Below are 72089 nucleotides of genomic sequence, written 5' to 3'. Positions count from 1 at the left end.
CAAATCCAAAAATGTTAGAGAATTCCTGGAAGCCTGGCACTCAGATCAACCATCAGTACACATAAAGGGCTAAACCATATTTATACACTATTCAAAAGAGACAATAATACTTAAAACATTTTTTAAATGAAACAAAATGACTAGAGCCCATTATTTCTAGCAGCAGGAATTAACATTAGGTAAACAGCAAAAAACAATATTCTGATCAAGGAATTACTAAGGAGACCACACCAATAATGGCAGGCAAGCTACTGTATATAAACAGGGAGCAAATCCCACACTCACTAGCATTGATAATATTATCTAATGGGGCAATGAAATGTCTGCAAGCAAACCAAATTCGGAGAGCACCAAGACTCCTCAGTCTCCTGCTTATCGCAATATTTCCAATGTTTGTGAGAGGAGCTATAATAAAGTTTATAAAATTAAGGTGGTATTAAATTCTAGCTACACAGAATTTGTAATGTACTTTTGTTACTTATGTAGTGATAGAAATACAGAATAACAGAGTTGGAAGGAACCTTGGAGATCTTCTAGTCCAACCCCCTGCTTAGGCAGGAAACCCTATACCATTTCAGACAATCTCTTCCTTAAAACTTTCAGTGTTGGAACATTCACAACTTCTGGAGGCAAGTTGTTCCACTGATTAATTGTTCTAACTGTCAGGAAATTTCTACTTAATTCTAGGCTGCTTCTCTCCTTGATTAATTTCCATTTATTGCTTCTCTTTCCTTCTACCCTTTATAAGCAGCAAAAAGTTAGCATGATGCTAAAACAAAGAATTATATAAAATTTGACAAATAACAGCAAATTGAGAAATATTCCCTAATTTTTCCATACGTATTTTTTTTCCTTGGGTTAATTTTTTTCTTTTTTGGTAAAAGACAAGGGGGGAGGGGAAAACTGACCATTATCCAGCTGGTTTATTAATAATGTTCCTCAAAATATCATCTTCTACATATAATTATAAATTCATAAATGTGTTTCCTTTCTTTACTACAACATGGCAGCTAACTGATTTTCAACTATTACACTATTTTTTTAACTTTAGAAGGTAGCAAAATTACTACTTTAGAAAGAAGTGCTAATGACATTACTTAAAATGAAAAAAATAACTTTGGCTTCTGAACAAATGATGAAATTTGCCTATCTTCCTAAAAAAGAAATATACACTGCTTTTCATTTTTGGTAACATCTGCTGTAGATATATAACAATTAGATTATAATTTCAAGACAAAAAGAAATTGTATAGCTCTAGTAATTGGAATTCTCAAGTAAGAAAAATGTAAAAATATCATTGCAAACTTAAGTTTTGAATTGCTAATTGAATAGTTCTTCTAATTACAACATAAACCATTCAAATATTGACCTTTATGTTGTAAGTTGTAAACTTTATGATGGCAACAAAACACATTGAGAGAAATTAAGTCTCATAATTCATAACTGCCTCTTTTAGAAATAGCAACAGAAAATTTTTATAGAAAAGAAATTGAAAATAAGTAGTTCATTGTTGTTACCAATAAAAGGACATGAAAATAATGCAATAAAATCCTAACTAATCTCATTTGTTTGTTGATTCCTAAATGATTATGTTTTAGTGATACTGTGCAAATTCTGTGTTATAAAAGATATGGATAGACAGATAAGATTCCTAAACATAAAGTTTATTTCACATATAGTTGCAAAGAGATTTATTGGGGTTTTTTAAAAAAAAAATCAATGATTTCATTTATAATATGGATTATAGTTTTCTGATATACACAAATGATTTTGAAATTGTATTAAATCTGTTGGAATTAATACCAAATCTTGCTAAATTTATTTGATTGTGTTCATATAGATTGCTGTAATTGCATATTTGAAGTTAATTATACGAATTTGACTTTCTTCCATTCATTACTTTTAAAATTCAGTATTCCTTCAATTTATCTAGAACTGTATAATTTAGATAATTGCTATGAAAAACAATAACAAATTTTCCCTTGACCTAATTAAAAAGATGTAATTATTTCAGGTCCATGGGGAACTTGGTTTTAGTTGGTTTAGGGTGTTCAGCTGTTATAAATGAGAAAGTGTGAGGAAAAATGGATATGTTATGTAAGTATATTCCTAGGCTGAGATGTTGGCTGACTCAAGGCCCAATGGGCTATTCCAATTCTGTGATTCTAAATCAGCATCACCCAAATTATGCACTTCCGCATGAGGACTTAATTTGAAAGCAAATCTGGATCTTTATGATTCCAGGCTGTTGTCTGTATGAATTAATGTTTGATTGTATCTGTTTGGTTTTACTGTGGCCTTGGCCGATCACTTGTCTGTATTTGTGAGTTTCAAAAATGTATTTATTTTTATTAAGCTTTACTATCCTTATTAGTTTAGGAAGGGGCTCAAAGGATATTTATTTGCCCAAATCTTTAAAAGCTTTTGTTTACATAAATATATCTAACTTTTCCTTTTCAATGGATGTCATAATGCGTTACTATACTTTGTTGCTATTCAGTCAGTAGAACAAATAAATAAATGAACAAGTAAACAACATTTCTCCCTCAGCTCCAGTATACTTGAGCTAAATTACTCTTTTCTTAGCATGGTGATTCTTCAGAGTTTTTGGATGATCCATTTTCAGTTTGTAGGCCCTCTTCTCTTATTCTATAATTTAGATTTAAACTGCTGTAATGGTCCTTTCAAAGGTAAAGAAACTTTGATGTTTTTTAGATTCATCTCATAGGAACTATTCAGATTTTTCCCATATCACTGAATGTATATAATGAGAAAGAAGGTTGAAGATGGGATGAATATTTGTCTGTGTGTCTGTGCATGTAAAGCAATTTATTTTATTTTGGTTTTGTGTGTTTTTCCTGGAGTTGTTGCAGCTTAAGGCAGCATACTATCCTTTGCTGCTTGTTCTTAGTGTTATAAAATCATATAAACTTAATCCCATATCATTCTGAGACTGTCTTTGAAGGATTGGAAAGTTAGTTAGAGTCAGTTTTCTGCTCTACAGAACTTGTTAAAAATATCTTCCTATCATAAGAGTTGAATTAGTTATCTAGAGGGCTGAATGAACGTCTTTCATTGGAAGAGTTCAAGAAGAAAGCATCTATCCAAGGTGACTTAATATTCATGTGACCAGCAGGACATTGGACTGATTGCCTAAATGAGCATGGGAAAAATTACTTAAGTTTATTAGAATGGGATAAGTATTTATTTAATATAACTTATATGCCGCCCTATCTCCATAGGACTCAGGGCAGCTCTCAACAATTAAAACAAACCAATAAAAACATAAAATACATACATAAACAAATATTAAAACCCATTAAAATAATCAAAAAACCCCTCAGTCCAGGCTAGGTGCCGCGAACAGCCATGTTTTTAATTCGTGGTGGAAGGTGCGGAGGTCAGGAGCCAGCCGGAGCCCCAGGGGGAGTTGATTCCAAAGGGTGGGCACACCCACAGAGAAAGCTCTACCCCTGGAGGCCACCAGCTGACATTGTCTAGCTGGCGGTACCCAGAGCAGGCCCTTCCTGTGGGAACGCACCGGGCGATGGAAAGCTGTTGCTGGTTGCAGATGGTCCGCCAAGTATCCTGGGCCTAAGCCTTGTAGAGCTTTATAGGTCATTACCAGCACCTTGAATCTCACCCAGAGGGCAACTGGCAACCAATGCAAGCTGCGCAGGAGAGGTGTTACATGGGAGTATCGGGATTCTTCCATCACAACCCATGCGGCTGCATTCTGTACCAGCTGAAGCCTCCGAGTCCTCAATGGCAGCCCCATGTAGAGAGCATACAAAGTATACAAAGCTGTTCAAAAAAAAAAAATTAGTTGAACATTTATCTGACAATATTTGTAGCTCAGGGTTGAATTTTGTTCTGATCAAAACTAGACTGCAGAAAATACGAGTTCAGTAACAGAGTTGTCAACGCCTGGAATGCACTACCTGACTCTGTGGTTTCTTCCCCAAATCCCCAAAACTTTAACCTTAGACTGTCTACTGTAGAGCTCACCTCATTGCTAAGAGGTCTGTAAGGTGCGTGCATAAGTGCACCAGCATGCCTACCGTCCCTGTCCTAATGTTTTCTTTTATTCATATCCTTTTCATGTATTTATAATTATGTTTATACTTGTATCTGTCATAAAATACATGTTTGACGAAATAAATAAATAAAATAAATAAATAAATAGTTTGGTAATGAAATGTCTGCAAGAAAACCAAGCTCAGAGAGTACCAAGGATCCCACAGTTAAACATTTTGTTGCCAAACCTCAGTTTTTGTATTTGGTACATAATCTATTAATTATGCAGCATTTGCAGATTATTAGTAAATCAGATTCATGAAACATGTGACTAAAGATATTGTGGAATAGTTCCTAAGGACTGGTATGTAGTGTTTCTTGCTTATCACAACAGTATCAATTGGAAGCTCTTAACTGAGATGAAACATCTAAGCCATTTAAGCCATTTGTTACATAGAGGCTTAAGAACATCTTAATGAGGTTTGGTGTCCTTTTGTCGTTTATTTCTAATTGGTTTGCCATCATCCTATATACTGTATATTTATTACTTAATCTCCGGACAGAAACAATTAAGTAGTAAGTAGCAGATGATATCCAAATCTAAACAGTTTTAGAGAGGACTCAAGTGGATTTTTAAAGTATTTAACCAAATTGGAAATAAGATTTATAGTGCTTCTTTAACCAAGATTATTCCAACTTTCAAGAAGTAAATTTTAGAGATCTCACTAAGACCATAATCAAATCTGTTCACAAAACAATTAGGGAGGCAGGAATGGTAGGATACTTTCTGCTAACCTAGGTGAAACAGCATATTTATTTCTCTGAATTTAACTCAACAGAGTCAACAATATACCAGAAGAGTTTTTCTTATAACCATACTAAATTACAGCAATATATCAAGGTCATTCTTGAACTTATCCAGATATTGAAATTTGTACTGAGATTATTATTTTTGGTACATCAACATTGTCCTGGACTTTTCCAGAATATATATACATACTCATATTTCCTGAGGAAATCCAAGTGCTTCCATCATAAATCTTATTTTTACTTTTGTAGCAAGGCATTTTTTTTCTTTGTACAAGCAAAGCTGTGAATTTATTATTTTCTCCCAGGAATGTAAATCAGTAGAGTCAATAGTTCTTTTTCTATTTTATTTTAAAGATAAAAGCCAAGTTTCCTGAAATATGTAAAAGATCAGCTATTTTGCTTGTGTTCTTTTTATAATTTGATGTTTAGTCTAGGTGACTCCCTAATATTTGTTAAAAGTCTTCTTGTATTGTCTTGCTCATTCCTGCCTTCTCATCTGCTCCTCCAGCTATTCCTTAGCCTCCCAACACATCAGAATAATTATGAGTAGATAGCCAATAAGATTTTCAGTTCATTCTTTCTTCTACCTGTAACAACTGATTACCCATGTCAACCATTCATGTGTTAATCTTTCAAATTAACATATTTTTTAAAAAAAATTAAAAGGGTCATCAATATTCCCCTGTTTGGGTCTATTTGGAAAGCAAGTGGTTAACCTCTCTGACATCTTGGATTTTTTTTTTAAGAGGGGAGAATCTCCAGTTTCAGCTTTCAGCAAACCTTACAGATACATTTGGTTATTGGTAGTAAGTGGTTAAATGTTGACCCTGAATGAGAAATTGACATTAAATAGTTTTGGATGCAACATCCAAAGAGAAAAATTCTTGTCTTTTGGTCATACCTTCTACTGTTTGGTCTCTAAACAATAACAGAACAACAGTGTAACAGAGTTGGAAGGGACTTTGGAGGTCTTCTAATCTAATCTCCTGCTTAGTTAGGAGACCCTATACCATTTCAGGCAAATGGATGGCTACTTAAAAACCTCCAGTGATGGAGCTCCCACAACTTCTGAAGGTAAGCCATTTTACTGATTGACTATTCTACTAAAAAAACAAACTACTACAAGGTTGAGTCTAAGGTTTAAGGGAAGTATGGTTAACCTGAAATAATTCCTTTAACTCTATGAAACCAAATAAATAAATAAATAAATAAATAAATAAATAAATAAATAAATAAATAAATAAGCTGTCTTGCTTGGATTAGCAGTGATGTCTGAAAAGAAATAGGAAAATTGGAGAAAACTACAGTATTATTGTGCTAAAATGCATTCGTATCAACAAAGACTGTGATAAAACAATACTTTATAGAATGGTCCAGTTGAGTGGAATGGACAAGGTTGCTAGATATGCTGAAGAAAGACCAGTGACGCAATGATGCCTGCTTAGATGGTATCTAGGTAGTCTTTAAGATGAAGGCAATGGAGAACCGCTTCAAGAAAAAAAAAAGGAACAGATTCCTGTTGTAGGAGGGAAATCATTGTGTGATTTTGCTTTTGGATTGGTTAGTAGTTGCTTATATCCTTGTTCATCACTATTCAGCAGCTTCCGTCCAATCTTCCTTCTCAGGCCCCAGGTGCTTTTCCTGATGTAACCAATCATAGGGGTACTATGTAACATATCCTTGCAATTTTTCCCTTCCAAGCTAAGATTTTGGTTTTTTTTTTTTTTCAAAACAAAAACGACCTTTTTCTCCATGTCACAAAGAGGGTGGTATCAAAACTGCATTAGTTTTGACAGTCTCTTCCAGACTTAAAGTGATGTTTAGGAATCTTGACATTCAGCCTGATGGAAAGTGATGGATGAATAGTTTCTCTTGATTCTCTCACTTGGGTGGGAAAGGAAGTTACAGATAGATCCCTTTCTTGTTAGTTGATATATTCTGGTAGACAGTAGAACTAGATAGTATTTTTCTCTGTTTCCCTGACTTTAGTTTGAGAGTCTGAAGAAACCAAACAATCTTCTATGAAGTAATGATGCACTCAGGTAGCCTTTCTATCTGGGAAAAGAAATTTAAGCAATAGTCCTCCTGTTTCCAGTAAGATGTACTGAATTGTCATTTCCTTTTTCCTCACTGAACATTGGGTGCTCAGACTTTATAATATTTCCTTAGCTTCCAAATTTTCTATACAGAAAAACAAGAGGGGGAAAGCCATTTCTGTCACTTCAATACATTCTTATTTTGCAGGAAAGGGTATTTGGGACAAGAAGTCAAGATTTATAAATAAATAACAGTGCTTTATTAGCCAAAAATGCAAAATAGCAAACTATTAGCAAGCAACCTAATCTTGCGAAGCTTCTTCTCCAGTAATATTGTTTAGCAAACTAGGGTATAGAAAACCTTTGCTAGACCAATGCTCGAATATAGCTCATCAGTCTGGAACCCGCAGTGCATATCAGACATTAATACAATTGAGCGAGTCCAGAGTTATTTCACGAGAAGAGTCATCCACTACTCTGCTCACAACAGAATACCTTATACCACCAGGCTTGAAATTTGGGGCTTATATAACTTAGAACTATGCTGCCTTCAGCTGCCTTAAGTGTAGTACACAAAATTATCTGCTACAATGTCCTACCTGTCAATGACTACTTCAACCACAACAATACACAAGCACACAATAAATACAAATTTAAGGCTTCAAACTCAATTGCAGAAAATACGACTTCACCAACAGAGTGGTCAATGGCTGGAATGCACTACCTGACTCTGTGGTTTCATTCCCAAACCCCCAAAAATTTAACCTTAGACTGTCTACTGTTGACCTCACCCCATTCCTAAGAGGTCTGTAAGGGGCGTGCATAAGTGCACCAACGTGCCTACCATCCCTATCCTACTGTCCCAAATTTTTCATATCCATTTCCTGTATTCATAATCATGCTTGTACTTATATCTGTTATCTTATACATGCTTGACAAATAAAAATAAATAAATAAATAAAAATATTTAGAATGGATATTCCATGCCACAGTAGAAGCAAGCTCTGGTGTAAGTAATTTAAAACTTCAGACATGCCAGGAACTGCCGGAGTTTCAATAAACTCATGCATTGTGATTTTAAATGTATACTGTATTCTACACATATAATACTTCCAGTCTATATTATAATCTCTATATGTATACTTCTAGCATATTCCTTCTGAGATCATATTCTCTATGTTCAGTAAGTATCATTCTATTACTAAGTGTCTAAAAAGATGAGCAAAGGGAAGAACAAGGTAAGCATGCTGAAAAATACTGGCTAAACTATCAACTGAGATTATTTAGACCTGATAAATGGAAACAAGCTAAAGGACACAGCTATCTATCATGATTGTATGGTTGGGCCTAATCAACAAAGTTGTTTTTCCTTGAGAAGGGCACTGGAGCATTAAAACAAGAAGAAAAGGTGTACATCAGAACAAATGTGAAGGTTTAATATGAGAATCAGTCCAGATATTTTGACATATAATATAAATGATAGAAAGATGGTGTTGGAAAAGTTGAGCTTTTGCTACACAGAATCCTGGAATCTTCCAACACCCTTTCATCCAACAAAAGAAGAAAGTGACTCCTTGATGTTCTTCTTTATTGGTATACACATCGGGTATACAGCAATGCATATGTCTGTTTGTGCTTGTAGAATATGTCCTTGTAAAGTAGTTAGAAAATTATTGATTGCACTTGACTTTGCTGTCTATGTTATGACTCTGCATGCAAAATTCCAAAAATAAATGTAAAAATCTGATAACTTCTGTGCAAAGCATTACTTTATTTTTTTTAAGAAATGCCATTATATCACTTCTTTCTAGAATATAATAATATAATGCATCTATTTGTACCCCAATGTAGTATGGATACTACAAGAGGTAGTATCCTAGTAGGTAGTCTGAAACAAGCATTGCAAATAGAGAAGATAGGTGGGAATTGTCCTTTTCACACAAAAGAGATTGGCTTCAAATCTGTTATACCACATTAACAAGAGAAAAAAACCTAAATGTTTGAATTTGATTTTACTATAACTAGGACTTTCATCTGATATATAGCAATCAGTGGAGTTCTTTCATAATGGGTTTATTGATCTTCATTAAATGTATTTATCAGAGTGTATTTATTTATTCATGCCAGTTTCTAGTCTAGTCTATCAAGATACAATATTCCTTTGGACAATAGAGTTGCATTGTCAGTTCAGAATAAGCTTGAAAGCACGTAAAAAATGAAAGTAGAAAAATAGGGACCACTTTGGTGGGAAGGTAACAACGGTCCGTGCACCTTTGGCGATTAGTCATGCCGGCCACATGACCATAGAGACGTCTTTAGACAGTGCTGGCTCTTCAGCTTTAGAAACAAAGAGGAGCACCACCCCCTAAAACTGGAAATGACTAGCACCTTTACCTTTACATACCACAACAAATTTTCTTTCAAGCATCAAAAATATTTAATAGAATAAGAAATAAATACAAGCAACACTCATTTGAAACAAATTTAGTTTGGTCTCACCAGAGTTAAACATAAGTCAGTTGGACATTTCTTTCCTTTTTAATTGTTTTCCTTCTTTTAAGCTACCCAGAGTAATTGGGAAGGAAGGAAGGAAGGAAGGAAGGAAGGAAGGAAGGAAGGAAGGAAGGAAGGAAGGAAGGAAGGAAGGAAGGAAGGAAGGAAATTGTAAAGCATTTTGTTCAAAAGAGCTACATATGTTTTGGGTGTTTTTGTTTTAAAAACTTAAAATGTTGATAGACTATCTGCAGATAGATCCATCTGCATACAGAATTGTAAAAATAACACCATGAAACTACTTATGATTATATACTGTATAAGAATGGCATACAAACTTCAGTTTGTTCCTTGATGTGAAATATTTCTGAATTTCTTCTTGTGCATCAATTTCTAGGACCATTCCTTTCATCACCACCACATGCACATAAAGCCAAACACAGAGTGACTTTCAGCAATATCAGAGTATAGAACTGAAAAATAACTTTTGGGTAGAATAGACTTAATTTTAAATATGAGATAAATGAAGTGATTGCCACTATTTTGCAAGATATTCCTATCTTTACTTTCTGGCAAATTTGAAGATTTTTTTTTCCTGCTCTGGATTTCCTCAGTTTAATATTTGGACTGATATGATTTATTCAGCTGTAAAATCACTGGCAAATATTAATTGTATGCCTTCTCCTTCTATCAATGAAAGATGTCCAGTTTCTCTTTTATTTTCTTAATTTGTCATGACAATTCTTTCCTCACATAATTATATATTCTGAAAATATTGGTGGGATACAATAGGTGTTCAAAATATAAGATTTTATGGTCTATGGCTGATATTTTATATTTGCATAAGACAGAAATTATAGTCTTTTCCTTCTTCATCCTTCTTCTCATCCTTCTTGTTATGCATGAATTTGAGATTTTGTCTGATTAGTCTATAAATTTAATTAATTCAGACACAATACCATTGGATCAGAGTAGCGGTCTAGAATGTCACAAGTATTAGGGTTTTATGCTTCCTTTATTTATCTTGACAAAATAATTTCCAGGAACATCCTTCAACTTGTAAATTTGAATGTACCTTAGGTTGAGGCAATTGACAGTAGATTTAGACAGATAGCCTAGATAGCCTTTGAGTATTTGAAGTAAGATATATGAGATCAAGATGAATATAACCCCAAACTTATATTTTGTATATTTTGAAATATATTTATGCATTTATTTCATCATATTATTTTAAAAGGACGTAGGTGTTATTGAACATTTTTTTCTTTTCTAAGGATCTACTATGATGCTTCCATTATATAATTTGTAATTCTTGTTGGGAAAGGTGAATTTAATCTAACACACTTTTTAAGTTTATTGTCTTTAATCTAGGTAATTAATCTAGCTCAGGGGTGTCAAACTCAAGGCCTGGGGGCCAGATCTGGCCCATGGGGTACTTAGATCTGGCCTGCGGAGCTGCCCTAGAAACAGCGAAGGACCGATCTGCAGTGCTTCTGCCTGTAAAAATGGGCTCCTGAGCTCCGTTTTTGGTGCCACGGCAAGTATCCCTCCCACACTCCATTTTCACTGGCAGAGAGTTGCAGGAGGCTGTGTCAGCCAAAAATGAAGCTCGGGAGCCTGTTTTCACTGGAAGAGCCCCCGACATGAGTGATGTAAACCTGGCCACACCCACCCTGGCCATACCTACCCTGGCACCCTAAGGTCAAACACAACCCTGATTTGGCCCTCAATGAAATTGAGTTTGACACACCTGATCTAGCTTCAGTCAATGTTTGGAATAAGAGTTTCAGAATTCAGCTCCCCTTTGGGCTCAGATTGATCTCTTATCTGACCTCAATCCTTAAAATACTGTGCATGAAGAGGTCAGGTGGAACTGGAATCACCAATCATTAAGCAAATCCAGGTTCTCCCATTGACTTTGCTTGCCAGAAAATTCCAGATTTCTGAAGAAGCCTTTTTAAAAAATTTTGCAAAATAAACAAAAAATGAATTATTATTTTTTTAAGTCAAGTATGATGCCTGGTTACTAATTATTTGTTTTATTTATTTGGTCTAAATGTTATTATTGCTTCTGAAGTTCAACAATCTTTAGAGATTTTGGAAGAATTAACTTTGGCTTCTAAAGGAGTAACCTTTTTTATAAGAACTAGAGGGGACTTCAGATTATTTACACGACCTTTAAATAATAGAGTGAAAGTCGTCCCTGAGGAAAGCAATGGAGGATTACATTGAACAATATAAAATTAATTACCTAGCATCAAAAAATGATACTAATATAAAATAAATGCTTCATGAATATTGGATGCCTCAAAAATATATCCAGCAAAGGGTTGTCGACAATCACACCGTTCTTAGAGATGTAATTCAGAATTAAAGATCAAACCATATTATTTTGTCTTTTATTGTAGTTTGGGCAGACCTAATCAGGCTTGGTAATAAAATTTGGGTCAATCAGCCATATCAATCAACTCATAATCGTATGATTTTCATAAGCCCAGTATCTGAATCTTTCAAAATATAAGCATTATGGATTGCGGAATTGCAGAGGAAATCACTATTGGCTCAAATAATCATTACACAACACTGAAAAAAGAAATGTATACATTATTTTTGCCAATGGTCTGCTTTTGTCATAATTTGAATTACCATTTTTAAAGACTGTCAAGTAACATATGATTAACTTTTTCAGATTTGTTCATTACTGTACAGAATCACCAGGCATCATTTTTTCTGGATTTTTTTAAAAAACTCTTTTAAAATGCAGTGCTTATAAATTTTGAAGCTGTGTTAATAGTGTAATGTTGTAGTTTCTGTATTATATTTATTGACTAGGTTTAGAAACTACACACACACATACACACACACATAATATGCAGTGAGTTTGAAATCAATAGTTTGACAATTCTTTCCTTTAAGGTAGAAAACTATATGAGACACTGGAATATTACTTAACTATTAAAAGAACTTGGATTGCAATAGCCATTTTAAGAAGAGGAAACATATGCTTCTAATTATTTTAACTGACATACAATATTACGATCACTTCACATCAGAATAAATAATAATTTGTTATTTGGTAAGTCTATTACTACTATTTCTCAGTGGCATTTATGTGCAGTTTTACATTTTATTAAACACAAGGGCAGAATCCATGGTGAATGAGAAATTATCACTGTTTTCATAGTCTATTTATAGCTAAGGCCTGTTTGTAATCCTTCTGCTTCGCATAAAGACAGGTGAACAAAAGTGGTCGGTATTGTCTATGTGTTTTAATTAACTACTGAATCACTGATAGTAGACAATATGTGGGTAGAACATTTATGTGGGAAAACCATCTGGCAAATAAAGTCAGTTAAGAACAGATATGCATGAGGTGATCTACAGTTTTAATTTAAAAAATATTAAAATTGTATGTATTTGCATGTTGTTTAGTACAATAGCTTAGGTTATAATCATTGTGTGGTATAACCTAGCCTCTTTACACACACACACATACACACACTAATATAAACTAAGGAAGAAAAAAGAAAAATAAATCAAAGAAAAAGCAAAAAGTGCAAAAAAGAAAAAAGAGAAAAAGAGAAGAGCTATAAAAAGTGGCTTCCAATATTCTTATAGCAGTTATAATATATATTTAACCTCTCTCTAAAGATGCATCATATTACTCTTCTTTTTTCTAATAAAATCTATCCTGTCTAATCATCAAAATCATAAATCATAAGTTCTTTGATTTTTTTCCCCCTTTTTATCCAAGAAGTCAATAAAAGGCTTACAGTCACCAATAAAATGCAGGGATGGGATTATATGAATTCTATAAATTGAATTATTTCCAATGTAGAATCAGTATTTCTCCCACATCTGTTAGGATGAGATCTTCCTCATATTTTTTTTTACTGATTTTTACTGATTTTCTTTGAACTTGTGGATTAGAATACTTCAGTAATGATGAAAGAAACCAACCACTACAGCTATCAGTCAGAAGGATCTTAACTTGTTTGGGCTAATGGACTGCTTTTCATTTTTTTAAATGTATTTATTTTGTGTGTGAAGACAAATGTATTTTTTGTCTGAAGACACAGGATATGGTCAATTATTTAACTTTTGGGGAGATTCTTTATAAGTATTAAGTAGCAAGATGGATGTCTTTGAGAGAAACATTTTGGCCAATCAGTCGCTGTCCAACCATCTTGGAAGGCTATTGTGGTGATACAATGAACGGGTATTCATGTACTATATGAAGTACCTTGAATTCCTGGAGGAAATGCAACTTATAAATGTCACAAATTAATAGGTTATGATGTTTTCAAAGAAGATCAAAGATTCAACATTGGAACTTTTCTTGCTGAATTTGAAAGGTGCAGTTTGTCATGATAAAAAAGGTTGATGGATCCACTAGTTCTTTACTTCTGCTAATAAACTCATAGGTAAAGTATTGTGGGAATGATCAATATCAAGAATTTGCAAGTTAAATAAAAAAACTAAGATATTGAATGGAAAGATCATGGCAGCAAAGAAATTCAACAAGTATGAAGAACTTTTAAAAGTTCTTCATACTTGATGAAAAAGAATTCGCTTTAGAAATGTTTTCATAGTTTCATAGCCCAAAATTTTGATATTTTTATGGGTGTAATGTGGTGTTCCTATACATATTTAAAGATAAGTGATAAAAAATACATATGAATAGTTTATATTTATTATAGAAAAGTCTTTTCAGCAATCGGCAGCCTCCCTGCTTTTTCATGCTAATTTTCCTTGAGAAATTAATGAAGAATTCTCCTCCAGCCTAAAAATTTGGTGAAGAACTTCAAAAAGTTATTCATACCCAACTGCACAATGGGTTTCAATTGCTATATTTTTTCAGGCAAATATTTACATCACACAGAAATTAATTAATTGACATGACATGACATGACATGACATGATGTGTGGTGACATGACATGACATGACATGACATTTATTTAATTTAGATGTAGCAGCTGCATCAGTCACCCAGACTTTTACTACCCAGTTGACTTTGACTAGAAAAAAGGAACTTTTGTGATTTTTGGCTTTTAACTATGAAGTTCCACAATAATTTTATAGAAAAGCACCAAAAGAAATGATTGGATAAAAATATATGATTTATTTTCCTTCTGCTTTAAATAACAATTATATATAAAAAAACTCTGATAATGCTGTCTACTGATTCTTTTGTAAAGCTCTGTTCTTTTGTCTACTTTGTCTTCATTGCCATTACTGGTTGCTGACCTTTTGGTTCTTAACCAGAAAGTCATTGATCTGTCATTATCACTTTCTGCCTGCAACTCCTCTATACAATGGAGTTCAGACCTATGCCCCATGACTCTAATTTAGCAGTACCACTGCCTGCAAAAGTCAATCTAAACTTTCAACATAAACAAGGTGCCTAAAAGCAAAATAATGTTTCTTATCATATCAGGTATAGGTATTTTAAAAAACTTTTAAAGTATCCTGTGCCTGGGTAGAACCATCATAATCTCTGTTCATTGAAAACAGTGATACTTCAAAGGGTCTTTTAAAGGATGGAGGATAAGACCATCAGCAGCTTAAAATCAGAGCAATCAGGTAGTAGAAAAACTTTGATGAATATTTGGAAAGTAAATACTGAAGACAAATAAGAAAAAAAATCTAATAAAATCTTTCATGCCCTCCTCTACATTTCGTAAGTATTTGGCTACTTTATGTTGGAATAGCTGCCTGGACTAAATGAAGTAGCATTTGTTTGTTTAGATTTCTTTTATTCTAAGGAACTCAGAGAAATACACATAATTTTCTTCTCACTTTTTTTCATTCTCATAAAATCCTCAAGATAAATTAAACTAAAAGAGTGACTGCTGATCACAACTGCCCAATAAGCTAACTGGATACTTATATTCCCTGTCCTTAGTCATGGTTATGAACTAATTCTTTAGCCATGTATTTTTACTCAAACTATACAACAAGAGATTTATAGAATAATTAGAATAAGAATAATAGTATAATTAGGGGAAAACATTTTATAACAATTAAGAAGACAGAAAGAACTAACTTTCTGTCCAAGAAGGAAGAAAAATCAATCCAAACACATAAATGTGTATTTATTCCAATTTAAACCCATAATTCAAAACTGTTCACGAACACTGAAACAAAGTCTCAAAAGAACCTTTCCTGCTAATTAGCACCCTTAGCTCTTGTTAAATAAGTCAGTGTGACAAGTTTTAATTAAGTGTAATTATATATATATATAATTATAATTATAATTATATATATGTGTGTGTGTGTGTGTGTGTGTGTATGTAATTATATAATATATATATATATATAATATTCGACTTCTGGTTGGCACCGCAGGCGTCGTGGACGGTCTCCTTAGACTGCCAGCCCCGCGATTTCGTAAAAGCCGCTTTGACAGCGCTAATCGGCTGTCTGGCGGCTGAAAAACCTTTCCGTCGGGAGAAGAAGGAGAGGAGAGCCGGTGGGTGTGAGTAGAGCTCCCCGAAAGTCCTCTGGAATAACTCCAGAGGCTTGGAGGGTGAGAGCTCCCCAGTCAGCCCACCAAGAAGCTCCGAATCCGGGACAACTCTGTTTAAACAGAGCCAGACGCCGTGACCAATCCTGCTGTCAAAAGTGAGTTTGATTGATTACAAGCGCAGGCAGAGTGGAAACAGGAGAACAAGCTTTAAAGTAACAGTGCTTAACTCTGGACTTACATTGTTTCTATTTGAATTTCTTTGAGCTGGAGGCTGAAGATGATGCCTTTGTTATGGGTGTGAAAGTGAAAGTCAGAAATGAAAGTGCTTATTGAGAACTTTGCACTGTGAGAGTGGATTAAAGCTGCTGGGAATTGAGAGCTTGTGGAGAAAATACTATTTTGCTTGATAAATTAGAGACTATAAATTACAAGCTTTTGAAAATTGTTCAAGGGATTCTGTGGCTTTGAAAGGAAAAAAGATCTTCTTTTTTTTAAAAAAAAGATGGCTTCTAAACAAGTTAAGCCAGGAGTTGCTAAAGGAGGAGAAGGTTCTCCAGATGTGTCAGTGGTGACACAGAAAGCACAACTTCTGGCTGATTCACAGAGTCAGGAGGCTGCTCTTAATGATCTCAAAGAATTTATGAAAGAAGTCATGAATAATCAAGCTGCAGCAACGAATAACTTAACAGTAATTCTGGAAGGGAAATTAAAGAAAGTTGAGGAGGATATAAAGTCAATTAAAGAAGTTGTTGCAGTAAAGCATGATGAAATAAGAGATGATATTGTCTTTGCAGTATCAGGATTGTCAAAACCTGTTATTCAGGTGGAAGAGAGAGTGGAAGAAATTAATGAAGCCAATTTGAATTTGGAAAACAAAGTAGGAGATATTATGACTAAAACAGAGAGGGTGGATAATGAATTGGTAATGTTACAATATAGATCCATGGAATTTGCCTTGAGATTGAGAGGCTTGAAAGAAAATAGTAAGGAAAATCTAAAGGACATTTGTGCTGAAGCTATTGCAGAGATAATTAAAGAAAGACCTGAAGATGTGGCAAGTTGAATTGATAAAATCTACAGGGTTAACTCCTGGTTGGCAAGACAAAGACAGCTGCCAGAGATGTGGTGATTTATTTTATAACCAGGAGGATTAGAAATGACATCTTACAAGCTTCTTACAAGAATAAGGTTCAAGTGGCTGGGCAAGAAGTGGTGGTTTTGAAAGAGATGCCCCCAAAAATGTTAAGAAGCAGAAAGGATTTTGGCTTTTTGGTAAATGAACTGAGAAATCAACAAGTGCCGTACAGATGGGATGTTCCAACTGGCTTAATAGTGACTTATAGTGGAGAAAGATACCGGTTAAACACAGTTTGGAAGGCAAAAGATTTTGATGTTAATGTTCTAAAGGCTGGATACCCACCCTCACCAAGGTGGGGGGTAGAAAGCAAATGGAGATGCTACAACAAGAAAAAAATGGAAAGCAGATACAAACTTATGCTGAGGTTGCAGCTGGAGGAATTACCATGGAAGAAGACCTGGATCTTGGGGGTCTACCCCCAACTCTGGAACCATCTAAGAAGGGAGAGCCAAGAGAACAACGACTGACCCAAGCAACTTATAAACGTCAAGAACAACAATTAAAAGTGCAACAACCTCAAGATTTACCTCAAGAAGTTCAAAAAACAGAAGCAGTGAGGAGCGGGGGTTAGGCCGAAGAGTAAGGTGGAGGAGGATGTTCAGCTGATGCTCATGAGGCTTCAAAAGGCCAAAGATGGCAACTAAATTCCTATCTTGGAATGTTAATGGTCTAAATTCACCACAAAAAAGAAAGAAAGTATTTCATTATTTGAAACAATTTAACAATTATTTGCTTGCAAGAAACACATATTAGATTATTAGATCAAAAATATTTGATAAATTCAAGATTAGGTACACACTTTATGGCATCAGCGCCAGAGAAGAAAAATGGGTTAGTCATATATGTAAAGAAAGGACTATCAGCTAATTTAATTGAGGCAGATGTTCAAGGAAGATATATTGCAATTGAATTATTAACACAGACTGGAAAAATGCTTTTAATTGGAATATATGCCCCTAATCAGCAACAAGACAAGTTTTATAAATTTTACACACTAAAATAATACAATGGGATTATAAATCTTTCATATTAATGGGTGATTGGAATAGAGTAATAGATACACAGAAAGATAAAAAAAGTTTATCAAAGATCTCAACACGTACGAAATTACCTAAATCCTTTTTTGATATGATGGAAGATATAGAACTGAGAGATATTTGGAGAGAACGCAATGTGGAGGAGAGAGACTTTACTTTTTTTTCTGATAGACATCAATCCTTCTCCAGGATTGATTTTATACTAATCACAAATGATTTTATTTCTAGGGTGAAGAAGACGAAGATATGTCCAAGAACTCTAACTGATCATAGTCCGGTTTGGGTGGAATTGGAACAGGAGAGGGGAGAAAGGAGGTCCTGGAGGCTAAATGAAAATTTATTTAGATATGAAGAAAATGTGAATGAGCTTAAAAAGCAAATGAAAGAATTTTTTGCTATTAATATGCATAAGGGTACTTCTATGGAAATGGTTTGGGATGCTAGTAAGGCTTATATGAAGGGAACTTTAATACATATGAATAATAAACATAGATTAAAACAACAAAAGGAGGACCCAGTTTGAGGACCCAGTTTGTGGGGGCAATAAGCTGACTTTGTATAAATATACAAAAGTATAAAGGCTATTGCTTAACACATTGTAAGCCACCCTGAGTCTTCGGAGAAGGGCGGCATATAAATCAAATTAAAAAAAAAAAAAAAAAAAGAAGCGGAAAGAGATAAGGGAAAAAATAAAAAAGAAAGAACAATTACTTATACTCAATCCAGGAGAAAAGAAAGTAAAAGAAACAATAAATATACTACGAGAGCAATTTAATATGTTAATGGCTGATCAGGTGGCAACTAGTTTACAATATGCTAAACATAATACATTTTGTAATGCCAATAAACCAGGTAGGTGGTTGGCCTATGTGTTGAGGAAAAAACAGAAATCACGAGTCATTGGTAAGATAGAATTTAGAGATAAGGAAGTTTACCAACAGAATATGATCAAAAAGGCTTTTTTAGAATTTTATACAAAGTTATATGCTAGTGACTCAATACAAGGTATAGATATAGACAGATACTTAAAGGAAGAGATTATTCCTGAATTAACGTTAGAACAGAGGGAAGTATTGAATCAGCCAATAACTTCTGAGGAGATTATTGCAGCAATTAAGCAGTTAAAAATAGGGAAAGCTCCAGGAACAGATGGATTAACAGCTGTTTATTACAAGAATTTACAGTCTGAAATGGTAGAACCGCTTAGGGCTTTATTTTGCAAAATTCAATTAGGGGGAGGAGTTGAACCCTCTTGGAGAACAGCTTTTGTTTCACTGATCCCGAAGGAAGATCAAAACTGTACCAAACCTAAAAATTTTAGGCCAATATCACTTTTGAACACTGACTATAAAGTTTTTGCCAAGATATTAGCGAATAGACTAATGCCAGTTATGCAACAAACAATTCATAATGATCAATCAGGTTTTATAAAAGGGAGGCAAATGAAATATAATGCTAGACAAATTATAAACCTATTGGAATATTTGGAAAAAAACAACCAGGTCCCTGCAGTGTTCATATTTTTGGATGCAGAGAAAGCATTTGATCGATTGAATTGGCAATTTTTGTTTAAGATAATAGAGAAAATGCATTTTGGAGAGTATTTTATACATTCAATTAGAGCAATATATCAGGAACAAACAGCACAAATAATAGTTAATGGAGGCTTAACAGATGTTTTTAAAATTGAGAAAGGTACAAGGCAGCGTTGTCCTTTGTCTCCATTGTTGTTTATGTTAACCTTAGAAGTTTTGTTGAATAAGATACCTGACTCTGATAAAATAAAAGGAATTGTAATTAGACAGCAGGATTATAGATTAAGAGCGTTTGCAGATGACCTGGTTGTTACTTTATCTCAACCTATAGAAGAGGCTCCACATATGTTGGACATAACAGGTCAATATGGTAAGGTATCTGGATTTAAAGTAAATCAACACAAGACAAAGATAATAACTAAAAATATGTCCATATTTCAAAGAGAAGATTTAGGGAGAATAACGGGGTTTGAAATAGTTAAAAAGGTTAAGAATTTAGGAGTATATATTGCAGCCTCAAACACGAAATTATTTAAAAACAATTATGAAGTTCTTTGGCAAAAAGTGCAGAAGGAAATGGAAAATTGGAAAAAGCTACAACTATCTCTACTGGGAAGGATAGCAGTAATAAAAATGAATGTATTACCTAGGTTCTTATTTTTGTTTCAAATGATACCAGTGCTTAAGAAAGATGGAAACTTGAGGGAATGGCAAAAAGGGGTTAATACTTTTATTTGGGGCGGGAAGAAACCAAGAGTGAAACTGAAAATTATACAGGATGTACGTGAGAGAGGAGGTCTTAAAATGCCTAATTTAAGATTGTACTATGAAGCAGCTGTTTTATCACAAATTAGCAATTGGTTTAATTTAACTGAAGAGAGAATGTTAAATATAGAAGATTATGATTTGTTATATGGATGGCATGCTTATCTGTTATATGAAAAAAAAGTGGATAAAGTGTTTAAGGGTCATATACTTAGAAATGTGTTGCTGAGGGTTTGGAAAAAGTATCAATATAAGCTAAATTATAAGATACCCATATGGGCAAATCCCAGACATGCAATAGAAAATATAAGTATAGAACAAAAAACAGAGGTGATTACTTATAAAGAGCTTCTTTTTTTGGAAAGGGGTAAGTTGCAATTGAAATCTTTAGATGTATTAAAAGAAGAAGGGATAATTTATACTTGGTTTCAGTATGGTCAGCTTCAAGCTAGATGGAGAGAAGATCAAAAAATTGGTGTCATGCAAAATGAGGAAAATCTGGTGAAACAGATTAGAGATCAGAGTCAGATGCATATTAAAAGGTTGTATAACGCTTTATTGGAAATAGATTCAGAAACGGAATTGGTTAAGGATTGCATGATAAAATGGGCACAAAATTTTCAGGAACCAGAGATGATGGAAACATGGGAGAAGATTTGGGTTAGAAATGTTAAATTTAGGCAAGCACAAAATTTGAGAGAGAATTTTTATAAAATGTTTTATAGATGGCACTTAGATCCTAAAAAATTATCATGTATGTACTTGAATTTGCAAGCTAAATGTTGGAGATGTGAATGTGATGATGCAACCTATTATCATATATGGTGGACTTGTAAGAAAATCAAGGCATTTTGAATAAAAATTTGGTGGGTGATGCAGAATATTTTGAAAAAAAAGGTTGAAATTTACTACTCAATTGTTTCTACTGGGTATAACGACGGATTGTATAGTATTAGAGACTAAATTGATCTTGAACTTAATATCAGCAGCTAGGCTGTTGGTAGCACAATACTGGAAGAAGGATTCTTTGCCTGCTATTGAAGAGTGGATACTGAAAGTAATGAACTTAGCAGAAATGGCGAAAATCTCAGCGTATTTGAAGGACTATAAACAAGAAAGATACGTATCGGAATGGAGAAGATGGATTGATTATATTCAAAATAAGTATCAGACAAGAAAATATCAAATAGCTTATGAATGAATGTTAAGTATTAGAAGTACTATGTTATCTATAGTGGAGTTAAGGTTTCAGGGGGGGAGTTAGTAGTCTAAGGCTAGATAGGTTAATTTAGCTTATGATTGTTAACTGAATACCTTGTATTTTGCTCTGGGAAGTCTGGGGGGGAGGGTGGGATGAGGGGAGGGAAAGGGTGGGGGGATTGGGGGGGGAAATCTTTTTTTCTGTAAAACTTTTCAATTATATATATATATATATATATATATATATATATATATATATATATATATATATATATATATAATTCTATGATAAAGCTGTTTCTAAGGAATTGTAGAATGTGGTACTAATTTAACTCAGTACAGTCAGTCATGACACTTGATTTCACTTGCCCATTTAATAATCATACAGAAACACTATTTGGTGACTGTGAATAAAGAAATATCTCAAAAGAACCATTTTTCGCAAAGTTAAGAATGACAGAAAATCATGCAATTTCGTTTAGAGTTAACATGCATTATAAATAACAACACAAAGTAAAGTCAAGATATAAAACAAATTAAAAGAACATATACTTACTGCATTACACCTAAAACATTCACTATTGTTCTCCATAACTTTATGTTCTTGCAAACATTTTTTTATTTGACCTGATTAACACTGCTTTTTTATTATTTTTATTTTTCAAACGTCTTACTAAATATTATTATCTTCTGCTGGCAGCAACTAAATAGTATCCTGTTAATATTTTTAATTTTATTTTAAAGTAGAGGCTAATAGAAGACATAGATTTTTTGTTGTTTTTGAAAGAGATGAGGTATGTTTCCACCCTTTTCACAAAGCTACCGCAACCTATTTTTGGGGAACTGACTGATCAATTAGGACCCATTAAGTCACTGTTGACTCCTAGTGACCACATACATTTTCTCCATGACGATCTATCCCTAATCTGGTCTTTCAGGTCTCCCAATGGTGAATTCATTAACAATATAACTGTGTCCATCTATTATGCCAAAAGGGGGTGGGGTTCAATCATATGGTTGTGACTGCCATCTTGGCTTTTTTTTTATCCCCTTGTGAGCACTTTTGCCTCTGTGTGCTGATGTCAACCCTATAAGGTAGACCAGACCAAGAAACCAATACTGAATGAGTTTAACTATTATTGGAACAGCTAGACCAACAAAAATTTGCCAGTTGGAATGTGGCTTCTGTTATGTATATAGTTTTGGTGGGAAAGTTTGAACTTAATAGCCCTCAGCTGATTGGCTGATTGCCCCAGCTGCAGGGTATATAAGGAGAGCTGTTTCTCCAGGTTAGTTGCTGGATGCTCACTCTACATTAAAGAGCTGTTGTCACTCACGGCCTGGCTTGCTGTGTCCTCATTCACCCAATCTAACAGCTTCCATCGTCCTTCACTTTATCATCCTGTGAATTAAATTAATATTTGCTGAAGTTAGTTTCTTGAAATGGGTTCAAAGTCTGATCATTGCTTTGGTAGCAGATCTTCCTCCTTTCCTTCAAGGCCATTCCCTGTTTTCTCTATGGATGATGGATAGAGTTGTTGTGAAATAAAAGCTCTAAAAATTTCAAAATATATCTCATTTCATTGCTATAATGAGTCTAATGTGCCTGAGGCACAATAGAATATACTCTGGGTTATTACATCACCTCATTTTCAATGGATTCTAATCCATTAGTGGTGTATCATCATCATGCTATCAGCTGTCCAAGTCAGCCACTGTGAAGGAAACCTTTTAGCAGAGAGCTCCGTTTCTCACATGATGTGAAGAATACAGAATGCAGACACAATACAAAGTCTGTAACTGGGTTATTGGGTCATTTACTTCTTGAAAGCTCTTGCCCTTGAGTTTAGAAAAGAGAAACGATTATTAGTTTATATCACTTTCTTTTACTGTAGAAAAGTTGTCATTTAATATCTGCTGGATTTCTGAACAGATTAAACTCAAATGTTATTGATGAATATTTTCCAACCTATTATATGCGTAATTGAATTCCACAATTACTAATGCAAAATACAGCAGTTCAAAAAAACATTTCAGTGCATCATACACACAGACCCAGATTGTGTGTGTGAGAGACAGAAAGGAGGGGGGGAGAGAGAGGGAGGGAGGGAGAGAGAGAGAGAAGAGAGAGAGAAGCTATAGGCACCTTCAAAAGACGGATGTACTTGAAAAATGTGACAATGACACAGCAGTGGTATATGAGTCATTAGTCTTCCAGCTTGTTAGTGTTATAAAAATAATGAGAAGCAGAGAAAGATCATTATGCTACATAAAACCATAATATAAATTCATCTCTAGTATTCAACCTTTGATTTTGAGATATTGCACTGTAGGTACTCATGCTATTAACTTTGGATTCTAGTTTTTCTTTTGCCTTATAACATGCAGAAGGGCTAAGGGTCTGCTCAGTTGCGTAGATTTTAGCACAATCAATGGACAGACATCTATCCAGTTGTAAAAAGCAGGGACCAGTTTGTGTTGCAGTTTTCACGAAACCAGATTTCTACATTAGTAGTAAATTATTAGTTATTAGTAGAAGAATCCTAGTATCAGTTCCTCAACATGATGTTCTGCAGACAGGTGGAGACTACAATTACCATAATCCTTATCTGAACTCATCTAGAGGGCATAAGATGGTATTTTTGTAATTATCTCTCAAATTAATAGGCATCATTTACAAGATTATATACTAGATATATGGCTTTAAGAGTATTCTGGATTCTGTGGGCTATTGGTTTGTTTTGTAATGGTGGCAGCGTTTTCTAATACTAATATTCAGTTTTATTCCCACTGGTTGTTGATTCTTTGTATTTGTGTTAACACAAATGCAAATCATGGATGAGAAATCTGGATAATTAAAAGATTTATTCCATTGCCCTACTTCGCTCTCATTTTAGATATACAGGTAGTCTTCGAGTTATGACCACAACTGAGCACAAAGTTTATGTTGCTAAGTGAAACTTTTGTTAGGTGAGTTTGCCTCATTTTACGATTTTTCTTGCCACAGTTGTTAAATGAATCATTGTATTTGTTAACTTAGTAACATGGTTGTTAAGTGAATCTGGATGTCCCATTGCCAGAAGGTCGCAAAAGGGGATCACATGACTGCAACCATCATAAATATGAACTAGTTGCCAAGCATCTGAATTTTGATTATGTGACTAAGGGGAAAACATGTCACTTTTTTCAGTGATGTTGTAACTTTGAACGGTCACTAAATGACCTGTTGTAAGTGGAGGACTACCTGTATTTGCCTTTCTCCCCACCCTATTTTTTCCTTTTGACTATATTTCTTTCTCTAAAATCTCATCCGATTTTCCAGTGTGTTTTCACTGGTAATGATGGCAGATACTGGTAGAAGACCTCTGAGTCTTCATATGCTATGAAGATGACATCAAATAATTACGATCTTTCCCCTAATATAATATGATGGGATACTTCTATGCTACTAGTTTTTTTTTCTTTCTATTGCTGTTTTGGGAAAAATATATTTCTGCTAATTTTTTTTTAATAATGTCTTTTATTTTGTAGTGGCAGGTTTTTCCTTGTACTCTACCACATAGATTAATAATGCTACTTTAAAGGAGGAAACCATACCCCAGTCAAGATTGACAGTGCAAGTTTCGATATATAAACAAAGGAAACTCCATTTCCCCATGCATGTTGTTACCTAGCTTACTAATAAAATGTTTGTGGGAAAATAACCATGCCCAGAGAACACCAAGAAACCAAAGATTAAACTTGAGCAATTTATATTCTCTAGTGTGTGATAATATTTGTACTCACACATAGAAAGAGGTTAATATAAAAAAAAAACTGGATCTATTTCAAAAAGCAAAAGAGACAAAAAAACCCACACTTGCTGAATAAAAGTGTATTTGCCTGAAGCTACTTTTTAAAAACGATTATGTAGCCCAGAAATAAAACTACCTTTGTTCTGTTTCAAAATGTGCCTTTTTTCCAAAATTCTAAATCAAAAATTAGTCTTCCAATACAACAGGATGCCATTACTTTTCTCTTAGTTGCATGATTCTTGTTGATAGCTATAGCTGTTAGAAACCATTTGGTTCTTTCCTCATATTATTAATTTTTAGATGCTGTTTTAGGATATATTTTTTGTAATTTTTAAAATTCCCTTTTTATAGTTATAGTTATTATATTTTATTGTTTTATTGTGTTTGGTCTTGGACCATAAATAAATGTTGATTAATTGATGAAACTTCTCTAGACTTAGTTGGCAGAAACTATAGTTCACTATTTCCTTTCTAAATTCTAATAATTTGGTGATATACTACATCTGTTAATAGTATTACTCAGTTACTGTATGTTTTTAAATGAATTCTGGACATTCCTATTCTGTCAGAACAGTATAGCTTTTAATATGAATTCAAAGCAAGTGATAGCAACTGATGTAATGAGAGGAAAGAACAATCTTGGAGGCAGGAGGAAGAGCTGCTACCAAGACAACAATTGGATAAAAGAAACCTGAGTCTCAAGCAGAACTGAAGAACATCTTAGATAAGACCCTTCCTATAGAGGCCTAGGGGGAGAAAGCAGAGAAGTACATTCAGACTTTCAAGATTCCGTTACTATAGCAATAGCACTTAGACTTGTATACCACTTCATAGTACTTTTACAGCCCGCTCTAAGCGGTTTTACAGAGTCAGCCTATTGCCCCCAACAATCTGGGTCCTCATTTTACCCACGTCGGAAGAATGGACGGTTGAGTCAACCTTGAGCTGGTGAGATTCGATCTGCCGAACTGCAGCTAACAGTCGGCTGCAGTACTGCAGTACTGCAGTACTGCGCCACCTCGGCTATAATCCTATAATAAAAGTAATATCAGCCAGCATATGGTTTCCTGGTCAAGCCTATCTTGAAAGGCTGACATCTAGGCAAACTTGGTTGATCTCAAAACATGCTAAACAGACTCTGAATAAGTACTGGAGTGGGGAAACATAAAGGAATCCATGGCTTTAGAATGGCCTGGGAGCAGTAGTGGGTTTCAAAAATTTTTACTACTGGTTCTTTGGTGTGGCTTGGTGGGCGTGGCATGGCCCACCAAGCCACATTTCCCCATTTCCTCCTGATCACCTGGGAGGCAGAGAATAGATAGGGGCGGGGCCAGTCAGAATTTTTACTACCTGTTCTATTCATGGAACAAAGGCTAAAGAAGGGAGGTGAGGCAGGATAAACACTTCACAACATATTTATTGGCTAACAATAACAGCTAACAGTGACTCGCTCTGGTTAGCTAACTACCATGGAGAGCGAGCAGCGTTTGAGGCACTGACAGCTCTTTTATACTTAGCTGTCAGAAGCTGGGCCAATCAGGAGCCACCAATTTCCCGCCGGTGCCTGCCGGCATATGGACCAATCAGCTGCTCTATTGGCTGCTTGTGCTTGCCGTCCGGACGTAACACTACCGGTTCTCCAAATTACTCAAAATTTCTGCTACCGGTTCTCCAGAACTGGTCAGAACCTGCTGAAACCCACCTCTGCCTGGGAGATTGAAAATTAACCCACAAGGTGGCAATGGAGAACTACTGCCATGTTGTTGCTAAGAAAACTGCATTAAATCCAAACATGGTTTGTGTGACATAAACTGAAGTGAAAAGAGAATCAGAAATAAAGGAGACTTAAGCTGAAGTCCATTTGGCTTCTGTGGCAGAGAAGAGATCCTTAGTATAATCATTTTTCCTCTGTTCATGTCTCAAATTAGTCTAGCACATGTTTTTTCCAAATTTATGTAGGAAATAAGGAGAGGACAATCCAAGGTAACCTTAGAGGAATTAAGTTGAAGACCTTTCAGCACTCTGACCAACTCTGTGTTATTTCACTTGACCTTTTGCACAGGACCTAACAATTTTCCCAGCAGTGTCAACTCTCTGTTTTGCCTGGTTCTTTAATCTGTAGCTTCCTTCTCCTCCTCAAATCTTCTCTCTCAAGGGAAGTTGTTGTCTAACTTAGTTGACAGTAGAAATTCTGTCATCATTATACATAGAAGAACCTGAAATGATATATTTTTCTTCTGTCAATTGTATCTGCAGTCAGAAATTATTAGCATTTAAATATAGCTGTTGCTAAATTCTGTCACACAGGAAAAAATGGGAATGATTGGAGTGGAAAACATGCAAAATTAGTATTTTATCAAGACTTGTTCTAAGAAACAGCATGGTAAATCTTTTAAACTAAAAGCTAAGTTAAATTTCCGAATTGATTTTCACATTATTTTTTCTGCAGATCAAAAAACAATGTGCTTCTTTTTGATAATTTTATTAGACATTTTAAAATTGCAGGACTTTTTTTTTAATGGAATATATATTTCCCCCTAAAGCTACACTTCTCTAGCTTTCCAATGAAAACCGTCAATAAATAGAAAGCAGGATTATTAGCTGACGAGACAGTGATACATGATATAACAATGCTCTAGCATTAAAATCTGTGTTCCAGAATAGACCTCCAAGAACCTGTGATCCGCCAACCCAAATACAGCCTGTTAATGTGCATTTTGGCTTTCCAAGTGCTTAATAACTACAGAATGTTCCAAGAAGTAAATAATTTGGTGCCAAGAATTTGGTGCACTCTCATATTTCCCAACTGGAGAGAGGCTTAACCACATTCTCCTGAATATACTTACAAAAGTACCTATGATTGGAAGCCTGAAATTACAATAAATAGGGAAATGAAATCCTAATGAAATAGAATAAATACATTTCCTTTCAAATTCTTCTATGATTAGAATTTCAGGAGTCAAATTGGTGAACATAGCACTACAGTCCATCCATAACAACATTTTAGTTGCATCTCAATATGATTAGATGATGCAAATACAATTCTGTATAAAAGGTTGAACAGGTTTTAGGCTGCAAAGCCACTGGAAACAGATAATACAGTATATTATGTGTACATAATGTATCATGAACACTAGACACTCATTGAATTATAGTAGCACTAAATGCATCCAAGCAAATCCTAAAAAGTAATTAAACATTATGGGGAGTTACATTGCAACTGAAAAGTCTGAATTAGTCTTTCTTTCTTTCTTTCTTTCTTTCTTTCTTTCTTTCTTTCTTTCTTTCTTTCTTTCTTTCTCTCTCTCTCTCTCTCTCTCTTTCTTTCTTAACTTTTATAGTCTGTTGTTATCTCCAGAGAAAACCATTTTAAATGTGTTTTCCATGTTTCTTCTTGAACTTGACATTCAATATTCAGCATTTTTCATTCTTCCCTGTAGAGCTGGGCTTCTTTCTGCTATACGTAGTTTTGAAAGCAATATACATGTTTGACACTGATTTTGTGTGCAGTACCAAATTCATGTTAACTTACTCAAAAGGATAATTTATGACTCCTTTCTTGTTAAAATGTCTCCAAAAGAAATATGGCTGCTTTGGAGTTGTTAAAATGGCAATGGAACATGTTCTGTAGAAGCACATAGATGAAGAGATTACGACTCTGAATTTCCTAAAACAGAATCAACAGACTAATGGTAATCAAAGACTTCTTGCTTGAAATATATGATGTGCCAAATAAAAGATAAAGACAGGCCTGAAATATAAGTCAGGTTCTACAGGAAGAGGTTAGGTTCTGACATGCCTTTGGGACACTTCAACATTTTGAAAACTAACAGATTGGATTTATATTTATGGTACTGCTTGAAAAGAAGAAAAAAGTAGTATATAGGTGGATGACTTTTTAAAGAACTAAAGTCCCAGAATGAATGCTGTTCTCATTCAGAAAGGCACTAAGTAGGTTAGCTTGCAGGTATCTCATTACTGGAACCATTGTTAGGTCTCTGAGTAGGCAAATAATAGAGATATACTTGTAGGTACAGTCTTTTTAAGATGAGCCTTGTTTTGACTAGAACTAATTCTTTCTATAATTGTGTTAAAGTTTACAAATACAAAAAGAAAAAACTAATATAAACTAAGAAAAATATAAAAAGAAAAAGAAAGGTTCAGGGAGAAAAAAGGTAGTAAAAAAGATATATAAAAGAATGACTTTCCATCCCTCCAGTCAAATATACTTCAGTAAATTAGCACCTTCTCTAGTATTTCATTTTTTAAAAAAATCTCTTCTTCTCATATCTAATCTCAAATGAAATTTTTAAAAAAAACCTCATTATTCAGCCCAAATCAGCAAAAGTTCATTATGAGCTGGCAGAAATATTAACATGCATATTTTAACCCTAAATTGTAATACAAAATAGATTTATTTGCTCCTTATTTTGTCTGAAAAATAATAAAGCAAAATAAATATTTATTTATTTTCTTCTTCATTTATAAACAAATATTTTTAAGAAGCGAATTCATTCAGTCCTGTTAAAAAAATAACTTCCATTAATGGCTTTTAGAAATTCCAAATATTTAACTCTACTTGAATAAATCCACTTTATATTTCCTCCATTTCCTTTAAAAAGCTTGATCTTTAATCAGATCAAATAATGTTCCCCAAGTTTATTTCTTACCTTGTCTCTTTGTCTCATCTCAGAAACAGCCTCAATAGTTTAACATATTCATTTTACACATCCAAGACAAAGATGATTTCCAATCACTCATCTGGTTTATTATCACTCATCACTGGAGGTTTTTAATAATAATAATAATAATAATAATAATAATAATAATAATAATAATAATAATAATAATAATAATAATAATAATAATTTTATTTCTATACCGCCCTTCTCCCGAAGGACTCAGGGCGGTGTACAGCCTATTTAAAAACACAGACAAAACAATGATATAAAATTTAAAATAATTAAATAAGTGGCTCAAATTTAAAACCCCAATAAATTTAAATACCCCAGTTTAAAACTATTGTGTTGATAGTCTGGCCTGGCGGAACAACAGGGTCTTCAATGCGCAGCGAAACACCCGGAGGTCGGAGATCTTACGAATTTCCGGGGGCAGTTCATTCCAATCTTTAAGATAAGATTGGACAGTCATTTGTCCAAAATGATATAGGATCTTCTGCTTGAGCAGGGGGTTGGACTAGAAGACCTCCAAGGTCCTTCCATTACTCTGATATAATTTGAATGGCCCCCTTAATTTTTCAGTTGTTAATATCTAATAGTTATTAAGACATCAGCTAGTTTAATATGTAAATTAAAATTTGTAAATTTGTAAATCCATTATGGACTCTTTTTCGGTATCATTTTTGTAGCCTGACATTCTTAAAATCCATTTTAAAAGCCACATTCAAGTTAATCTGTATTTTCTCCAGTAAAATGGGATCCCCTTCTATAGCCTTTATTTAACCAATTTTATAGTAGCAGACATAGTTGAAAGCAATTTCTAAGTACACTGTTTCCAAACAGTTTTAATTTCTTCTACAGTCAAATAATATTGCTCTACAGGTCTCTTGAGATGCGGTGGCTCAGTGGCTAAGACAATAAGCTTGTCAATCAAAAGGTCAGCAGTTCAGCAGTTCGAATCCTTAGTGCCACGTAACAGTGAGCTCCCATTACTTGTCCCAGCTTCTGCAAACCTAGCACTTTGAAAGCACGTACAAAATGCAAGTAGAAAAATAGGGACCACCTTTTGTGGGAAGGTAACAATGTTCCATGCGCCTTTGGCATTTAGTCATGCCGGCCACATGACCACAGAGACGTGTTCGGACAGCACTGGTTCTTCGGGTATGAAACGGAGATGAGCACTCCCCTAGAGTCAGGAACGACTAGCACATATGTGTGAGGGGAACCTTTACTTTTACCTTACAGGTCTCTTCTCCTTTAATTGTAATCTTTGGTCCTTTCTGGCTTCCTTTAGTCAACCATTAAAATACCCTCTTATATTGGTTGCTTATATCAAGCAACAAAACTTTCCTACTGGAAGATTTCTTATAGTTAATTTCAAAAAATCTTCATATATATTTTTATAAATTTTTAAATAACCCACAGGAATTATAATTTCAACTCCATCTGGCCGTTTACTTTATAGAACCAATATTCTTATGCTCCTTTTGCTGTTTTCCCCAAAAAATTAAAATTCTTCTTTTTAATACTTAAACTTACATAAACTTTCTTTCATCCAGGGTAAAAGGAAACTCTACTGGCATGATAAAAGTGCCTTTCAGAATGTTCTTAACATCTAAAGAAATCAATAACAAGGAATTTCCTTGTTTGGTTGGAAAGGAGAACCTAGTGTCCAAATGAAGATGCAAATTGGAACTTAGGCATGATGAGTTGCCCATAGCTCCTAGAGCTCTCTAACCTATCATAAATTACTATTTTATTATATTTTTGCAGGATAAGGAGCAAACATGTACATACCCTCCTTGACCTGGCAGGAATTCCAAGGACTTGCTTGTGAATTCTGTGGAACCATTTTAGTTTCCCCAGAAATAGCTTGAACTAAACCAAAAGTCATTTGGTTTAATTTTAGCTTGAATCAAACCAGTTGCTTAGAAAATCAAATCTACATATACAGTATTTCCCCATGGTCTTGTAGGAAAATAGCACCCCCCCTCCCAGAAAATGAAATATTTTAGGAAATATTAAAAGGACAGAATATTTCCCCCTAAAAGGGAGGCAGAAACTCATCCCCCCCCCACTTTTGTCAATGGGCCATTAAGGCCTGAGCCAGCTCATCTGCAACACAAAAGACATTATAGGACCCATCTAGCAATAGAAACTCACCACATGGCACCAGCTCAAGCAAGCCTGGGAGACAGCCAACAAAGTTAGTTAAGACTCCCCATCCCCTGGGAGTTTGACCATCAATCAGAGTGCATTTCTTATACAGGAACAGGAAACTCTAAGGTGGGGCCCAACAGAGGGCATAAACCCAAGCCATTCTCAGCATCTCTTCCCTTTTTCTGCTCAGGAACTCAAACCATATGATCTTGTTCATCAATAAACCTTCTTTCCAGGCAACTTCCATGTTTCCAGTTTTAGTTTTTAGTTTTTAGTTTTTATTGAATTTCTATATCGCCCTACTCCCGAAGGACTCAGGGCGGTGCACAGCCATGAAATAAAACACATAGATATACAAAATTTAAAATCGAATAAAATGAATTAAATAAATTTGGCTGAATTAATACCCATAATTTAAAATACCCATATTTTAAAATACAGTAAAAATTTAAAATTTACACTTAAAAGGGAGAAGATTTAGGCGAGGCCAGCTTGATGAAATAAAAGCGTCTTCAGCTCGCGGCGGAAGGTGCGCAGGTCCGGAATCCTCCGTATCTCTGGGGGGGCTCATTCCAGATCGTCGGTGCCCCCACAGAGAAGGCTCTCCCCCTAGGGGCCGACAGCTGACATTGTTTGGCCGATGGCACCTGGAGGAGCCCCTCTCTGTGGGAGCGTACTGGTCGGTGGGAGGCTATTGATGGTAGTAGGCGGTCCCATAAGTAACCAGGTCCTAAGCCATGGAGCGCTTTAAAGGTGGTAACCAGAACCTTGAAGCACACCCGGAAGACCACCGGGAGCCAGTGCAGCTCGCGCAGGAGAGGTGTTACATGGGAGCTCCACGTTGCTCCCATAACCACCCGCGCGGCTGCACTCTGCGCCAGTTGGAGCCTCCGGGTGCACCTCAAGGGGAACCCCATGTAGAGAGCGTTACAATAGTCCAGACGAGAGGTGACGAGGGCATGAGTGACTGTGCGTAACGAGTCCCGATCTAGAAAGGGACGTAACTGGCGAATCAGGCGAACCTGATGAAAAATCCTCCCGGTCACGGCTGTCAAGTGCTCTTCTAAAGACAGCTGTGAATCCAGGAGGACGCCCAAGTTATGAACCCTTTCCGTGGGGGCCAATGATTCGCCCCCAATAGCCAGCGATGGCGCCAGCTAACTATATCGGGACGTCGGAAACTACAGCCATTCGGTCTTGGATGGGTTGATCCTGAGCCCGTTTCTCCCCATCCAGATCCATACGGCCTCCAGGCACTGGGATATCACTTCAAGGGCATCATTGGGGTGGTCCGGGGTGGAGATGTACAGCTGAGTGTCGTCAGCGTACAGATGGTACTTCACCCCGAAACCATGGATGATCTCACCCAGTGGCTTTACATAAATGTTGAACAAAAGGGGCGAGAGAACCGATCCCTGCGGCACCCCGCATATAAGGGGCCTCGGGGTCGATCTCTGCCCCCCTGTCAACACAGACTGCGACCGGTCAGAGAGAAAGGAGGAGAACCACCGTAAAACGGTGCCTCCCATCCCCAACCCCTCCAGCCGGTGCAGCATGATACCATGGTCGATGGTATCAAAAGCTGCTGAGAGGTCTAACAGGACCAGGACAGAGAAACAACCCCTGTCCCGAGCCCTCCAGAGATCATCAACCAACGTGACCAATGCCGTTTCCGTGCTGTACCCAGGCCTGAAGCCAGACTGGAACGGATCTAGATACAGTGTCTTTTTCCCCACTTGGAGTTGAACCCAGAAGGATATTTCTTCCAACAGTCTGTAGTCAGAAAATCTAGTCAGGGCTATAAAGCTATCTGTTTTTATAGCAGAGTTGATGAAGTCTACCAGGAAAATGAACTTTAGGGGTTGGAAGTTTTCAGCAAAATGATAACAAATTCATTGCGGTGGTTCTCCTCCTATCTCTCCGACCAGTCGCAGTCACAGTTGGCAGGGGGGCAGAGGTCGACCCCGAGGTGCCTTGTTTGTGGGGTGCCACAGGGGTTGGTCCTCTCACCCCTTCTGTTCAACATTTATATGAAGCCGCTGGGCGAGATCATCCGTGGCTTTGGGGTGGAGTTCCATCAGTACGCTGATGATACTCAGTTGTACATCTCACCCCAGGCCATCCCAACAATACCCTTGAAGTGATGTCCCGGTTCCTGGAGGCCCTGCGGACCTGGATGGGGAGTAACAGGCTTCGACTCAACCCTTCAAAGACCGAGTGGCTGTGGCTTCCAGCGTCCCGATATAGCCAGCTGGTGCCATCGCTGACTATTGGGGGCAAGTTATTGGCCCCCATGGATAGGGCTCACAACTTGGGTATCCTCCTGGATGCACGGCTGTCTTTAGAAGAGCATATGACGGCCGTGGCCAGGGGCTTTTTATCAGGTCCACCTGATTCGCCAGTTGCGTCCCTTTCTGGATCAGAACTCCCTACGCACAGTCACTCAGGCGCTCGTCACTTCACGCCTGGACTACTGTAATGCTCTCTACATGGGGCTCCCCTTGAGGAGCACCCGGAGGCTGCAACTGGTGCAGAATGCGGCCGCGCAGAAGATTATGGGAACGAGGGGGCGCTCCCATGTGACACCTCTCCTGCGTGAGCTGCATTGGCTTCCAGTGGTCTTCCGGGTGTGCTTCAAGGTTTTGGTCACCACCTTTAAAGCGCTCCATGGCATGGGACCTGGGTATTTGTGGGACTGCCTTCTGCTGCCGATAGCCTCCCACCGACCAGTACGCTCCCACAGAGAGGGACTCCTCAGGGTGCCGTCAGCCAGGCAATGTCAGCTGGTGACCCCCAGGGGTAGGGCCTTCTCTGTGGCAGTTCCTGCCCTCTGGAACGATTTGCCCCTGGAGATACGAAGGATATCGGATCTCCGGGTTTTTCGCCGTGCCCTAAAAACTTTTCTTTTCCATCAAGCAGGGCTGGCGGGAACCCCCCCCCCTTTTTTTTTAAAGTCTTTTTAGCTTTTTAAGTTGTCAAATGGGTTTTAGTTTTCAATGTTTTAAATTTTTGGGCCACAGTTATTTAATTCTTTTAATAATTTTAAATTTTGTATTGATATGTGTTTTAGTTCTGACTGTGCACCGCCCCGACTCCACTTGGACAAGGGCGAGATATAAATTGAATAAATAAATTTATGCCCACTGTTTTTGAAGAGTACTTTGTAGGATCATGCTTGATACCATTACAATCTGTGAAATATTGGAGATCTGTTATTTTCTTGTTGTTTCTAATGCTGGGAAGAAAGGATTTTTCTTCTCCTTGCTTTTGGGTGTTTAGATAGGATTTGTATATAACGGCACACATTAATTATTCCTAAATAAGGATCTAAAAAACATTACAATGATGAGTTTAGGGTTCAGATATTTACCATAAATTGGCAACACTTAAGAGAGTTGTATTGTTATATTTTATTTGGGATATTTTTGCTCACAGGATAGAGGTGACACAAGTATTTGAAAGGATGAGAAGGGAGAGAGGAAATTTCATTTTGTAAAATCTATTTACCATATTTACACAACAGGATGATAATGCTTTCCTAATTATTGTTCTGAGTTGGAAGGTGGCTCATTTGCATTGGAAATAAGGGGTAAATGACTGGACATATGCCTACTGATTAGCTTGAAGATTAGCCATTAGTTGGGGGGGAACTCTTTGTTAGGTGAATTTAATCCTTTTTTAAATAACAACGCAAGACCTTTCTTTCTGTGTCTCTCTCTTTCTTAGTCCAATTACCACTTGCCCTGATATCCAGTTTTATCCCCTTCTCACTTCCCCTTAACCCATCCTCCTATTGGTAAAATATCTTGTTTCTTCTTTTGTACTATTTCTGAGATTTCTGAGACTCTATTTCTGAGAGTGGGGCGATATCTATGTGTGTGTATTTTGGGGTTTCTGTGCAAATGACATCTACAGAGGACAGACAGGTTGACATACATAGATGTTCTTTAATATTATAAACAGTATCTTATTTTGCAGACTATCGATTAGTAGATTAGAATGAGAAATTGGGGGGGGGAATTTCTACATTAGGCACAAATATCTCATTGTCACTGTTGGAAGAAACATCCTTCTAGGTTCTGCTCCAAGTGGGGAAACAGACACTGGAAACATGGAGACTGCTTGGAAAGATGGTTTAATGGTGGACAGGATCACATGGCTTGAGTTCCTGAACAGAAAAGGGGGAGATACAGCGAGTTTTTCAGGTTTTATACTCTCTCTGGCTTTGAACTTCCTGGGGTCCAGAAAGAGTACTCTGATTGGTTGTCAGACTCCCAGGGGGTGGAGGTCTTGCTGGCTGATGGTCACATGTGCTTCCCAGGTCACATGTGGTGAGTTTCTACTGCTATTGTGTAGAGGGCTAATCCTATCTTTCGCAATTCCTACTATGGCTCTGCCTGAAGGAGGCAGATCTTTGTTATGTAGAATAGACTGGCCCAGGCCTTAATGGCCCATTGACAAAGGGTGGGGGGCAGGAAGGTGGGAGCTGCTTTGTCTGTAAAATATGCTTCTCATATTTCTGCCTTTTTCATATTTCCTAAAATATTTCACTCTTCCAGGAAAGGGGTGGGTGCTAACTTCCTACAGTCACCAAGAATCATAATGATCTGAAAGGCTGTCTTTTTTTTTTTTTACATTTTAATAAATAAAATGAATGCTGTATATTGGCCCTTCCCATTTTTTTAAATGTGACTTTTAGAAAGGAGGGAGGGAGGAATGAATCTATCTATACATCTAACTATTGGGTGGGTAGATGGGTGGATCCATCCATCCATCCATCCATCCATCCATCCATCCATCCATCCACCTATCTATCATCTATTGCTAATCCAGTACTGATTTCACCTAGAATTGGTCACCAAAGAAGCTAAGATTTTGGAAAAACTTTGTTTATTGTATTTATGCCTACAATTCATTTTATGGTGAGAAGGAGGTTTGTCTGAAAAGATCATAAATGCATCAAGTGTACACTGCATTGCTTGTATATGCTACATAACAAAAGGTTTTTGTTATGTAGCATACCTGTGTATGGTTTTTAAATGGGGTTCTACTTCCCTACCATCTCTACAATATTTTGTGAGCAATTTACATCATTTTTTTTGTGGGTGTTTATATTACAAATACAACCAAATGACCTTTTGATCAATTATAAAAATGGTTCTTGTCTGAAACAATGCCTCTAATCAGCTCTTACAGTTGTGGCTTCTGAAGCAGAGTTAGTGTGTCTTACTTCAGCTTTGTTTCCAAAGGAGAAGCTTAGCTCATCGTTGCCTCCAACATTTAGCAATGGAAACAGAAACAACTGAAGCAGAAAATCTATTTTCATCCTCCTTCCAGTTCATGCTCAGGTGCCAGGTTTGAATTGTACATCCAGTTACCAACAGCAAGTGTAGAAAAAGTCATGGAGACTTTGACTGAAACAGTATTTAACTGAATGGGAGCAGTAAATATTGGCATTTTTGAATTAACTGTGGTCCCTCAAGCCATTCTCCAAAGCTTTAAAAATTTGCTGGCTCTACTGTCACAGTCATTCAGTTGGAAAATGCAGAGAAAACACAGGAGTTCCTTTGGATACATCTTTCCTGCACCTTTCCAAAAATCCAGAAAATGAAACTTTAGTGCAGTTTTTCCCAGTGGCATATAGACAGGTCAGCTAAACAAATATGGGGCTTTTCTCTCTCTCTCTCTCTCTCTCTCTCTCTCTTCCCTTGCTTCTCTGAATTTTTATTCTATGAAAAATTCTTAAATGGAGGCTATGTATCAATTTTTGAAGGCACTATTTCCACCTCCCTGTCCTTCTAATCTATAACTCTCAGTTTCAGCAGTAGCCAGATTTCTTTTTAACAAAATTTGGAAAAGAACATTTTTGCTTTTGATTCCAAACTTTCACAATACCAGTATTTCCTTACCCCAATCCTCCACAAATAAATTTAAAAATGGTCACAATGATCTTCAGTGCTGCAGTTCTTTACCAAAATGCTGGTTTATATTTGCAAGTCTAATGCTTGCAGAGAACACCATGAATCAATCAGTGCTCAGCTTGTATCTCTTTAGCTGATCAATAGAAGGCTACAAAGAACTTTATCCAGTTAGTGCCTGACCCTCTGGAATACTCATAATTGTGCAGTAATGCAAAGGGGGGAAAAGGCAAAGAAAAGAAAGAAAAGAAATACACATGCATGTAATGATTCTTGCTTTTCTATACTTGTGTTTATGTATATTTCTCTGGAATTGGGGGGGAAATGTCAGGTAGATTTCCAAGAGCAGAAGATATATATGAACTCTAAATACTATAAACAAATTAACTGAATTCTCATCATCCCGAGCTGAAAATAAAAGCTTTGTACTTCCCCATGGTTCAGTATTGTTTTAAAGAGTCCATGGGATTTATGAAGGTGGCAATTTGGCAACTATACAAATTTTCTCACAGTTTGTACTATGGATGCATATTGCTAAAGTAGTCAGATTCAGGAAAATACAAGTAATAGAAGATTCTGTTCCAGAAACATGTCACAAAACATGTGAAGAAAAACAGAAGCTCTGTTGCAGCAATTTGACCCTCAGAATTAAAGTCGTGGAGCCTGGCAAGAATGTCCTCAAATAGTAAATGTACTATTCAGAAAAGTAGCAGAAATGCAGCTGGAAAGGAAGGGAGGGAGGAAGGTAGTAAGTTCCAAAAGAGAGAACAATCCACTCTGAATCTAATCTATGCTATGGCAAAATATCCACTGGAAATTTCCTGATGGATCCATTTGGCTTAACAATGTGGGATTTATGCAAACTGAATGCACAGTCCTAAAATTTTGGTAGATATTCAGTACTTTCTAGGACATCTTCATCAGTCATTTGGAGATATTAAGACAGTTTTTCTGGAACTAAATCTTTGTCAGATACTACGTATCGGTGATCCAAATCTGAAATGGGTCCTATAGTGATATAATCTAGAGCAGGGGTGTCAAACTTCTGGCCCATGGGCCAGATGCATCATGCCCACCCCCATTTTAACAAAGGGGGGGAGGGGTTGTGACACATCACGTGGTGACAATGTATCATCATGAGTTTGATATTCCTGATCTAAAGGAAAATCTTCCCTACTTATTCTTTGGTTGTGTTTTATCAATGAACATTGTGAGTTGGACTTTACACTTCGTCATATAGTTCATATGTGATTTTGTCAGCCCTTTGCAGTTCACCAGGTGAGAAATCATATGCCACAATAACAATTGAATTTCAGTTTATTATTACATGACAGAATTCTGAAAGCTTGCAACAGATTATGCTTCCTCTCTTTTATACCAAAAAGAATCGAGGCAGGGCAATTTTTTGTTTCTTTCTCACTTTCCAGGTCTAAGCTGGCCTTTACATAAGAACTGAATTCCTTCTTTAAAGCCAAAACTATATTCCTGTATGCTTTTCCCCAACAAGCAATCTGGATTTGGGGAATTAAAGGCACAAGAGTAAAATGACTTACTCAGCTAATTCTCCACCCTTTCCCATTCTGCATATCACAAACTGTTTATGAAATGTCTCATGTGACCTAAAACATTCAAACCAAATTGCCCCACCTCTTTGTACTGCTATAGCAGGCATCTATTTCTGCATCTGATTCTAGTACCATGTGGGGCTTCCCACATCACCATTGCACAAATTGATTTCATCTTCACGATAAGCAGGAACAATGCAAAATGGATGGGTGTTGCCTTAGTGTGGGATAGTGTGCAAATTTTCAACTGCATTGTATTTATTCATCTGTTATATCCGCAGAAATCAAGGACATTCCATGGAACTCTCCCTCTATTTTATTTTGGCCTCGTACAGAAAAAAAAGAACAACAATCATGGTCATAAAATAACTCACAGTTTGCTAAACTTTCAGGGACCCTTTAATCCAGAAGTCTTCAAACTTGGCAGCGTTAAGACTTGTGGACTTCAACTCCCAGAATTCTCTCAGAGAATTCTGGGAGTTGAAGTCCACAAGTCTTAACGCTGCCAAGTTTGAAGACCTCTGCTTTAATCTGTTGCTGAAAATAATCATTCCCTTCTGCCTAATTTTAAATCCAAGTCTGATGACAAGCCCCAAAAGTTGTTTGATCTTCCCACAGGCTTACATGCCAATATTTTTAACAGGATCAGAGAAGAGAAGCAGTGAAAAATCAGATGAGCTTTGCATACAGTTAGAGATGCATTTTATCTCTTGCTTGTGATAAACATCAATCAGAGCCTTTGTGGCAATTCATCTATGACTCTCCCACAGTACTAGAAAACACAACAGCAATTGAGAGAATGATTTTGTTGATTCGTTTGCATTATGAACAGTCTCTAAAACTCTTTGCATACCTGTAATTAAAAATGTTATTTCCAGCAAATTTGTGTCAATAACATCTGGACCAGAAACAGAAGTCCTGCATTTTACACTCCTCGGTTTCCCATTCAGATATGGATGGCATGATCCATTGTTGCAAATCAATCCTTAGGATTCAATCCATAATGTTTTCAGGACTTGCTTTCTTGCACACAGTTAATGGCTTCCTTGTATATGAACTGTTAACGCCAAACATTCTGTATACAATTACAGGATTCTCGGATATATTTAAAAATTTATGCATCTGTGTATTGTCCACCTTGTTATGGGGAAGTAGTTTTGCAATACAGTAAAGTTAATGGGACTTTTTAAAAAGAAATGTACAATATTTGTGACATGCAATATCATTGGATCTATCCGGAAGCTGAAAAAAGTACTTGACATTTATATGCTTTATAAATGGGTTCTTGACCCAATAAAAAGTTCCACAAAAGCCATTTAAATAGCATTAAAAGTCTGCAGAGGAAAAAGACATTTCTCCTCCTCCAGCTTACAAATGAATGGTAAATACTGGAGATGGTTAGAAAAGGCAAGATGATAAACACTATGTCAACCCCTACAGAAATTGCTGTGTTTAAAAAATCTAGAGTTTCTACTGTTCAGAGTTTCTCTGACTGGCTGGGCCAGATAATGTGGCATGCTTTAGAAAATTCTGGGGGGAAACACTTCCACTAACCTAAGATACTACTTAGGTTTGCTGTTTTTGCCATTACCTTGGAGAAAATTAACTTTTACCAGTTCTACTAGAAACTAATATCATCTTTATCTCTCAGTTCAATGTTCTGATCAGAACTAGCAGAAAAATGAGTGAGAAGTTTCTTATACTTGTAGCAGAAGATGGGCAATCTCTTCCATTGACAAGAATACTATTGCTAATAATTCCATATCCAAAGACAGATAAAGATTGACCATAAGTTGTCTATATGATAGGTGATTGTATAAATGTTTTAAATAAATAAATAGCTTTCTATAGCCAATCTCCCACAGTACCATAGACACATCTTATTCCATATAGCCAAGAAAGTGGCTCTTTGTTTCCATCTAGTGGTTGACCAGAATTATTGCAAATCTGGTAACCCTGATCTTATTCAAATATTCAAATTAAAAGCTTTCAAACTATATTATGGAATCAGCTATGCTCCTTGCATTCACCTTGTTCAGATCTGTAAATTATAGTCTGAGTCTAGGCCAGTCATGGATTGTGAAAGTGTTAATTTCATTGCAAGTAATTATTTGATGTTACATAACATGGTAGACTTAATTCATTGGTTATATATTTATATTAATCGTCTTCTGAATAAGAAGCATTTTTAATAAGACCATTTTTCTTCCAGATCTTTTTATCATTAAGATGCTTTCTATTTCCCATAAATACATGTATATTATGTTTTCACTATTCAGATTGCCTATTCTGTTTGGTGATATTCATATTTGATTCCATTTTATGTACTTTATCATGAGAATATTGGAGTTCACAACGTGTGTGTGTGTGGCAATGCTAATACAAATGTTATGCTCTGCAGATATAATTTATGTATATACTGTTGTTGTTCTCTGGTCCCATCTAGTGGCCAGGGCCAAATACCAATCTGTATTGTTTGGAAGCTGACCAGGCTCTTTAAGGGTCATCTATGCATAAACCCTCCCTTCCAAAACAAGTGCATCCTGGGAAGCCAGACATCATTTCCTCTAGTATTTGGGAAGAAACAGAAGCACCAGAAGAATCCAGCCTAATCCATGGTACATGTCAGGGGTGGGTTTTACTTACCTTTACTACCGGTTTGCAATGGGGCTGCACGCGCGCTCTTCTGCTCATGTGCAGAAGCTTCTGCCCTTGCGCAGAAGCATTCTGATGACGTTGGAGTTGGTGGGCGGAGCCTCCCACCAGTTTTACTACCGGTTCTATAGAACTGGTGCGAACCGGGCAACCCACCACTGGTACACATTCATTTGAGGACAAAAATGCACATTCCATATACAAAGCATCACTGATGAGATTTAGATTTATCTGTATTTGTTAATTGTTATGCCCACCAGCAACTCAACACTGCTTATTTTGTATTTGGGCTCTTACTGTATGTATTTCTATTTTTCCAGTTTCACCCATTCTTTCCTTTAATAAAATATCCAGATATACTCAGATAGTTTGTTTTATTGGAGGATTGGGAGTTTAGCTGCATGTCAAGCTGCACATAGAGTAACATGTAGTGAGGATAGAACATCAAATATGATTTCCCCTTTTTTATTTGACTATAGATGAGAGGCATTATTTCTAATAATGCAGATCATTTTAAGACAAGCAGCATTTATCTAAAACTCTGCTATCTCTGCTAGACATTCCCATTCCCATATTTTCCTACTTTATGCAACCCTTCAAAACAATACTTTACTTTACTTTTACTTTTATTTGATTTGTATACCGCCCTACTCCCGAAGGACTCAGGGCGGTGAACAGCCAACAATAAAATACATACATGCAAAATTTAAAAAACAGAAATAAAATCGAATTAAATAATTTGGCCCAGACAGATTAAAACCCCAATCAATTTAAAACAGATTTAAACTTTGAAAATTAAAAAATATTAAAAATATTAAAATATTAAAATTGTTTAAAAAGAGGGAGAAAGTTAGGCTAGGCCCGCCTGGTGAAATAAAAAGGTCTTTAGAATGCGGCGGCAAATAAAGCAAATATTTTATTTATATGCATATGACTAAACATTACCAATTCTTTTTCTACAGAAAAAATAAAGCTTCTTCTAGTAAGTCTCATCAGCTTTATACATATCGTGTTTTCCTGAAAATAAGACCCTGTCTTATATCTTTTTGAACCCTGAAATAAACGCTTGGCTTTATTGCCATGCGCTCAAAAGCCCGATTGGGCTTATTATCAGGGGATGTCTTATTTTGGGGAAAACATGGTAGCTATTTGTATAATCTTAACCATTTAAGATTAAGTAAGGGCATAGTTACAGTGGCTGGGAATCTCTTTCAGACTGACAGGAGTTGTTTTTCTATCTAGAGCCTGCTTCAGAGCCCATCTGCGACAAGCAGACATCTGTCCCATTGCTCATCTTTCTTTGGTGATTTTTGGACAGCATTCATGTTTATTTCAGGAGTCAACAACAACCAGTGTCTAGAATGTATTTTGGGTTACCAGACATCATCCTTTTCATTCCTCAGCTTCTCTTTATGTGTCTATCAGATCTGTCTTTGTCTTACAGCAGGCCAATTTTCCTTTACAGTAAGAAAATGCATGTCTCTTATCTGTACTTTAGGCTGTCAAATACAACAGTATATATAAACAGCAAGTCCATATGACAGAATTGTAGAGAGCTTAGCACTTAATGTACTCACACATTTCCTGTTCATAAACAATCTTTTTTTTTTTTTTTTTTTGGTGCAATGTGTTAAGAAGTCACACCTGAACAGGGTTTCCAGGTGGAAATCAATTCTCACGCCTGGAAAGCAAAGCTTTATCAGCCTGATTATAGCATCTAACTTCTTGAGTCACCAGCAAACAAAGATTTCTAAACCACATTGTTTAGCAGCACCATTGAGGTGAAATATCAGGTGATTTATTTTTATTGACTCAAGGGTTAATAGGAAATGATAAACATTGTCACAGAACTTGATCATGAGCAACTTGTTCTGAGGGAAGGAACTCTGTTTGACTTAAAATGATCTTGCACTTTGTATTAGATCTTAAGAAAAATCTTTAAAAATTGGTCAAAGGGCCAAATTTAATACTTAAATTTGCATTTATGCTTAAAAGTATCAATGCAATTTTTAAAAAAGAAAATCTATAAATTGAATAAAAATAAGCACAGGGACGTGGCTAAATGCTAGCTATTACTTGGTTACTCACTCATTTCCTATAATATCTGTTAGATTTTAGTATTATTTAAAATAAGAGATGAACTGCATAGTCTATTTTCAATAAATAGAGAGCAGAGCAGAGTTGGAAATCCTTTATAAATAGGTAAGGATTCACAGGACATGATGATGTTATACTCTCTTTGAGGGACAGAATTGCAGTCTGTAAAAACTTGTACTTTTTAAAGAGTCTAATGTTTCTGTAAGGAGGATTTTTTTAATTAAAAAAATAGAAAATAACTCTTGGCTAACTCATAAGGCTCAAATCTAAAAGTAAGGGCAATCTGTGGCCATTTCAATCACAGATTTTTTTTTCTCTCCTTCAAAAGGACAGACCACTAGCTGAAATTTGTTTCATTAACATTCATTTTGCATAGGATCAGCTGGAAATGGAACACTCAAATTCTCTCCAACCAGAATTCTCATCAAATTTCATTTTAATTGCTATCAGGAACTCCATTTTCTTCCGGAGTTGTAATTTGCATCACAGTAGGCTATTTTTCCCAGTAAAGGATAGAGCATAAGTTTGGGAAATATGCAACCATTATCCCTGAAAGCTTGGTTGCTCCTATGGATTATTAAAAGAGAGATACCTAAGCATGATTATGTATATTCATTATATACATAAATGACAATTATAAGATGTTTGGAGCCACAGTTTAGCCATGTCTGAGTTAAAACATGGAAAAGATCCAACTCACAATGTTTATGCTTTTGCTTCAAAGAGGTAGAAAGTAGCCTTAGTTTATTTACTCACTTGCACACTTGCTTGCTTAAAAAAGACTTTTTTTTATTATGAATATATGAAAGCTCTAATTTAAGCTCACAATAACATAAGGAAATGTGTGTCTATTGCTGTGGGAGACAAAACAAGGGCTTTTTTGTTTTGAGGTAACATGGGTAATGCAAAATAAATTATTCTAAGTGTTGTTACTGAAAAACCCACATAGAGTTTTCTAGGAACTGGAAGGATGACCAGAAGCAGATGGCCATATTGCTTTGTTCATTTGTTTCAAATGGGGAATTTCACATGATTTCACATAAAGCAACATTTGAAGAGTTCTACTGACTATCATCATTAGCTTCTTAATTTTAGTATCATATTAAACACACACACTTTGATAAAAATTAGTGGATTAAATTCAAAGAGGATAAAAGCAGAAAATACTGGCTTTCTAGGACAAAGATGTACAACCTGAAATTTTAGGGCAAAATACCCTTTCTCCCCTAAGATTTGGGAGAGCTCTAGATTTTTGCAAAAGTTCCCAACAAATTCTCACTTTTAATGTGACAGAATACAAATTATCATCATGTCTCAGGATTCTCCAAAGTGTTCCACAGTATTGTTCTATTCAGGATAGGAGCTAGGGATCAAACTCTGCCTAGGCAAATTGTTTCTTTCTCACAGACCATATATCTGCCTTGGAATGCCAGCTTTTTGTATCAGTTTCAGACATGAAAAATGTCACTGCTTTATACAGAGGCATCCACTGAATGACTCAAGAGACTCCAGGGTTGATGTCTTATAGAAATATTAATGACATCAGATAGAAAATGGTTTATACTAAACATTTAACATTTTTAGTGCAACATATATTCTTTCCAAGGGCTGATCTCAATGGAAAGTGTAGAATTGTCAATATGGGTTTGGACAATTGGCAAACACAATCTAGACATACAACTTGCTGTGAGGAATTAACAATGGTCTAGTCACCTCTGGGGGAGCAGACATAACATTATAGCAGAGAATTGGCACCAAGAGGACTAATGCTGGATGCCAAAATTTTTCTATATGACAAAAGAACTGTAATGTCTTCCAACTTGATCCCCAGACAGCTGTTCCCCATAAGCAAACTGCAAATACAGACGTTTCTGTGTCACGCCTGTGAGTTGAGTGGCTAGGGAGCGTAATATTCCATTCATACGGTGCAGCCTTTAATGATAATACGATCTGCTGTCCCATTTCTTAGCCACATTTTTAAACAATTATTGTATAACTTCAGAGATGTTGTTGTTGCCACAGCAGACAAGTTTTGTTGGGTTTTTTTTAGTCTTTTTGGAGGTTATAAAAATAGCCAGCTGACTTTGATCTCCTATGGGAAAGTCTTTTGCTTCCATTTAAAAGATTGGAGACAATTAGTGGCATTTACATAATAAGAGATAGTTTCTTAAAGATGAATATACAATTCAAACCAGAGCTTTTCTTTTAGGACCGATGGATAAACAGATGGGGGGGGGAAACTTTGTTTTTGTATCTGACAGTTGCAGCAAGACTATTATATGCACAATTTTACCCACAAGGAGGAATGAATAGTTAAGATGATGAAGTTTGCCAAGATGGCCAAATTGATTACTTTAATTAGAGACAGGATATTACCTAATTTTAATGCTGATTGGAAACCCTTTATTGACATTTTACATGAAACTAAACAAATAAAATTATGATTTGTGGTTTAATGATTAAAAAAACTATATTACAGGAAAAATTTAAACAATGTAACAACTGTAGACTAATTATTTATTTTGCATTTATACTTATAACCGCTGTAAAAGAATAGGAAACAATTTCTTTATATTTCTCTTTTTTCTGTTTTCTACATACTCGTTTCTGTTCTTTTTTATTACATTTTTTCATTTTTTTATTCTAAATAAGTTTGTATTATTATTTTTTATTTTTTATCATAAAATTTTAATAAAGTTATATAAAAAAGATGGATGGCTCCACCATACATAGGAAGTAAGGACAAAAATAATTATGTTATATTGAGAAGCTGAATCTACACATGACTTATGACAGAAGGTTGATGATATATGAAGGTTGATGATATATGAAGGTTGATGATATATGAAGTTTGTCAACATTTAAATAATTCATTTTTGACAGAGGAAAAAGTGTGTCTTTCTCTTCTAGATGTTAACCACATTATATATACCATGTTTCCCCAAAAATAAGACCGTGTCTTATATTTTTTTGAACTCTGAAATAAATGTTTGGCCTTATTTTCGGGTATGTCTTATTACTTTGGGGCATGTGGAGCAAGATGGGGCTCCTCTTGCCATCTTACCTGATTTCCAGTTCTGTTTCCCTAACCCTAACCAGAAGAAATGGTGGAGACCAGCTGAACATGTATTTAAATATTTTCAGGGAGGGCTTTTTTTGGGAGGGCTTAGTTTAGCGAATGTACTCAAAAGCCCGATTGGGAGGAACCGGAAGCATCACGGCGAGTCTGGCTGGAAAATAGTGAAGCTCCAACAAGCTTCGTGAAAATCCAGCCAGACAAACTGCTGTCGGAGTGGGGGGGGGAGTCTTCCAACAGGAACATCTTGGAGGAACGGTGAAGAAAGAGAGGTGCATTGGAAGACCAAGAGGGACAGGCAAATTCCTTGAAGGGTCAGAGGCAGTTCTTTGATCCAGCAGCAGGGGTGGTAGCCATTAAAATGACCATTCTAAGCTGGGGCAACCAGACTAAGATTTGTGTAGGAGCGATGTTTGAATGGAGTATTGTAACCGAATAAGCGATTTGGCCAACTTAAAGGTAAAAAGATTTTTTTAAAAAAGGAAAAAAAAGCTTAAAAGAGGTCTCGTGTGAAATAAGTGGCTAATTAGCACTTGGGAATTTTAATTGGAGGCAAAAGAACAAAGAGGAAGTTAAAAGACTAAAGCCCAAAAAAGAAAATTTTCTACCTGGACTCAAAAGTGAATTTGGAGAAATTAGAAATAATAAAAGAAAAAGAAAAATGAGAGAAAGCATTTTTTAACAATAAAAGAAAAAGAAATAAAAGAGAAAGTACTTTCTAGGTGGATTTAAAGGTGATACTTTGTTGCTTGGGGATTAGTGGATTGGAGAGAGACATCTGCTGGTCGAAAGAAAGCACTACACCAAACGCTTTAAAAATTGAATGAACAGTAAGAAATTTGACTACCATGGGAAATTTTAAGGAGTACTTGTTTAAACAGCTGGATCCCAACTTTGAAAAGAAGTGAAAAAGAACAAAGCCTTAAACTGGAATGGTCTAGACAAATATTGGAATTGAATATTATTTGGAAATAAAAAAAGAGAGAGACACTATATGGACTTGAATTTTAATTACATATAAATTAAAATAAAAAAAATTTGAATGACAATATGGAACATTGAGAATGAGGAACTAATGGAAATGCTTAAGAAGGTGCATGAAGCATTTAAGGGTGATAAAGAAGCGGAAATCTTGTTAGAATACAAAAAAGGAAAAAGAGAATATGAATGTGAAGCAAGAACATAATGTTGAAGGAAAAATAATTGAAGATAAAAAAATAGATAATTACACTGGGATTGACATTGGAAAACAAAAAGTAGAAAGGGGGCAATATCACCCAAAAAAGAAATGAAGAGAAGGAAATGGGAAAAGACTGAGGGGGAGAATTAAAAGGGTAACAATCTTAAAAATGAGAGAAAGGATTCAGGGGAAAAGATACAATAAATATAAAAAGAAAAAGAAGAAAATAAGAGAAAGGGAGAAAGGGAGAAAAAGATTAAGAAATGGAATTTTGGAGAAACCAAAAGAAACTGGGTAAAAGGGGAAGAATAATGGAGAGAAGGAAGGAAATAAAGAATTTATTAATTGATTGAAGGTAAATGTGCTAATAGTAGAAACTGTATGTGAGAAGCAAACAAGAAGTATATAAAGTGAATCAGCAGATGTAATATGAAATGTAGATTAGTTTAAATATGAAAATAATTGAAATTAAGATATAAAATTGAAATGCTCGTAAAGGATGTATGTAAGAAATAAAAAAGAAGAAATATATTGTTTATTGTAAAATGGATTAGCAAAAGCAATATGAAATGAAGATTGGTTTAGATGTGAAAATAACTGAAATTAAGATATAAAATTGAAATATTAGTAAATGAGGAAAATAATTAATTAATCTTGGAATAAGAAATTAGGAACTAAGGAAAATAAGAGGTGGAAAGTAATTAAATTAAAAGGTTTTAATGTAAGAATGGAATAAATTGAAATGCATTGTTAATAATTAAAAAATGTGATGGGGACTTTGAAAAATATTGTTAATAAATGGAGAGAAAATCGGGGGTGCCATGATACCATTGTGGAAAATATTGAATTGAAAATGAATACATCAATAGAGAGAAAGCAGAAGGAGGACTAGAGGGAAGAAGGAGAAGAGAGGAATAGAAGAAAGGGAAAAGGAGAGGAAGAAAGGGAGGGGAAATAAGAGTAGGAGAGAAGATTAGAAAGGAAGGAGGAGGGGAAAGGAAGGGAAAGAAGAGAAGGAGAGGAGGAAAGAAGAAAGTAGAAAAGGATAGAAGAAGGAAGGGAAGGGAGAGAGCAGAAGGAGAAGAAGAATTGTTGTAAAACAAGGGAGATAAAATGGTAGAAAGGCAACCCTGAGCATGTTCAAATTTATTAGGATGAAGAACGAATCAATATGAAATGTTGTTCAACATTTATGTAAAGCCGCTGGGCGAGATCATCCGTGGTTTCGGGGTGAAGTACCACCAGTACGCTGATGACACCCAGCTGTACATCCCTACCCCGGACCACCCCAACGATGCCCTTGAAGTGATGTCTTGGTGTCTGGACGCCGTGCGGATCTGGATGGGGAGGAACAGGCTCAAGCTCAACCCATCCAAGACCGAGTGGCTGTGGTTTCCGACGTCCTGATATAGTCAGTTGATGCCATCACTGACTATTGGGGGCGAATCGCTGGCCCCCACGGAGAGGGCTCGCAACTTGGGCGTCCTCCTGGACTCACGGCTGTCTTTAGAAGAGCACTTGACGGCCGTGACTGGGAGGATCTTTCATCAGGTTCGCCTGATTCGCCAGTTGCGTCCCTTTCTGGATCAGGACTCCTTACACACAGTCACTCATGCCCTCGTCACCTCCCGCCTGGACTATTGTAACGTTCTCTACATGGGGCTCCCCTTGAGGAGCACCTGGAGGCTCCAACTGGTGCAGAGTGCGGCCCCGCGGGTGGTTATGGGAGCAACATGGCGCTCCCGTGTGACACCTCTCCTGCGTGAGCTGCACTGGCTCCCGATGGTCTTCCGGGTGCGCTTCAAGTTTTGGTTACCACCTTTAGAGCGCTCCATGGCTTAAGACCTGGCTATTTACGGGACCGCCTACTACCACAAACAGCCTCCCACCGACCAGTACGCTCTCATAGAGAGAGGCTCCTCCAGGTGCTGTCAGCCAAACAATGTCGACTGGCGGCCCCTAGGGGGAGGACCTTCTCTGTGGGGGCACCTACTATCTGGAACGAGCTCCCCCCATAGATATGGAGGATCGCGGATCTGCGCACTTTCCGCCGTGCTTTGAAGACACTCCTATTCCAGCAGGCCAGCCTGGCCTAATTTACTCCCCTTCTTTTAAATGTTTAAATTGAAATTTTTAATTCGTTTTAAATTATTGGGAGTTTTAAATTGTCTTGGGCAAAAATTATTTAATTAGGTTTTAATCATGTTTTAACTTTTGTATTTATGTGTTTTATTTTGTGCCTGTTCACCGCCCTGAGTCCTTCGGGAGTAGGGCGGTATACAAATTTAATAAAATGAATGAATGAAATGAAATGAACAACGGATAAAATAACTAATTGAAATAATGTTAAGAAACTAGGATTTGAGGGCGGATGATGATGATGTTTATATAATAAGTATAGAAGTATTAAGATAAGATAAAAAATATGGAAAAAGAATATTTTGGCAAAAATTGTAACTATGTAAAATGAAATTGGATATGATACAGCCAATACTCTGATCATAAAAGATGTGTGTGTGTGTGTGTGAAAGAAAAAATCAATAAAACTTGATTTTTTAAAAAAGCCCAATTTGGCTTATTATCAGGGGCTGTCTTATTTTAGGGAAAACAGGGTAGATTTTATTCATTTATGCATTTATATGTTAATTTCAAATTCATATCATAGGATTTTTACTGTGTTAAAACATGGATTTAGAATTTGTATTTTAGGCGGCCATTTATAAAGATATCGTTGCTGCTGATATTGTGTTTTATAAAGGAAAACAGTATTTATTTATTTATTTATTTATTTATTTATTTATTTATTTATTTATTTATAATTTAATTTCTATACTGCCCTTCTCCCAAAGGATTCGGGGTGATGTACAACCAATTAAAAACACAGAATACAAACAACAGTTTTAAAACTAGTTAAAAGTATTAGACAATTTCAGCCCGAATTTAAAACCCAAAATTTAAAACACCCAATTTAAAATCATTTACATAGATAGCCCTGCCTGGCGGAACAGCAGGTCTTAAGGGCACAGCGAAACACACAGAGGTCGGAGATCTTGCGTATTTCTAGGAGCAGTTCATTCCACAGGGCAGGAGCTCCCACAGAGAAGGCCCTTCCCCTGGGTGTCGCCAGCCGACATAACTTGGCCAATGGCACCCTGAGGAGTCCCTCTCTGTGGGAGCAAATTGGCCAGTGGGAGGCTACTGGTGGCAGAAGTCGGTCTCGAAGGTACCCGGGTCCTAAGCCATGGAGCGCTTTAAAGGTGGTAACCAACACCTTGAATCGCACCCGGAAGACCACTGGGAGCCAGTGCAGCTCGCGCAGGAGAGGTGTCAAATGGGCGCGACGAGTCGCGCCCATAACCACCCACACGGCCGCATTCTGGACCAGTTGGAGCCTCCAAGTGCTCTTCAAGGGGAGCCCCATGTAGAGAGCATTGCAGTAGTCCAGCCGGGAGGTGACAAGGGCATGAGTGACCGTGCGTAAGGCATCCCGGTCCAAAAAGCATTTGTAAAGCATTACAAAACTGTTGTTGGCTTCAAATAAATCTGCAAAGAAAAATGTGTAATTCATGCACAGGAAGCATAAAAATAAGCTTCATGTGATATTCCTTGCACATTTATCTGTCTGTTTAATATAGGTCAATCAATATTTCACTCGTATTTCAACAAAAGGGTATTTGGGTTTGTAATAATTCCTGTTTGCAATCATCCCTTTCAGAAAATAACTATGAAGCAACAGGAAACTTGGGGTAGACTGTAATTCTCAAAAGACTGAAACAGTCATTTTAAAAATGATATTCTCATACAATGTTACTGTACTACTACAAAATCTACTACTAGATTTTGCTCTGATTACAATTAAGATTCAGGGTTTTTTTTCCTCTTTAATAATCTTCAATCAAGTTTCACAGTTTAAAAACATTCAGGTTTATATCTGAAAAAGAATATATTAATGTTTTCAAAGTCAATCATTTTTAAAAGCAATGTAAATTGAAATCCACATTAAGGACTATCAGAATAATACCTAAAATGCTTCTACTTTTCAGTAAAAATAACAATAGCACTTAGACTTATATACCGCTTCACAGCACTTTACAGCCTTCTTTAAGCGGTTTACAGAGTCAGCATATTGCCCCCAACAACCTGGGTTCTCAGTTTACCCACCTTGGAAAGATGGAAGGCTGAGTCAACCTTGAACTGGTGAGAATTGAACTGCTGAACTGTAGCCAGCAGTCAGCAGTACTGCACTCTAACTACTGTGCCACCATGGTAAGTAAGAATGTTATTGAATTTATATATTAATCCAGAAAAAAAAAAAACAGTTCCAAAAATTTCATTTAATTCATTCACAATAAGTGACATTTGGAAAGCAGATATAAAATGTAAGCATATACCTTTTGAAATAAGAAATAATGATACATTTGAAAAATAATGCTATCCACCAAAATGGACAGGTTGCTAAATCTAAATGGCAGATAATGTATTCCACATCTCCATTCAAATGCTATGCTTTTCTTCAGTACTTCTAACTTCATGGGTAGGATGCCTCCATTGGGCCATAGCATCTATGCATTTTTGAATTGTCAGAAGCATAGAAAAAACCAAATGTAAATCTACAACACTGAACACAAGTAATTTGAGAAGTACTTTGCTTCCTGTCTCTCAGCTCCTTTTTCTCTATTTTCCAATTGCAGATGGTAAGCCAGGGGCTAAGGCAATATTGTTGTTTTTTAACTCTCTTTTACTAATCTTTATTAGCGATTTAGGAGTACTTTCCAGCTATCCTCACCTCACGGGCACTTTTAAAAAATGTCTACCGAAACAAATGCTGGGAAACTGGGAGACAAAAATGGACGGACACTGTCTGACTACAATTTTGTGCTCCCTTTTTGGAACTGAACAGAGGATAATTTTGCACCTAAGCAGATCATAACTTATGGACATAGTGACAAGGATAATCAAAAGGCTCAGTTTGTCAGTTTTTCTGGTGAACAGTACAATGGCTATATTAAGACTTTGCTAGGCTTAAATCAGTCTTTGAGCAGACTATAGTTTCCATCCCTAGTAGTCACCTTTGCAGCCATCAGTTGATCACATGATCTTTGCAGCTCAGATCCAATATTCCACAGAATACTAGGTATTGTTCTTAATGCAACAACATTGTTCATATGCAACTCAGACTTAGTTCAAAAGTAAATCCTCTGTGACCTTATTTTTGCTGCGCCAATCATTCTTCAAGCTATATGGGATACAGTAAGGTAAAAGTAAACGTTCCCCTCGCACATATGTGCTAGTCGTTCCCGACTCTAGGGGGCGGTGCTTATCTCCATTTCAAAGCCAAAGAGCCAGTGCTGTCTGAAGACGTCTCCGTGGTCATGTGGCCGGCATGACTAAACACCAAAGGCACACAGAATGCTGTTACCTTCCCACAAATGATGGTCCCTATTTTTCTACTTTCATTTTTTATGTGCTTTTGAACTGCTAGGTTGGCAAAAGCTGAGACAAGTAATGGGAACTCATCCCATTACGTGGCACTAGGGATTTGAACCGCTGAACTGCCGACCTTTCGATCAACAAGCTCAGCATCTTAGTCACTCAGCCACCCTGTCCCTTGTGATACAGTAGCCGTCTCTTAATATTTGAGCTCCTGGTTGTTGTTGTTTTTTAATTTATTTGTATCCCGTCTTTATTATTTTTACAAAATAAGGCGGCAAACATTTCCAATATACCTTTTTCCTCCTATTTTCATGACAACTACAATCCTGTGAGGTAGGGTAAGCTGAGAGAGAGTGACTGGCCCAAAGAACTATAGCAGTGCTATAAGTTCTTGGTTTCATATTTTATTGTTTGCTCTTTCTGTGCTTATTTCTATTTTTTTCTCTACCTGTTGTTTATTAAGGAATATTATTTTCAATTATTGTTCCTGATAAGGTTAACAATATATATTTAGTTCTATTGGCTTACCATATTGCATAACAAACAGACAATTATTTGGCAGTCTAATTATTCTAAATCCTCTTGTCTGAATTAATTATGTATATAGCCCAAAGTCATTACTTCAACTTTATTCCAATGAAAGCTTCAAATAAATTAGGACATCATATATTTCAGTTTAATTTGGAATCCATGATATGAAAGTGTTAATTTAGAGTAAATATTAAGTGATTCAAATCTATCTCAGAGATTACATTGCTTTTCTTATCTATAAATTGCTGCCCTTTTCACGATTCTGTGTCTCAAGACCATTTAAATTACCATTATCAATTGCTATAATATACAGCTGAATGAAAGAATACTAATGCTTTCTGAAATATATATTTTATTGTTTTCAGATGATTGTAAAAAGATTGTGCAATGTCATTATTTAATGGGAACAAGCCAAAGTACCTACTCGGGTGTTTTTAAAAGGGGAGATATATGTTTCAACTTATCTGTCCTGCCATAAGACTATTGAAGAACGTATGAGCTGTTGACAATACATTCTGCTTTAAAGCCTTCAGTAATGAAAGACTGAGCATTTTTATATTGTTTTTATAAGAAGTATATATAGAACACAGTAGAGAAGGGAACTATAAAGTACAGCTGATTGAACAAATGGCTTGGATAGATACAGAAACATATGGGGCTGAAATGGAACTGAATTCAGAGCTTTGCTACAATTGTAGTGTTGTTATTCCTCAATATGATGATGCCAAACCCTGAAATCCTTGCACTCAAGTTTCTATAATGCAACAAGTTTCACACTTGTGCTTTCTATGAATTGGTTGGTTTCATATTGTATTTCTGGAATCTGGCGGCTGTTTAGCTGCTAATATTGAATTCTTTCTTGGTTTTCTTTTTTCTGAAATCAATTATGTCACCACTTTTTACATGTATTTATATGCAATTATTGTTTTTGTACTTTTATTGTTTTTAAAATAATGATTTTAAAAACAATAAAATGTTTTTATTTTAATAAAATAAAAAACATAAGATAAAAATGCCTGTATTGTCAAAGGAAAGGCAAAAAAACCATAGAAAGTGTTTTCATTCTAAAAAAAAGTGAAAAAAGTTCAAGAAAAAAGGTATATTATTTTAGCTGTAAGTAGTTACAATTCTGTATATAATTATCTAATAATGCAACTGGTACATACATATTCCTAATACATTTATATAACTATCTAGATTTTAAACTACTGTATTTTGTATAAGGTGTCTGATGGCCTAATAACAGCATTCCATGTGCCTCAGCATATAGTCATGCCTGCCACATGATCACCAGAGGTTTTCGGTCCTTCAGCTAGGAAACAGAAATAAGCACCGCGCCCTAGAGTCGGACATGACTGGACAGAAGAAACCTTTACTCTTTTATTTTTGTATAAATGAGTCCCATATTTCATTAGATTTGTTTATAAGTCCATATCTATAGGCAGTCACCTCATAGATGGCAATCAGGCCTTCAATCCATTAAGTGAAAGGGGTGATACATTTATCTTTCATATGCTGCACTATAATTCTTTTGACCATAATATGCTGTCCAGTTGTTCCAATTATGCTGTCCAGTTGTTCAATTCCAAGTACTAGTATTAGTATAAATCTAATAAAATAAAATAAAATAAATACTAGGTATGTAATTCAAAAGAGTATTATCGTTAGAAAATTTTAGCTTTTGTCACACAATTATATTTATATAATCTAATACATTCTCCCAAAACTTAGTAAATGAAAAACATTATATTTGTACATTTAATGCAGTAATAATTTCACAGTTCCTTTCCAAGGCCAATATATATTTATGTGGGAATAAGTCCTATATGTAATGAGATTTAAATATTCATAGGATTGGGCAGTTAATGAAGAAACATTGCTGTTGATGTTTTCTTTCCTGCTTCCATGTTTGCTTGCTACCACTTAAAATATCTATATTACTTCATGTGAGTTTCATTTAATTGCATTCATTGCTCATAACATAATATTTCCTGTACCCTTAGTCTGTTGGTTATAATGGGTTATTAGTAAATGGTTTATTGTAATCTGAAAACTGTTAAATTGATGTTATGTTTGTGCTCAAGAGACAAAACCATTTTTCTCTTTGATTTTTTTTTAAATCACTGAACAATCACTATGCTGTTCTCATCTGTAGCATTATTGATTTTTAGTAGGAGTGTTTTCTATTTAATTCTTGCACCTCTATTTCTGTTTCTGCTATTACCTGCTGATTGCTTTATCTATAGTTAAAAGTCAATAAAAATCTTCTTAATGTACTAAATTCTTGTGTATCACTAGGTAGTACTGGCAATTGTAAAACAATTTCTGTGAATTGAAGATTCTGGAACATTTAGAGCCTGCCCTTAAAATATTTACTTTATTCTGGTTAAATAGAGCAGTGTATAACTGAAATGTATAAAGCATCATCCATTAACATAATTTCATTCTGAATCACAAATACTGTTTCCCATCAACAATCCATTTACCTATCCTATTTAATCAGTATCGTTACTTTCAAATAGCAAGGACAGAATCAAGAATGAGATACTATATTACTATGGGCATTCCTTAACTGGAGTAAACTTACTAAAACAAGGTTTTCTTGAATTCCATTCATCTATACCTCAATTTATATTTTCCCCAATCCCAAGAAAGCACCCCTCTACATTTATGGTTGGAGGGAAGCACTAAGATTAATTTTTTTTTAAAATAGCATTTTAATACAAATAGAGGCAACATATTTTCTGAAACATTTCCCCAGGTTTCGTGGAAAAGGCATGCAATATTTATTTATTTATTTATTTATTTATTTATTTATTCATTCATTCATTCACTCACTCACTCACTCACTCACTCACTCACTCACTCATTTATTTATTTATTTATTTATTTATTTATTTATTTATTTATTTATTTATTTATTTATACACACTCCCTTAAGATTCTCCAGGTAGATTACAGTTCAAAAATATATCAGATAACATAATAATAGGAGATAAAAAATAAATAATATTTTTAGAATTCAAAAGAGCAATAACTGGAATATAAAAACACAAAGGCACAAATTTATTTTGTTTGGTTTTGTTTTTTACAGCCCAAAATAGAGTATATAGCCTATACTCTAGGCTATAGCTAGTCTACAGTTATTAAATCCTGAATTTATTACAATAAAAATATAAGACTTCAGTAAGAATTATAAATCAGATAATACTAGTGCCAGCCTGTACTTTATAGAGGGAGCTTTCTAAAGGTAGGAGTTTACAACAGAGAAGGACCTCTTCCATACCGCCATAAAATCTATAGAAGTTATCATTCTGGTGCAGAATGTAGAAGCAAGGTTGTCACTTATGATATCTGTTAGAATTTATGCAATCCTAAAGAAGGCATGCTAGCTGTGTACATGCTAACATGTGGAGTTCAAGATCTGAGTAATTATACTGGAGTCCCCAAATAGTTTACAAACCCAATATTTGAGAGACCACTTCTGTCCAAACATTAAGAAGTATATGGAAGACATTTTAGCATTCCAAGATTAATGGGGAAGTGTATTTCATGTTTTTAGTTTTAGTTTCTGAGATAGAGGAAATAAATAAGAAGTTCTAGTTCAGTGCTGAAGCCTAGTTTGAAACTTGACTGCAATGGTTCCACATATTCCATATTCTCAAAGTATATTAGTTGTTCATCAGACTTAAGCATTTACCACAGAAGACAATATTTATCACATAGTATAATTTCAAATCACATCAGAATCCAGAGATACCTTTAGGAGTGGCTGCTCCATTCCTTTTTCAAGGTTGAGAGGAATCATCCCTGACACCATGCTGCCTCACATCTGCTTAAATGTAACGATCAAGTTGGGCAAGGGTCAAACCTATATGCTATGAGCTAGAACTTCTTATTTATTTTCTCTGATCTCAGAAACTACAACCGATCTGCCCCCCCCCCCAAATATAACCAAATGATGCTCCAGTCACTTGCTCATTTATTTCTTCATTAGCGTCATTAAATTCTGAAAGGTGATCCACCTTTTCCTTAAAATAACTAGCAAATTCTTTGTACCTATCCAAGGATTCAGGTACTGTCAGTAATGAAGATTTGGTCAAAAAGCAATTCACATACAACTGATAAATTTATTTAAAATGCTAGCTAGATGGACAGACAGACACACATGGATGCAGAGACAGATGCATCATGAAATTTAAAAGGGCAGACTATTTTGATAACTCAGAAAAAAACTACTATTCCTACCATTGAAACATCCTATTGTATCTGAAATCCTTGACTCACTTAATTTCTATACAGTATAGAATATAGTATAGTACAGTATAGTAGAATATAGTACAGTTTAAGAATATAGTATGAGAAATTCATAAAATCTCTGAACCCCATGGATTTTATACTCTAAAATATCACATCACTACTAGAATCCATAATTACAATGCATTTTCAGTCTGAACACTTATTTTGCAACAAACACAAGTTTTAGTTCTATCCACTACTGAAAATACCAGAATTAAAATTAAATTATATTAATATGTTGCAGTGCTAGGGGAAACAGTGACAGTAATTATAAGTAATAATCATTTATACAATTGTGAAATTATTTATCTACAAAGAAATGTATACAAAAGAAAGCAATGACCATATTTTTTCCCTTTCTTCTTTCTTAATGTGTATATTATACTGATACTGAAAATTTCCTGCATAAATATTTCCATGAAGTTGAAAACAAAAGAAAGGCAATTAATAAAATGTCTTCATTCTATGAAGAAGAATAGCATTGTGAAAAGCATGTTATGAGAAAACATGTATTAGCTATTCATAAGTATAATTTCTGGTAAGAATGGAGAACACTGATCTTTTGAGGTTTCTTAAATGCTGGTCAAGTAATATTTCAGTGACTCCATGTTTCTGGCAGCTTGTTTTTTGTTATTTGGTTTGGGGATTTTTTACAAATGATATTTCAGTTTTGTCAAACATGACAATATAATAAGAGTCATTGGTTCAGTCATTGGTTAACTCATTTTCAATAGATAACAAAAGAAAACCCCTCTATTCAGAAAGAGTTGTTTAAGACAGATGAATGGAGGTATGAATCTGACTTTTCTCAATTTAATGGTTCCAGATGTGCAGTCTGCACTTTCACTAATTACAAGCCGACCTGGGCATTATACAATTGTGGTCTGATACCTACAAAATGACTTGATTCCACTGCCTTGGAATTATGTACGTTCTAAATCAGAAATGGCTAAATGAAAAGGTCTTCCAGTAAACCCAATGACACTGATTCAGTCCATAATGACATACTGATCAGAGAGGCCAGTATGCTGTAGATAGAAAACAAATGATGCATTCTGGAAGCATCAAATTATTTTGCCTTACCTTGTTTAAGAAATTGCTACCCGCACATTCCAAAAAAAGTTTTGGAATGTGCGGAGATGGACAAATTAACAAAGGAGATACAAGAAAAAGAGGAAACAGAATATTACTTAATGTGGGAGAAATGGTATGAATCAGAGGTGGGTTCTACTTACCTTTATTACCGGTTCGCAGCAGGGCCAGATACCAAATAAGAATCTTAATTAGTTCTATGAGTTGAACATTCAAGGTACAACAGATTGTGCTATTCTTTCCTTCATATGACTTGAATTTTTGCTAAAAGCTGTTTTCTTTCTCTTTACTCAGAAATTAAAAATAGGAGTTACATGTCTCAGTACTTATTCTTCATAATTTGAGAAACTTAACTTCTTTTTTTAGTATAGGATGTAAGATGTGAGTTTTCATTGCTCAAAGGCTCTAGAGGGGAAGATATTTTAGTGATTGGCCATTACTCAGTACCTACCTGCTCAACCAGGATTTTAGAATGTTCTCATTAGAATTCTTCTAACAAATGTGCTACAACAAATCTCATTTGAATTCAGCTAACAAATTTGCTAGAGTTCATCTAACAAATAAGCTACAACAAAATCTCATTAGAATTCATCTAACAAATTTGCTACTTCTTGCTCAGGTCTTTTGTCTTTCATTCTCTCTCATCAGTATCTAGGATATGCTGACTCAAATTTCCTTCCTAATTGTTGTGAAACACAAAAACAAAAGTAGATTTATTTCTCCCCTGAACATGTAATGTTTTGAAGAAATATATCTTATGCCTTTCTTTGTGTACTGCGAGGTCTTGTCTAAATCAAATGGACCATAATGGATCGATACTAGAGAATATGCAGTTTGTGAATCCATTTGAATTTTCAATATTCCTGCATAATATTTATTGAGGATCATTTTCCTTAATAAATAACTGAACAGCTAGTGCTTTTTACTTATTTATTGTCTTTATCTAGTTTTAGGATTTGTGTGGAAAACAGAAAACATTTTAGGTCATATTTATGCAGAAATATTGTAAATTCAAAAGGGTTCACAACTTTTAAGCACTTTTAAGCATTATATATTTGAAAGGGTAAAGACCATAATTTTCCTGCAAGGGTACCTCTGTCAAATGAAGGAAAAGAGGTTTAAGACATACTTTCCATTTTTATTTCCACTGCTTTATTTATTTTTATTTCATGCTTGATCAAACCTTAAGCTGCCAAAATGAGGCCAATTTTTTGGCTTTATTGTTAGCCAAAAACAAATCAGTTTCAGTGCATTCTACTGGTAATAATCAACAGATGAACAAATGGGCAGACTCTGTGTCTCCCCAGATTCACACAACTTGCGTTGTTATCACCAGCAACCCACACTTGAGCCCATTGGTTTTACACTTAGGCACTCCCACCCTCAACCTATTCAATGTCCTCCAAGTGAAATAAGGGAGATCATCTGGTTGTAAGGCATCCTGTCACTATGTGTACTGCTTCATTGATAGCAATGTCAACTTGTTTCGCATGTGTGGATGCACTCTCCAGTATGGAGATAGTATGCACTATCTCCATACTGGAGCAGCATACTCAGGGCCAAAACCAATATTCGCAGCATAGATAGTTAAGTGCCTCCCATGTATAATTTGTCAATTTCCTGATAATGTTTTATTTATTTATTTGTTAAGAACATATTAGGTAATATATATAAGTATAAGCATGAATTGAATACATAAAATAGATACAAATAGAGGAAACATTAGGACAGGGACGGTAGGTACGCTGGTGCTCTTATGCACGCCCCTTATATACCTCTAATAGTCTTAGGTTAAAATTTTGGGATGAAACCACAGAGTCAGGTAGTGTATTCCAGCATTGACCACTCTGTTGCTGAAGTCATATTTTCTGCAATCGAGTTTGGAGTGGCTCACTTTAAATTTGTATCTATTGTGTGCTTGTGTATTGTTGCGGTTGAAGGTAGGACATTGTAGCAGATAATTTCATGAGCTACGCTTAGGTCATACCAAAGACGGCATACTTCTAAGTTTTCTAGGCCCAGAATTTCAAGTCTGGTGGCATAAGGTATTTTGTTGTGAGCAGAGGAATGGAGGACTCTTCTTGTGAAATATTTCTGGACACGTTTGATTGTATTAATGTCCGATATGCAGTAAGGGTTCCAGACAGATGAGCTGTATTCGAGAATTGGTCTAGCAAATGTTTTGTATGCTATGGTTAATAGTGTGATATTACCGGAGAAGAAGCTATGCAAGATTAGGTTTACAACTCTTAATGCCTTTTTGGCAATGTTGTTACAGTAGGCTTTGGCACTTAGATCATTAGATATGAGTACTCCAAGGTCCTTGACAGAGTGAGGGTCATCTACAAGGTCAGGTCCACTCAGCTTATATTTAGTGTTCTGATTCTTTTTGCCAATGTGTAAGACAGAGCATTTGTTGGGTAAGATTTGGAGTTGCCAATTGTTTGACCATTCCGACACAAAGTCAAGGTCTTTTTGAAGGGTAGCAGCATTGTTGGTGGTGTTAAATATTTTTACATCATCAGCGAAGAGAATGCAGTTGCTTATAATATGGTTGCAAAGGTCATTTATGTATAGTATAAAGAGTGTTGGTCCTAGAATGCTGCCTTGCACTGACTTTAACCTTAGTATTCAGGCAATGTGAAAGTCAAAACATGATCCTTGTGTGGCCACTGCTTTATCATCTGCACAGATAAATAGTCATGTGCTGTCAGGAACTGGTTGATCATTCGTATGTATATGTTATACAGAATTGTAGACAATACACTTCCTTGTGGCAGTCCATTCTTCTGTAACCTCTATCTACCGTAAAGTGTCACGAAAAATCTCTGATTCTGTAGGAAAGTGCTAATGACTCTAGTGAGCCTATTGTCTCCAATAAGTTTACCTGACATAATAATATTCTATGATTAATAGCATCATACCCTGCAATTATATCTATAAGAACCACTCCATTAATCAGCTTTCGTTCATAGCCATCTTCAATATATTATGTAAGATTATGAATCTGACCACAGCATGACCTCTCCGGTCTAAAGCCTGCTGGCTCCCTCGGTCGGGTTTCAGGCCTGGGTACAGCACGGAAATGGCATTGGTCGCGTTGGTTGATGATCTCTGGAGGGCTCGGGACAGGGTTTGTTCCTCTGTCCTGGTCCTATTAGACCTCTCAGCAGCTTTTGATACCATCGACCATGGTATCATGCTGCGCCGGTTGGAAGAGTTGGGGCTGGGGGGGTACCGTATTGCAGTGGTTCTCCTCCTTTCTCTCTAACCGGTCGCAGTCTGTGTTGACAGGGGGGCAGAGGTCAACCCCGAGGCGCCTTGTGTGTGGGGTGCCACAAGGGTTGGTTCTCTCTGTTCAACATTTATATGAAGCCACTGGGTGGGATCATCCGTGGTTTCGGGGTGAAGTACCATCAGTATGCTGATGACACTCAGTTGTACATCTCCACCCCGGGCCACCCCAATGATGCCCTTGAAGTGATGTCCCGGTGCCTGGAGGCCATGCGGATCTGGATGGGGAGAAACAGACTCAGGCTCAACCCGTCCAAGACCAAGTGGCTGTGGTTTCCGGCATCCCGATATAGCCAGTTGGTGCCATCACTGACTGTTGGGGGCAAGTCGAGGGCTCACAACTTGGGCATCCTCCTGGATACACGGCTGTCCTTAGAAGAACATCTGATGGTTGTGGCCAGCTTTCTATCAGGTTCGCCTGATTCGCCAGTTGCGTCCCTTTCTGGATCGGGACTCCTTATGCACGGTCACTCACGCCCTCGTCACTTCCCGCCTGGACTACTGTAATGTTCTCTACATGGGGCTTCCTTTGAGGAGCACCCCGAGGCTCCAACTGGTCCAGAATGCGGCCACGCGGGTGGTTATGGGAGCGACATGGCGTTCCCATATAACACCTCTCCTGCGCGAGCTGCACTGGTTCCTGGTGGTCTTCTGGGTGCGGTTCAAGGTATTGGTTACCACCTTTAGAGCACTCCATGGCTCCTGGGTGCTTACGAGACCGCCTTCTGCCACTGGTAGCCTCTCACCGGCCAGTACGCTCCCACAGAGAGGGGCTCCTCAGGGTGTCGTCGGCCAAACAGTGTTGACTGGCGGCCCCCAGGGGGAGAGCCTTCTCTGTGGGGGCACCTGCCCTTTGGAACGAGCTCTCCCCGGAGATACGGAGGATCCTGGATTTATACACTTTCCGCCGTGCCCTCAAGTCTTTTTTATTCCAATAAGCGGGGCTGGCTTAACTCTTTTTAATTGTTTAATTTTTAATTCAAATTTGTTTTTAAAAATAGGTGTTTTTAATTAGTATGGGTCAAATTTATTTAATACATTTTTTAAATTGTTTTTTAAATTTTATATTGTATCTGTTTTATCTATGGCTGTTCACCGCCCTGAGTCCTTCGGGAGTAGGGCGGTATATAAATCTAAATAAACTCAAACTCAAACTCAAACTCATGATCTTTCCATCAATAGTTTCTAAAATACAGTTAAAAATCATATATTCCAACGCCTTGGATAGATGGCAGAGGTGTGACACTGGTCAATAATTTTGGAAATCATCTGGATCTTTGCCTGGTTTCAGTAAGACAGTCACTTTAGCCTGTCTCCATAGTTTAGGGATCTTAAACTTATCATTACATTACTTGCAAAAGCCATTTCAATATACATGGGCCAAACTGTTTTTTCTACTCCATTCTTATATCATCATTGCTCACTGCTTTACTTAATTTCATGTTCTCTATGACTTCCTTCAATTCAGATATCATAAATGGGGCATTTTATAGTCTCTCCTCTTGTTTCGCTGCTTGAATAACTTGCTCCTGCTCCTTTTTTCTTTGCGTTTTCCCATTTGTCAACAACTAGCCAATGATACGGTCTGCTATTATGCCAGTATAATTATAGCAATAGCAATAACACTTAGACTTACGTACAATTTCATAGTGCTTTACAGCCCTTTCTAAGTGGTTTACGGAACCAGCATATTGCCCCCAACAATCTGGGTCTTCATTTTACCAATCTTGGAAGGATGAAAGATTGAATCAATTTTGAGCAGTCAGGATCAAACTCCTGGCAGTGACCAATGAGCAGAGACAGCCTGCAATACTGCATTTTAACCACTGTGCCACCACAGCTCTTATACTGGTGGTGTTGGCTCATTACTGATTATTGATCTAGATCACTAGATTCCCACTGCTGTAATAGGGAAACTCTTGAGGGCTTATTATTGTACACAAATAGGATATCAAATATTTCTGTCTTATTTATGGACAGAGAAATGTCATATTTGTCTTGAAAATTATTTTTTAGTAGTTCTTGCAAGATGAGATTCACAATCAACAATGACAGAAGCACAATTTCCCTCTACCTAAAATATAATTGTTATTTTTAGGAAAGACATATATGAATTAGTGCTTTTCATATCCTTCCAATGTAGTAGACCCAGTGGTGGGATTCAAGTAATTTAACAACCTTTTCTCTGTCCTAATGATTTCCTCCAACAACCAGTTTGCCAAACTGCTCAGAAAGTTCACAACCGAACTTTCGAAGTGGTGCGAAAGTGGTTCACAGCCAGTTCGAAGTGGTGCGAACTGGCTGAATCCCACTACTGAGTAGACCTAAGATTATTTGTTAACATTGTGTAGAAATTGAAGATGTGGGTCAGTACAGAAACCATTGAGGGGAGATGCCTAGAAAGAAATTCTTCTTCTATTTCCTGCTATTCTTCATTTTTCATCTTTCTTTTTTCTTTTTCTTTATCTTCCACTTCCTCTTCTTTCTCCAGGCTGGAAGACGAAGAGGTAAAAAAAAAAAAAAGTAAGACACATATTTATTTTACCACTGATTATATTCATATTTCTGAAAAAAGCAAAAAGGTGAGAAAGTTTTCTGCTGAAGTTCTTTCCTTAATAAAATGTTTATGAACTAAAACATTCTATAAAGTTTCCTTCTGCTGGGTCAGGGCAATTTGTCTGACAGACAGTGATTCTGCAGGCTCTCTGGGCTTTTTCAATTCTGTTGCTTGAGATTGTTTTAACTGAAGATGTCAGTAATTGAACCAAGGGTCTTTTGTTTGCAAGATTTGAACACCATCACTGAGTTATAACCTGTCTTAATAATGTTCTCCTGTTGAGCATCACTGAACACAGAAATAAGAGTATGCAAAGAAATGGGTGATATAAGTCCTTTTCTTTTAAATGTGTGTGCTGCCAGTATATTGTCAGTATACTTCATATTTCCTTTAGGCTATTCCTTCATTGTGATCCTATTGTGCACATTAAGGTTTACAACAAGAAATCAACCTTAACCAACAAAACAGCAGACAGCCTGTGAGGCAAAGCCCTGGAGCTTTGAGGTGCTTGTTTGCCTGAAGGGTGAACATAGTTCACTGAAGCTCAGCAAAAGTTCCACGGTGTTAATAAATGTACAGCATGTAGCTGACAAAATGAAAAATGGAAACTCAGTTATAATACCCTAAAGGATCTCAGGGATATGTTCAACTGGTGGGATTCCAATTTGTATCTTTAAAAGAACATTAAACTGGTTGAACATCAAACCCTTTGGACCGAGATACAGAACACAAATCCTGAGGTTATGGTAAACTCTGAAATATACTTAATGAAATGAAAATGCTATTTTTCACTTTATATCTTTCCTGGGTTGTTGTTTTTTTTTTTTAATTAGAAATACTGATTTCTTAATACATAAAGAAATCCCAGTTATATTGTCAGAGAACATTAAATGAGTCACTGTTGTGTGGAAACCATAATGGAACTTGCTTCAGTTATTCTGTTCCTAATTAATGGTCTTGCCCAAATCTACAGCTGTTTGGGGTGTGATGACAGGACTCCCCCCCGCCATAGATTCTTTTCTTTCTGCCAATTTGTTTTATGGCAATGTTATGATTATTGTCATTTCTAGAGACACAGAGATAGTTTTTGTGCTAGTACAAATGGAAGTTTTGAATGATATCATGAAGAAAAGCACAAATGAAGTCCAGATTTCTAAATAAGCAAAGTTAACTTGTTACCTTTGGGTCAGTTGCTACTGAATTTCACCTAAAGAAAACTTTAACCTGCAGTCTCTGCTTTTGGAGATATTTAACATGAATTAAGTTTTCATAAACACTAGTATAAGGAATTATATGTATAGAATCTTATTTTCTAGAGGAAAAGAAGGGATTTAAATCTTATGAATAATATTTAAAAACACTTAAGCTTAATAAATAGCCATTTTATTTAACCAACAGAAAATCCTAAAGCAAAATAAATAAATAAATCCCATCCCAAAAGACCTGTAGTGGCCAGAAAACCCCAAATTTATATAGAAAACCCCAAATTTATATATCTTATTAGTCAAACAATGTTCTGCATTTGTTTACAGGGAGATCTATAGCTTCCTATTATTACTATAGGAACAGTCTGCAAATGTAACAATGTCAGATAACTTTTCTAAGAGTTTCTGAGTAAAAAGACAAGCAAATATGGTTGATTTCCCCACAAAGTCAGACGATGACCCAATACATCATAGAAATTCATTTCAAAGATGTTGTCAGCCTTATTATGAGCCCCAAATCAATGTAATTGAAATATAAGTGGTGTTTTCATTGCAGCAGTTCCCTCAGGCAAAACAATCTTTCACCATCATTAGTATCAAAAATATTTAAGTCAGTGCTGAAATTAGTATATCACAAGGAATAAATCTCAATGGGATATTTTGTAGCAGGATCAGAAATAAAGCCAAAGAAACATAAGCAAGATATGGGCAAATTGTCAATTTAAAACTGAGGTAGAAGCAGATCTGAGCAGTTAAAATCTAGAAGGCCACCAATTGGGAACAAAGAACCTGTTCTATATGTAATGTTACTTTGTGATGATCTGGATATTTCCTGTCCAGATATAATAATCCTAGGCAGAGAAAATAAACAAATTTATTTGATCTTCACATACACATTCCCCAATGACCTATGGATACATATGTCAGCCATCCTGTCTTACTTCACATTAATAGGGTTTTCTCTGAAGATGGAACCTTGAATATTTTGCATTTCAAGTTCAAAGCCCAGTAAACTCTTGTCTCCAGATGTGCTGTTCCGCTTTCTATCTCTCTCTCCCTCTCTCTCTCTCTCCCTCACACACACACACACGTAACTGTAGTTTAGTGAATTTATTAATATTACCCCACAATTCCCTTCACCAAAAACCCAAAACTGTCTCAATTAAGTCCAGCCATGAACAAACTAATACTAGTCCACAGACCACTCGCCAATGACTCCACAAGGCACTTGAAAGTTTCCCAATCAAAATAAACGCACCAGTCAAAATTAAATCCACAAGACAAGAGGGTTCATGAAACAAGAAAAGTCCAGAGTTCCCAAGGTATGATCCAAGTTAAAGCACAGTGTCAATCCAAAGCAAGAGAAGAATCACAATGACCAGAAAATACCCAGCTAGGAAATGAACATGTTGTTCCCAGCATCTGTCTGTCTGCTGTGCTAAATAGCCAGCTTCTGGTGCAGCCCATCAAAAAGGCCAAAGCTTTCTCCTCATGAGTAATCTGGCTGACCTTCTCTGTTCCTGTCTTTTCTCTGCCCTACATGTTCTTGGATCAGGTGCAGAAGGCAGTTCCTCTTCTTCATCACTGACTGGCTGCAGCTGCATGTTTTCTCCACCTGAAGCCTCAGGATTGTCCTGCTGCAACTGTGTTTGAGCGAAATCCCTCTTAGACAGCTAACCAACTCCCCTTCAGACATTCCTGGAACTGGTTCTTCTTCCTCTGAACTGACATCTGGAGAGATATCTGGGGAAGTGTCTGGGAAAATAATCACATCAGATTTATTCATGATTCCTTTCTTACCCATCAGTACCAGTTATCAAACTCTGACAGATCAAGCTCTTTTGCTTGTTATAAGTATGAACATCATGTATAGGATGTTCCTAAGTATGAATGGTCCCTGATCTGTTACATTGTTGAGCAATTCATGGTTAAATTCTGTAGAGTAAAAGGTTCTCTAGGGCAACCTTTGCCCATGTCTCCAGCTAAATGCAAAGGACACATTTGCACAAATGTCCTGAAATAATCCTGAAATTATATTGTCAACATTAAAATAATAAAATACATTATTAAGCAAATGTAGCTGAGTATCTTAAGGGCAAGAACTATTTTGTATCCTTTCTTTTAAATAAATTCATTTTTTCACACACATATAGTACTTTGACTCAGAAATAGATAAAGTACAGAGGATTGATAGGAAAATGAACCAGCTTTGTATATAGGCCAGAGGTGTCAAACTCGACTTCATTGAGGGTCGCATCAGTTATGTTTGACCTCAGAAGGCCGGTGTGTATGTGGCCGCGGGTGGGCATGGCTAACACATGCTCAAGATGCATTTTTTCCCTTTTCTTCTTCCTTTCCACAGTTCTTTATTATAACCAGTTTCCTATCTCTTCTACCAGATGTTACTGGCAAACATTTATTACTTATTCTGCATACTCCACTAAACTTTTTATTTCTAAATTTATACCTCATTGTTTAATAGTAAATTGCTTTTCCAGGCAGAAAAGTTATTTATACTATCGTATTTTTATTATTCAACTAATAATAAAAATACAATAGCATATATAACATGATAATACGAGATCTAACAGCAGAGGTAAATTTTTAGGATAGTAAATAGAAATGGCTGTCAATTATAGATTGTGGATTGTAGATTAAATGGACCTACAGTATGTAAAATCTGGCATTAAACTGTAGGATTAATAGGATGTTGCTTGTTTTATATCCAGATCAGACACTTACTTGAGGCCACATAATTGTAATCCAGTCCAATCCAGTCCTCCTGCCACATTCTGACTGCTGAAAAAGGGCCATGCAGAGGTCCTGCACAGGACCAGTTTTTGGCCTCCCCGGCCTTCTGCAGCACTCTGCCGGCTGAAAACAGGCCCCTTGGAAGCCCCGTGAGGCCTCTGGGTGGCCCATTTTTGGCCTCCCCAGCCTTCTGCAGCACTCTGGCTGGCAGAGGCACTGCAGGCTGGTCCTTTGATATTTCCAGGCCGGACCTGCAAGCCAGATTTAAGCACCCTGTGGGCTGGATCAGGCCCGCAGCCCTTGAGTTTGACATGATATAGGCTGAAGAGGAAATGTATGAAATTTATTTATTTATTTATTTATTTATTAGATTTTTATACCGTCCCCTCTCCCGAAGGACTCGGGGCGGTGAACAGCCAAAATTAAAAAACATACAATATAAACAATTAAAATACGTTTAAAACAGAATTAAATCCAAAATGGCTCCCCAATTTAAAACGCCTTACCCATACCCCTATAAATAAGACGAATTTAAAATTTAAAAATTTAAAATTTCCACATTTAAAAAGGGGGAAGATTTAGGCCAGGCCAGCTTGATAAAATAGAAAAGTCTTAAGCGCGCGGCGGAAGGTGCGCAGATCCGGGATCCTACGTATCTCCGGGGGGAGCTCGTTCCAAATCGTAGGTGCCCCCACAGAGAAGGCTCTCCCCCTAGGGGCCGACAGCCGACATTGTTTGGCCGACGGCACCCGGAGGAGCCCCTCTCTATGGGAGCGTACTGGCCGGTGGGAGGCTATTGGTGGTAGCAGGCGGTCCCGTAAATAACCAGGTCCTAAGCCATGGAAATTGGAATTAATGCAAGAGTATGGGTTGTCTGACTGCAGATATAATAAATAATTTTCAAATTTCTTTCCCTTGGGTACTGCCTTTACCCCAAGTAGAAACAGATATGGCAGAGAAAATGGTTCTAACCATTGTAGTTGCTCTTTTTTTTGTTTTGAAAGAAAGTCACCATCTTGTTCCAGTCCCAGTGTATAGATTCATTGCAAATCAGTTGAATAGAATAACAGAAAAAAGTTGCAGGATAAGCTCATCAATTTTGAACTATTGATTAGCTATGCAGTGTCTTGTTTGAGCTTTTCCAAATGAATATTTGGGAGCAAAAGGAAAGGAAGGAGATAAATAATCATTCTAGTTTGCCCACTTCTTTTATAAGTGAAAGGGAAAACACATCATCAAAAAAGAGAACCGCAGAACTGCATATTTCTTTTTCCATTGAAATGGTATTTGGAGGCCTAGTCTAAAATTATCACTGTTAATTTAAAAGAAACCATGATTCTAGTTAACTCTGGCATTAATGGTCTTTCTAAAACAATTCATGAAATTAATGGGAAGGAAAATTTTCTCCAGAGAGGGGAAAATTTTTCAACAATTTCTCACAGGAAAGAATTCTCCTCAAAAGCAAAGAGAACATCACAACTGAAGAAAGCTTCATGAAGGGCATTTCCACATGAGATTTTCTACTATTTGTTTCCCGTGCTTTTCTCTGAATTTCTGCTCTGAGCAGAAGAATAAACTGCCCTGAGTCTAACCAGTCAGTGAATTATCCCTTAGGATTTTCCTGAAGAACAAGAAAATATGGAGACTTTAGCTAATGGGAGAAAAGACACACACTAAGGCCCTAATGGCTAAGAAAGTCATTTTAGTTACTATAAAAACATGTTGTTCTTGTTTTCCAAAATATGTTGGAAATGGATTTAAAAGTGATGAAGCAAACATCTTCAGAATTGTTACTATTATATAGAGAGAAGAAAAATGGAAAAAGTTTGAACTTTATGCAGCCTAAATACCATAACTCTCAAACAAAATCTTTATTACAGGCATAGCTATCACTTTTAGCTCTAAGCCCTTACATGTTTTTTATGATTTCTAATCTTTTTACTTTTTTTACTTGATGATACTCAAAGAAAGAAAAAAGAAAGGGAAAGAGAGTGAGACCTGGCTATATATACTATTTTAAAAATTCAGTAAATGTTAAAACCAAGAATAGTTATTACGAAAGGCTTTAAATATACATTTATAAAATCATTGTTAGAAGTTAAATAATAACTTAGTACTTGCCATTAGGACATATGTGATCATCTAACTTGTATGAACTTGTGAATTAAGCTAATTTGTTAGGGAATTCCAACATCCTTCTTCTTTCTTCTTATAGTTGTTCTTCAAGATGACAGATGGGACAGAAATCTGTGGATTGGAATAACACTATACAGTAGACTATGTCATCTAACCAAACTATAAT

The sequence above is a fragment of the Pantherophis guttatus genome, chromosome 8, assembly GCF_059756535.1.
Source record: "Pantherophis guttatus breed Tessera chromosome 8, ASM5975653v1, whole genome shotgun sequence".
Taxonomy (NCBI): Eukaryota; Metazoa; Chordata; class Lepidosauria; order Squamata; family Colubridae; genus Pantherophis; species Pantherophis guttatus.
This window is presented reverse-complemented; position numbering follows the sequence as displayed.